General features: G+C 42.6%; 1 protein-coding gene across 2 annotated transcripts; it reads right to left on the bottom strand.

The window, feature by feature from the left end:
- Nucleotides 1–13,480: 13,480 nt before the first annotated feature.
- Lancl1 (LanC like 1) lies at nt 13,481–50,982 on the bottom strand. Of its 2 annotated transcripts, XM_040753394.1 has the most exons (10): nt 50,898–50,982; nt 50,559–50,655; nt 46,176–46,293; nt 32,387–32,594; nt 22,995–23,130; nt 22,326–22,472; nt 19,935–20,117; nt 18,088–18,264; nt 17,589–17,661; nt 13,481–16,907 (listed from the first exon to the last, which is right to left on the bottom strand). In XM_040753394.1, exons 2-10 carry the CDS (start codon nt 50,637–50,639, stop codon nt 16,831–16,833), a joined length of 1,200 nt encoding a protein of 399 aa, XP_040609328.1. In that variant the 5' UTR covers nt 50,640–50,655; nt 50,898–50,982; the 3' UTR covers nt 13,481–16,830. The 2 variants fall into 2 exon arrangements, with proteins under 2 accessions (XP_040609328.1, XP_005070599.1); XM_005070542.4 differs by lacking the exon at nt 50,898–50,982 and having other exon boundaries at nt 50,559–50,889.
- Between the last annotated feature and the right edge of the window lie 21,107 nt (nt 50,983–72,089).

Genomic DNA, 72,089 nt, shown 5'->3' with positions numbered 1-72,089 from the left:
TTTGATTGATTTTATTTTAAAGTCTAATTTTTTAGATATTAGGATTGCTACCCTTGCTTGTTTCTTCGTTCATTTGATTGGAAAAATCTTTTCCCAACCTTTAACTCTCAGTTAATGTCTGTCTTTGAGGTTGAGGTGTGTTTCTTGTATGCACCAGAAGGATGTGTTCTGTCTTCGAATCCATTCTGTTAGCCTGTGTCTTTTTATGGGTGAGTTAAGGCCATTAATATTGAGGGATATTAATGACCATTGATTGCTCATTCTTCTTTGACTTGGAATGGTTGTTGTTGGTGGAATTATGTGTGGAATTCCACCCCTTTTTTCTTTTGGCTGTTGGTAAAGTGGGATTCTCTAATGCCTATGTTTTTCTGGTTGTAGTTAACTTCCTTGGGTTGGAGTTTTTGTTCCAGAACTTTCTGTAGGGCTGGGTTAGTGGATGCATTGCTTGAATCTAGTTTTGTCATAGAATATCTTGTTTTCTCATCTATAGTGATTGAGAGCTTTACCGGGTATAGTAGTCTGGGTTGGCATCTATGGTCTGTTAGTGTTGGTAGAATATCTATCCAGGATCTTCTGGCTTTCAGAGTTTCCATGGAGAAGTCAGTTGTAATTCTGATAGTGTTACCTTTATATGTTACTTGGCCTTTTTCCTTAGCTGCTCTTAATATTCTTTCTTTATTCTGTATATTTGGAGTCTTGATTATTATGTGGCAAGGGGACTTTTTTTGTGGTCCACTCTATATGGTGTTCTGTAAGCTTCTTGTACCTTCATTGGCATGTCTTTCTTTATGTTGGGAAAGTTTTCTTCTATGATTTGGTTGAATATGTTTTCTGCCACTTTGAGGTGGTTTTCTTCACCTTCTTCTATACCTATTATTCTTAGGTTTGGTCTTTTCATGGTGTCCCATATTTCCTGGATGTTTTATGTTAGGGCTTTGTTGGACTAAAGACTTTCTTTGGTTGATGAATCCATTTCTCCTAGTGTATCTTCAACACCTGAGATTCTCTCTTCCATCTCTTGTATTCTGTTGGTAATGCTTGTATCTGTAGTACCTGACTGTTTTCCCCAGCTTTTCTATTTCCAGCCTTTCTTCAGATTGTGTTTTTTTATTGTCTCTATTTCAGTTTTCAACCTTTGCACTGTTTGAATTGTTTCTTGCAATTTTTGGTTTATCTTTTCATCCATTTGTTGCATTTTATGAATTTTTCGGTTTGTTTTTTTCTTCCATTTCTTGCATTGTTTTGGTTTGCTTTTCTCCCTTTTTTTTTTGCCTTTTTTTGGTTTGTTTTTTTCTTCCATTTCTTACATTTTTTGGTTTGGTTTTTCTTCCATTTCTTTGAGGGGCTTTCCTACATCCTCTTTTAGGGCCTCTATCATTTTCATGAAGTTGTTTTTAAGGTCATTCTCTTCTGCTTCATTTGCATTAGAATGTTGAAGTCTTGCTGGTGTGGAGTCTCTAGAATCTGGTCGTGTCATATTTGTTTTCTGTTGCTGAGGGTGTTTTTGTATTGTCTCTTTACCATCTCTTCTTCTAGTGGGTGCAGAAAGAGCTCCTTACTGGTCTGGTGGTTAGGGGGCCAGAGTTCCCTTTCGGTGGGTGCAAGCAAGTCCAATACTCTGGTAGTTCTTCTATTCCTCATCCTACGTCCTAGTTCTGGTCCCGTGGGTGGAGAAGAAGCCCAGGAATCTGGGGTGCATAGTCTCCACCTGGTCCCCTTGTCCCTTTGGTGGAAGAGAGGACCTGGGATCTGTGGTGCTTGGCTCTTGCCATGATGGGAGGCTCTGTGGGAGTCCCCAGTGCCTAGATGAGGAGCCTTGTTTACCTAGATCCGCTGGTTTCCTGGTCTGGTTGATGGAAGAGAAGACCTGGGATCTGGGGTGCTTGGCTTCCACTGGGATGGGAAGCTCTGTGATAGTTCCCAGGCAATCCTCAGGTACTGGAATGCAGGCCTGGATGCAGGGCCTGTTTTACCTGGTCCCGCCGGACCCGCTGGTCCCCTGGTCTCGTTGGTGGAAGAGAAGAATTGGGATCTCCTGTCTCCCACTTTTTAACAATAAAACTTTAGAGATTACTTCCTGACTCCCTTTGCCAGACTCTTCCTTCTTCTCGCAGCCTCAGAGGGGAAGTCCAGATTCCAGCAGTGTCTGGTTTATACTGAAAATTACTACTTGGTACAGGGTATAGTGATTTACTAGTTCAATTTTCTCAGCATCTCACGAATTCCATGGTTTTAGACAGCTTTGGTCTTCAGCACCTACTCCTCCTGACACTCTGCACAGCCTAGCACTTAATATAATGATGCTGAAAGAAGCAATCTCCCCCAAGAGAAATATCTGCTCTTGACACTGAAGAAAGTATTAGGGGTTTCCAACAATGTGTCAACATTTGTTACTATTACATTGCAGATGGAAAAAAATGATATTTTAAAGAGGAGAGTGGCCCAAGAGATGTCATGAACCCAGTGATGTATAGACTCTTCACTTATTTAAACCAGGCTATGCAAACCACTGTCCTCCACTAATCTGGAAATCTGGCAGCTCTCTTGGGTTGCCACTTGGTACCTCAGCCCTCTTATTGTTGTGGCTATTAACCAACCAACTAAAGGACAAATGGTTCACCCAATTTTGTTGTCAATAGCTACAGTATCCAGCTGGCGGTGGTGGCACACACCTTTAATCCCAGCACTTGGGAGGCAGAGACAGGTGGATCTCTGTGAGTTCAAGGCCTACCTGGTCTACTGAGTGAGTTCCAGGACAACCTCCAAAGCTACAAAGAAACCATGTCTCGAAATAAAACAGAAAAAAGTAGCTATAGCATCTCCCCCCACCCCATCTTCTTAGATATAACATTACCTATAGAAAAAGCAGACTAAATCAACCACTAGTGGTGGATATCAAATAGAAATGCTAGTCTATGAATGTGTACATGGAAAATAATCACACATCAATTTAATCATAACTGTGAAAATTGATGTGTGATTATTTTCCATGTATACATTCATAGACTAACATTTCCTTCAGTTATTACAGGTAATGAATAGAGTTGTATTTTTAGTACCCAAGACTTCATCACTGATAGAAATCATCTGTACATGTAAATCACACCTTGGTGATAATTCATATTTATTTCAAGGGGCTAGAGAGATGACTCAGAGGTTAGAACACTTGCTGCTCTTGCTGAGGACCCAGATTTGGTTCCCAGCACCCATGCAGGAGCTCACAACCATCTTTTACTCCAGTTCCAGGGCTTCCAATGCCCTTTTCTGGTCTCCGTGGGCACTGTACACATATGGTGCATATACATTTACCCTTCACACACACATACACATAAAATAGAAATAAAATTTAAAATATTACTCTAAAATGACAATAGTTATCAAACACACTGTTATATTTTAGTGTTAGATATACAAATAAGAAGCACATATATTTTATCACATTTGTCTGAAATACTTGACATTTCTATGTTAAAGATATTATGTGTTTGCCTAAAACAAGAGTCATGTGCATTTTATTTTACATGTTTAAAATATTGTTCTGCAAAAGGCCCATAAAGTTCAGTGGGATCCTACAGGGCTCTGACACTAGGTAGGTTAAGACTGTCCACTTAGAATAAAAAGTTAGGGTGGAATTTACTCTGTGATATGAGTCTGAGAGGAGAATTTTTCAGAAGTAGAAAGGATATCCAAGCTGTATACGATTTCATGAGCTCATGAAACAACAAGCTGTTTAATGGACTGTGTCAGAACATTTGCTTCTCTTACTGTGTACAAACTGCAAATGAAACATTCTTTTGTTCTCTGGGCTACATGCTCCCAGTCCTGTAATAGTTAAATTAATTTCTAATATGTCTAATCTCATTATAGATCTGTGCAACAGTCTCTTTCAATTTTAAATTGAGCTTCAGGGAAGATTAAATACTTAGGTATCCCAGTTTGTATAAAATTTCTAGATCCATACAAATTAAACTTCCCTGTCTAAATGACCCTAATCATTCTAATTTAACTAGATGGAGCTTATTTCCTTTTGACAGCGCTTGTCATGTCGAGTCTTAGCCGTGGAGACGAATGGCATGCCAAATGGGTAATCAGTATTCCAGATGTTGCCTTGCTGCTTTCCAGCAGTGTTATTAATAAAAGTCAGTTGCTTCTTGTCTTTTTTTAAAAACCCTCTAACATTACTGAGGGTATAAACTTCCTTTCTCTCCATTATGATATGGTAACGGTAATTTAGAAAGACAGAAAGTGGGCTGCTCCAGAGGAAGATGATCTTTGGGAAAGTTATCTGTCCACTGTGACTGGTCCACCAGGGCTTCTGGCTGATCTGAGGGACTTGTAGCCAGGAGAGACTGTGAACATTATAAGGGCATGGAAGATCAGATCAGAACTCTGAGATTTGTGTGTGTGTGTGTGTGTGTGTGTGTGTGTGTGTGTGTGTGTGTGTGTTGGGAAGGTCTGAGTGGCAGAAGGGTATTTCACTTATTTCTGCCTGGTAATAAAAATTAAAATTGGAAGGTCTACCATAAGTCCCTCAGTTAAAAGAACCTGCTTTCTTGTTGCCTGGCAGTCCTCCACTGCTCTGATGATCCTGTTCCCTCCTGATCAATTCCCAAACTGTGCTGGAACTCAGAGAGAACTCTAAGCATTCAATATCCAGGAACTGATGAAAGGAAGCTGTGCCGGGAGCTAAGAGACTACTTGGACCAAAGTTAAGATTGTGGGAAGACTTTGGAATCTCTAAACATAAAGGATGGTTTATTATCACTCCAGGCCAGTGGTTCTCAACCCTCCTAATGCTTCAACCTTTAATACATTTCCTCGTGTTATGACTCCAACCATAAATTAGTTTCATTGCTACTTTACAACTGTAGTTCTGCTACTGTTGTGAATCTTAATTTAAGTATCTTGTTTTCTGATGGCCTTAGATGATCCCTGTGAAAAGGTCATTTGACCCCCAAAGGGGTCATGACTCACAGGTTGAAAACCACTGCTCTACAGAAAGAAGAAATGTAAATAATTGGTGAAGTGGCATTGTGGTCTCCAGAAAACTGTCTGAGGGGCTGGGCAGTTGCCTCCATGCATGCAAAAAGTGTTTGCTGTGTAAGCATGACAAACCCAGTTCAGGTTCTCAAACTCACATAAAAACCTGGGTGTGATGGCACACTACTGTAATCCCAGTTCCCAGGGCATGGAAGCTGAAGGATCATCTTCCATTTAGCTAAAAGGTGAGTGCCAGGCTCAGTGTGAGTCTGTTTCAAAGGATAATAAGGTGGGGGCGGGGTAAGCAGAGGAAGACCCTGAATCAAACTCTGTGATAGAGGAAGGCTCCATCATCAACCTCTGTGATAGAGGAAGACCCCAACATCAACCTCTGTGATAGAAGACCCCGGCATCAACCTCTGTAGAGGAAGGCTCCATCATCAACCTCTGTGATAGAGGAAGACTCCATCATCAACCTTTGTGATAGAAGAAGGCTCCCAACATCAACCTCTGACCTCCACTGGTGCATGTGATGACACACACCTACTCTTTCTGTGTCTCTTTGTCTCCATCTTTTTGTCTCTGTCTGTCTGTCTCTCTTACACACACACACACACACACACACACACACACACACACACACAATTAATAGCCTCCCCTTCCCCACACCCTGGCATCACAACCCACACCTGAGCCCACATCCTTAGCATTTCACTTTCTGTGTCAGTCATGACTTGGACTCTGACTACCAACCTGACATTGAGTTAAAACCACTTCGAACTTTGCAGTTGAAGGCATTAGCAACAAAACCATGTTTGTTATAGTCAATCTTGCAGTGTTCCCAACATACCTAATTATGTGGATTTTTATGCCATGTCACTTCCTCAAATGAAAAAAAAATGCTATTCTTGGTACAAGTAATTTCCCTCCCATTATCTCCCTTGGTTTTTCAAGTTCATTAACAAAAGAAATTATTGAATTGAGTTCTACTGACATCTGGTGGACATGACTTGATGGTTATTAGCTCAGGGACAAAGCTCCATCAAGCAAAATAGAAAATAGAGCCGAGCCAAGCCTGTGATTCTGACTTAGTACATAGTAAGTCCCAGAGCACTTTCCAAGTCCGTTTTTCTAGCTGGCCAAGCTGCACTTCTGCTTGGTGCTTTAAGTCATTGTTTCTGCGCTTCCCTGAACCTTAGTGACTGTGCAAACAGACCTGCTCTAGTCATAGCAGGGTCTCCTCTACAAGAGGGCTGGTTCAGCTGGTGAGGGACATTCATATACATAGGTCTTTCCAGGAGAGTTCTGTCCACACTGGCCTCTTGGCAGCACAATATAGTGCTGTCTGAATTAGGACACCTTTGTGAAGAAAATCGCAAAGATACAGGGTCTTGCAGTAAGATCCCTCTACTTATTGGAAATACTTGGATAATGATGAGCTCTTAAAAAATATTCACAAGCATTTGCTAAATGCATTAAATTACTTGCAGAGATAAACTGACAGGTACAAAATATTTTTATATTATAAAATGAAAATTAACTCTGCACATGTTGGCTATATTTGAGACGATGTTCTGCAGATGCGCCTTGTTTCTTAGCATGGGGTCATGCTTTTCTGTTTCTCAGGTAACTCAGAAGTCTGGGTTAGGATTGAAGCATTTGAAGGAGTGGTAGTCAGAAACTTGGAGAGACACAGAAGAGGGAGAATGGGATGAAGTTCAGTAAGGGCAAAGCAGAGAGGAGGAATCACTTCTGGTTTAACCGGCACAGTAAACGACAGTTAGATCTATCTATCATCTATCTATCTATCTATCTATCTATCTATCTATCTATCTATCTATCTATCTATCTATCTATCTATCTATCTATCATTTTTTTTGGTTTTACGAGACAGGGTTTCTCTGTATTGTTTTGGAGGCTGTCGGTCCAGCCCGGCCTCGAACTCACAGAGATCCGCCTGCCTCTGCCTCCTGAGTGCTGGGATTAAAGGCGTGAGCCACCATTGCCCGGCCTATCTATCCTATCTATCTATCTATCTATCTATCTATCTATCTATCTATCTATCTATCTAATATCCCTGCTGCAGGCTCCCCTCCCTCCTCTCCTCCTGGTCCCTCTCCCCTGAACTTCCCCCTCTGTTCCCACCCTCTAATCCACTTCCGCCTTTATGTTTATGAAAGGACAGGTCTCCCATGAGTATCAGCAGAATACTGCCTATCAAATTGCAGTAAGACTAAGCATTTCGCCACATATTAAAGCTGGGCAGGACAACCCAGTATGGGGAATAGGGTCTCAAAAGCCAGTAAGAGAGTCAGGGACAGCCTCTGTTCCCACTGTTAACTATATCATACTATAACATACATGCAGAGTAACTGGTTGTCAGTTCCATCCCTGTGAGCACCTATGAGTCCAGGTTAGTTGAGTCCGTGGGTTTTCTTGCAGTGTCCTTGAGCCCTCTGTCTCCTACAATCCTTTTCTTCTGCAGGATTCCCTGAGCTTGGCTTAATGTTTGACTGTGGGTTTGCATTTGTTTCCATCAGTTGCTGGATGAAAGCTCTCTGATGACAATTGGGCTAGCATCAATATGGTCACAAGAGATGGCCAGTTCAGGCTATGCATCTGCTATTGGTAGGCTGGAGAGATGGCTCAGTCATTAAAGGCTAGACTCACAACCAAAAATATCTTTCCAAATGACTGGAAGAGTATGAAATTATCAATAAGTAAGAATGGTTGAAGAGACAGAAATGCCCGTTACTCTGATTATTACACATGTCAGCATACATGTATTGAATTATAATAAAGCATAGAGACATTGCTCGTGTTATACAGCAAGAAGGCAAGCATCTGCTCTTGTCCCAGTGTTTGCAAGTGAGTTTTATACAGTGGGATAAGCTCTGTGTGAAATGCAGCTAGATACTGGGAGGAGGGGTGCTTTGAAACCTTGATTTGGGGGAATATAACTTCTCTGTGGTTTTAATATCTCAATTAGACGTGCTTGCCAGTGTCCTTTTTCAGGAGCTTGTAATATTTTGCTCCCTCTGGTGTCTATCTTCTGCATTGTGTTTTTGTTCCTGTTTTTCCTATTTTGAAACAAGATCTCACATAATGCTAAGTTGGGTTTGGACTTCTTGCATACACAGGGATGACTCTCCTGGTCCTCCACTTTCTGAGTGCTGAGCTATAGGTATGTGCCGCCATGCCCAGATGCGTGGTGTGTTCTTGGGTCCTACAATAGCAATCTGTCCCACTTACCCTTTTTCCTCAATGACTGCCAGACATCTAAGGTATGCCAGCTTCCTGCCTGGACTGTGTCAGGACAAAGAACACAACAGCAGTGTCCCAGGAAGTCCTCCTGAAGGTGGGGTGCCACCAATATAGTCCATGTTTCTGTTTCATCCTGAGAGGAGCAGTTTTATTTACCTAGTGCACTCCACCTTCTGCAAGGGAACAAGGGATGGACTTGTCATTTTACCATCTTATGTCACCACTGCAACAAACTCTGTTTTAACTCAGCCAATGAGGGTTTATAAAAATTAAATAAAACATGCTGAGTAGTCACTATTCTTAGTAGTGATATTCTGGTTGTGAGTCATCCAAACTTGGATCAGTTCTTACTGTCAAATGCCCAGGAACATAAGGGATAGTAATGATCATATTCATTTGTATCAGGCTTTTAATTTAGGAGAGATTAAGACATCCCCCCTCCCATGTCTCCAAGTCTCCTAGATCGGGTGTTTTTAGGTTCTTTTTTAATGTTTTATTTTTAAATTTAAATTTAAATTAGAAACAAGGTTGCTTCACATGTCAATTCCAGGTCCTTCTCCCTTTCCCTCCCCTCCTCCCACACCCTCCCACCAGCCCCTCCAATATCCTCTCATTTCCCCAGGGAGGATGAGGCCCTCCATGGGGGTGTCCACAGTCTGTCATTTCATCCAGGGCAGGGCCTAGACCCTCCCCCCAAGAGTTCAGGGTGAGAGTGCATCTCTCATTGTTGGATGGGAGTCCAAAGTCCATTGTATACCCGGGATGAATATTGATCTACTGCCCAAGCCTCAATAGATTACCTAGGCCTCCTCACTGACACCCACATTCAGGGGGTCTTGACCAGTCCCTTGCTGGATTCCCAGGCATCAGTCCGGGATTCAAGAGCTAACTCTTGTCAGTCAGGTGAGCTGTTTCTGAGGGTTAAACCAGCTCGGTCTTCACCCCTTTGTTCATCTGTCAACCTCTCTGTCACTGGATTTCTTGAGTTCAGCTCAGTGCTTAGCCATGGGAGTCTGCCTCTGCTTCCATCAGCCACTGAATGAAGGTCCTGTTTCCCAGACTCTCTGACCATGGAATTGTAGGCTGGCACTCCCCAGATCTATGTCTAAAATTCATATATGAGAGAGTACATGCCATGTTTCTCTTTTTGTGACTGGGTTACCTCACTCAGGCTGGTTTCTTCTAGTGCCATCCATTTGCCTGCAAGTTTCAGGGTTCCATTCTTTTTTTCTGCTGAATAGTACTCCATTGTGTAAATGTTCCACATTTTCTCTATCCACTCTTCGGTTGAGGGGCATCTAGGTTGCTTGCAAGTTCTGGCTATTACAAATAATGCTGCTATGAACATAGTGGAACAGACATCCTTGTTGTATGAATGGGCATCTTTTGGATATATGCCTAAGAGTGGAGTTGCTGGGTCTTGTGGTGGGTTTAGTTGCATTTTTCTGAGGCATCTCCATACTGATTTCCAAAGTGGCTGTACAAGTTGGCACTCCCACCAGCAGTGGAGGAGTGTTCCCCTTTCACCACAACCTCTCCCGCATAAATTGTCGTTGGTGTTTTTGATTTTAGCCATTCTGACAGGAGTGAGATGGTATCTCAGAGTTGTTTTGATTTGCATTTCCCAGATGGCTAAGGATGTTGATCACTTTTTCAAGTGCCTCTCATCCATTTTAGACTCCTCTATTGAGAATTCTCTATTTAGTTCTGTAGCCCACTTTTTAATTGGATCCTTTGGTGTTTTGGAGACTTGCTTCTTGAGTTCTTTGTAAATTTTGGAGATCAGCCCTCTGTCAGATGTGGGGTTAGTGAATAGTAATGATCATATTCATTTGTATCAGGCTTTTAATTTAGGAGAGATTAAGGCATCCCCCCCCCCCCATGTCTCCAAGTCTCCTAGATCGGATGTTTTTAGGTTCTTATGCAGTCCTGGTACATGGCATCTGAAACCCCAGAAACCCGTATCACTTTAAGAAATCCTGACACTGGAATCATGTCCAATGGCAGGCGGCCAGCAGTGTCTATATACTCCATTACTACATTTACTACTTAAAACACAATGAGAAAGACAGGCTTGGGGAAAAGAACGTGACTGCTATGTGTTTAATAGTATCTTTAAGGATGGTGCCTTTGGCTCCTTATAAAGTGAATGAGGTGCAGAGGACTCTACTAACCCTCCCCCCATGCGTTCCTTGCTCTATGTATCTTCTTGTGATGCTTACACAAACAAACAAAAAAAAAGGTAAAAAAAATTGATTTTCCCATCTAAATGGAGTATTTTCTCCAAACCCCCTGCTTTTACCTGCTTCAATCACCATTACAAAATATGCTGGTCACAAGACCTTCACCATCCACCCTGCACAGCCACGATAGTTAGAAATTCCTACTGGCTCACTCCCTTCACATGCGGTCAATTCTTGAAAGCCATCAGCCAGCCCACTCTTGACTCCTTTTCCTCTACTTGAGATTCACCAAGAATACGGAGTGTCTAACTCATTTAGGAGCACCCGGCAGAGACCCTACGCCATTTGCATGCACAGTGGACTGAACAAAGCCGTGACTTTGTTTTCACAGCCAGTTTCGTGACCCTCATATACCCGCCTCTCACTTCATCTCCTCTCCTCACTATGGGCTGGTACCACAGTCCCATTTCACACTGAGATCACTTGTTCATCGATACATCTACTTCACAAGTCTTTTGCAAGCAGATGCCATCATGGGATGCTACAACTAGCACGTGCTAGCAGTGGTCTTCCCATTTTCAAGTTTAATAGCAACCTGTGCCATGAGCCAAATACTAAAAGGCAAGGGGGTGACCTTTGATCTACTTCTAAAGCATGTGCCTCTTAACAGCGCTCAAGGAAAAGAATTTAACCTTGTTTTAAATACTTTTCCTGACAATTTCATGTATGCAATGCGTTTTGATCGTATTCACTACCACTTCCCTAACTCCTGGCTGATCCACCCCGTCTTTCCTCCTTGTCATTTTCGTTTTTTCTAAATAGTCCAATTTGTGCTGCCTATGTATCATGGGTGTGGCATCCACTCTTAAAGAAAACTCTCTCTGCAGCAGCAGCCATCTCTCTCTCTCTCTCTCTTCATGCTGGGCTGTTGATATGCTGGATCCTGCTTGATCTTGTGCAAAATCTACTAAAATGATAATACTGGGCATTTCCCAGAAGTTGTCTAAATGAGAGATTTGGAGGAGTATGTGGCTTTATGTCTTCAGATCCACCTCCCCTCCATCACCAGGGCTGACCAAATGTACTAATGGTAAATGCTTCTGGCTGAGCGTCTTCTCCCTATAAAGGCATCTAACTGCACCATTTCCATAAATATAAAGAAAGCACAGAGCACACGAGAGCTAGAAAAGAACAGCTGGCACGAGTGCAAATAACATTTTGTAATTGCTTGGCTAATCACCTATGCTCTTCTAATGGAGTTGCCAGAACAAGGGTGGGAGGGGGTTATGCATGTGTAACCTGCCCTACATACACACACTGACAAGTCAGAGCATGCAAGCATGAAGACAAAGCACTGCTCAGAGCAGGATAGAATAGGTGTGTCTGTAGCACATAATCTGACAGTACTAATAATAGTGCAAAAACTATCTATGAGAGTGCATGGGAATTACTAAATGCCAATTTCTGAGAAAACAGCCGGTGTTAGCCATATGCTTACAGTGAACTCCATCAGCACTTTCAGATTACAAATACTTTGTTTCATATCCAGGTCCACCAGAGAAATTAGGCAATTTTGATAGTACTTTACAAACTGATTGGTAAGGAGTCCTTCTTTCCCTCCCATAACCAGTAAATGCCACACAGAAGCCTTCTTCAACACTTATTTGCAGAGTGACAGAACATTAGCTTCAGACTTAATGTCACCGTGATTGTAATTTGCTTATTGATGGAAAGTTAGCATAATGTAGTGATGTGAAATTAGGTTGGCTATGAGAAGTTGCCCTGCTAAGATCCATTTCTCTATTCTCGTTAGTCCACGTTTTGGCTTACTGTTTGTGTTTTCTCTCGTTACTAATGGAATTGTAAAATATGTCCCTAAGGATGCATTACACAGGCTCCTGTTTATCAGCTCACATAATGGAACCGTGAAGGCAGTGTGGTCTCCATTGCAAGAAAGCTAGTGTCCTGCTTTAACTGACCACAGTGTTTGAAAAGAGATAGTATGGAAGTGAAATAGAATGAAGCAGGAAAATTCCCAGCGATACATTTATAGGGTAAGCTTTTGTGACGCTTGTAAGGATAAAGAACATACGAGGCCTTTGGGGCACTGAATCCACAGTGGGGATTACTGTGGGAAAAGAAAAATGACATAAATTACCATTCTCTAATAGTCAAAGGATTTTTTTTGTTTGTTTTTTGAGACAGGGTTTCTTTGTGTAACAGCCCTGGATGTCCTGGAACTCACTCTGTAGACTAGGCTGGCCTTGAACTCCAGAGTGCTAGGAGTAAAAGTGTGTGCCACCATGGCCCAACTGGAACAACAGATTTTTAAAAAACATAAACAAATAAGTTGTGGGTAAGTCGAAAGGGCCAAATTACTTAAACTTTTATTAGTTTTAATACAATGCCAATTGTGTATTTTTACTTTGCTAGGGAGAGTTAAACGGAGAACAGGGTCATTATGGAATCTGGTGACTGAAGGGCTCTGTCCCTTAGGCCCTTACTGCCTGCATCTATAGACTTGATCCCAACATGCACAGTTCATTTCATTTGAAGGAGAGGGAAAAAAAAATCACATCTATCCTCGGTGTTAGCATTTGTAGCTAAGAGATGATAACAATGGCGAACTTCTGCTGCGCTAGCTGGCTGTGTCATGAGAAGTAGTACACTCTCTCAGGTGACTGGGCAGATCTCCTTTCCCTATGATCATGCCTCATTCAACGACTTCATTTAAAGCCCCTTTAGAACTGTGAGCAGGAAGAATTCCCAGAAGAAGGCTCTTAGTCACTGACTGCAGGTAGATATGTACCAGGTGGATAATGTTCTGCATGGTCTGAAACCGTGGAGATTCTTCCTAATTGTATTATGATCAGATGTGGTAATGTCTTTCTTCTGTAAGTCTGTTATTAGGAAGGAGTGGAACTAACAAGGAAGTAAAGTTAGGAACAAATCCCAGGAGTGAGTTTATACAAAAAAAGAAAAGCCACTATTTACCATTATGTAGAAATAATTTTCAAGTTCAAATAGAACAAACAAACAACAGCAGGCGATACTCAGGCCTAGTAAAATTTTATTGAAGGCCAGTCAGTCAATACAGATATGATCCCAGCCCTTCCCAGAAAGTGTCAATGTAATCTTGGGTGATCCCCGAATGGTCCCAAGACTGTTTGCAGTTTACAGGATATAAACATTTCTCCCACAGCCTGCTGGTCTAGAGAACTCAGAAACATGCTCTAACATGTCTCAGGGAAGCAGAAGAGGAACTGGAATGCAGGATGAGTAAGCAGGGACTACACCTATTTCTAGGAGCCTAAGAAGTTCATAAGTGAGTGTTCCTACTCACGTTGTTTATTTCAGAATTAGGTGGTAGAAGGCAAGGGCACTGTGAGACCAGATACAAACTGACCCGAGGATACAGGAGCAGAGTGCTGCCGTTCAGTTACTCAGTGAAATGGGAATAAGGAGAAAAAACACCCTTAACCCCTTTAGCTAACTCTAGCTACATGGGGATTCTGATGTCAAATGGATGTGACATGTGGGAACCTGATGACTCTAAGGATGAAAGACGGGATGGGGTGAATGCCTGTGGGAATTACGGAAGTGGTCATGGTAATGCCGACATTTTACATGATGAAAAGTTAAGGGCAGAACTATACAATAAATAAATGCACTACCAGACAGCCTCAGAACATTTTCCCTTCCAGTCTCTGGATGAAGATTAGAAATACCACTGAGCTTTCTGGAAGCAACCTCTGGAAGGTTTTTAAATCAATAAGAAAAATATCTGAGGAATATCATTGTGCTTCTGCACAATGATGGAGTGAAAACATTTCCTGCAGTCTCTGCCTCAGAGGGGAGGTGTTCATGTGGGTTTTGTACTGCACCTGAGTTTAAAAGCCCCAGAAAACTCTTGTGGCTTTGTAGCATAAGGACACAAGTGGCACAGACACTTTTTCAGTGTAGTCAGTTTTAAAAAGCTACAGTGAGGAAGGATGGGTCTGTTAATGGATGGCAATATGTAGAAGACAGCTCAGACAGTAACACGAGTGTCACTCAAAACACTCTTCCTGCTTTGAGTTCTTTCTGGGGCTACATTAATCAGGAAGCCCGGGGAAGCACTGTGATCAAGACTCTTGACTAACCAGAACATTGCTTCTTTTTCTTTTAGTAACTATAGTAGATGAAGGTACAGGCAGAATATAAGCCATGTAACTAAAGCAAGTGGGCTTTCTTTTCTAAAGCTGGACAGCCCGCCAACCAAATGCGCTCTACTGGTAGGCTCTTATAAATACCGACACCATCAAAGCACAGCCTTCACCAGGTAGTCTAACACAGCTTCCAGCAGCATTTCAGAGTCGGATGTCACAGAAGTCCCTGGCGTACAGGAGCCACAGAAGGAACACTCCAACTCTAGGAGTTGAGCACTGAGCTGCTCTTTGGATCCTGCTGTAGGCAGCCTAAAGGACTGGAAAATTCCTCATTATATTAGCTATTTTGGTGCAAGTCAGAAAATAACAGGGAATTATTCCTCATAGCAACACACTCCATGGGGACTTGATTTCCATTCAATAGAAACAGCACATTAAATATTCTCAGACCCTGTAGTATTAAAGCTGGAAAATGCTCCCAAGTCAGTTACAAAGGGTCTGATATGAGGAGAAAGGGAGGAGTTGAGGAGTCAAAAAGCATTTGTTCAGAGTTTGAAGCACCAGAAAGTCTTTATGTACAAACCAAGCTGACTCCATGGTCTCAGACTCTGATGGCTGTTTCGCTTGGGATATGCAAACAGTAATCTGTTACAAGCATGGAGGGTATAACATCAGATGCCTCCTAAAAACAAGAGTTCTTGTCAAAAGCTCTGTTCTTGTTCTCTCTCCTCTCTCTCTCTCTCCCCTCCCCCACCCTCTCTCTCTCTCTCCCTCCCTCTGGTTTTCTGAGACAGGGTTTCTCTGTATAGCTTTGGAGCCTGTTGTGACACTCGCTCTGTAGACTACAGAGATCTGCCTGCCTCTGTCTCTGGAGTGCTGGAACTAAAGGCGTGTGCCACCACCGCCTGGCAAAAGCTCTGTTCTCTTAGAAGTTATTGGTTACAGCATCTCCCTACCCACCTCCTTTGTAAGCATAAGTAGATTCTGTACTATTGAGTGAAAAGATCAATGTTGAAATCAATTGACAGAAAAGGGTAACATGACACTCAGGCACAGTCAACAAAAAACAAGGAAAACCTAAGCTAAACTTCTGAATGTTGGTTGAAGGTCAGGCTAGAATCCTGTCTCAGCAAATTCACACTAAAATCTACTTCCTGATCTCATATGAACACTGAAGGACAAACACCCTTAAACTAAACATTTCCAAATTCTAACAGAAAAAAGGACCTGTTGTTGATGAATTAACTTTCAGGTCAGAGTGTGCATCACAAGCATTTTTAAGTTTTGATGACATTGTGAGAATACAGTGCCTATGTGGAATCACTGAAAATGGCACTTCTAGTTCAGACAGGAAATAGAAGTTTAAAAGATGGCATTTAGCTGCCAAGTCTAGTCTGTAATCTTACAGTTTTTCTTCCAGAAGCATGGACTGTATTTTTGTTCCCTTTAAGAATCAACCACTTGGAGAAAACAAAGTCATAAAACTACTCTTTGTTGGAGGGAAAATATTCAACAGAAGAGATGGAAGGCAATATCCAACAATGGCCATTTACATATAATCTGTTTACCTGAGCTGAGACGGAGGGAGGGAGAGGGAGGGAGGGAGGGAGAGAGAGAGAGAGAGAGAGAGAGAGAGAGACAGAGAGAGACAGAGAGACAGAGAGAGAGAGAGAGAGAGAGAGAGAGAGAGAGAGAGAGAGAGAGAGAGAGAGAGAGAGAGAGAGAGAGAGAGAGAGAGCTGGGGACAGGGTCTAGGGTTTCTTGTACACTAGGAAAGTGGTCTACCACTCAGCTGTACCCCAGACCTCTCTCTTCTCTTTATTTGGAAACAGGGTTTCACTAAGTTGCTCAGGTCAGCCTTGAACTTGTGATCCTCCTGCCTCAGTCTCCTCAGTAGATGGGATAACATGCTACCAGCCATGGCTTACATTTTCAAGAGCAGTAACACATGATTACATTCATAAAAGTAAAGAAGAGTAAGATTTCCTCCAAGTCTGTAAATGCATGTAAATGGCCACAAAATACTATTATACCTGTCAGTCATCCTTCTCATGGAAGAAAGTTAAGATGGCTTTCACTTACACTTTTAAATAAAAGTACGAAAAGGAAGGCGCTGAATTGCTAAAGACAAATTATGGAAATAAAAAGCCAAGTCTCAAGTACATGGTTTCATTCTGCTCCTTCAAAAGCAATGGGAGCACTTAGCCCAGGCTGGAACACACAGAGGGTCATGCTGCAGGGGCCATGCTGCCCTTTCAGAGCTCAAATGCAGGGAACTTGGCCTTTGTGGGGACTAACAGGTCAGCCAAGAAATAGATTGTTCCAGCCATCCCTGAGGAAAGAGAAAAAGGCACGAGTTACTACACCAAATGGCTTCATTTTTTTTAACGTATCAACATTATACTAAGACGCAGGAAGCTTCCTGTAATTCATACAATGCATTACACATCAGAGGCCCCTAGAGGAAGGAGTTCTTGGCTTTTTTATCCAGGGGCATGGAGGCAAACAAGTTCAAGCCACTCGGCCGTGTGTGAGTTCCTTCACCACAGCACTCTGCATCCAACACTCACCATATGCCTCCTGGCTCCAGAAATGGTGGTCACTATGACAACCCTGAGTATTAAAGTCTGTGGTGGAATGCCTGACATTTATTTGTTTATCTATTTATTGACACAGGGTTTCGAAATGGTTAAATGGCTCACGATGATCTTGAATTGATCTTCCTGTCTCTACTGTCTCCATCCTGAGTGCTGGGACTATAGCTGAGATTACAGGTGTGTGCCAACATGCCCTGTCTATGCAGTGTGGAGGATGGAACTCAGGACATTAAGCAAGCTCTCTAACAAGTGAGCTACAGCCCAGCCTTGCTAACTGATCTGACATATCAGGAAATTAGGAAGTATGTGTTTAACAATGGATTATAAAAAACAGTTTGTGGCTACAACTGGGATTCAAACACATTATCACCGAGCAGAATAGCAGCTGATGATATTAAGTCACATGTGAAAAATACCTTCAAAGAGGGAGAAGGGGGTGTCCGGCGTCCTGCATCCATGCTCTCCATAATCTAAGCACCACTCAGCAAACTGAAAAGGAGACCAACTTCAATGACTTATTTCTTCAGAGACCCTAGAAACTCGTGAAAATTCTGTGTTACTTTGACAAATTCCAAAACCACCAAGCCAGAGGTGAGGAGTTAATTTTGAGGAACTGGTGATTTAAAGGAAGAAACATGGCTTGAGAGGAGTTTAGGGAGCAGTGCCAGCCACATGCTGCCAATGACGTCAGAGAACAAAATGACCCTCTATCTTTTTCAGCTTTTACTCCCACAAATGTCCAAGCATAATCTACCATTTCAAGGAATGTTAATATAACTGAACCGGCTTTTCTTAAAGAATATGTTTGTCAACTCTAAGCTCGTGGACATAATATAAATGAACTGACTCTTTGACAGACTTGAGCCTTTTCAACCTCCCAAGAAGCTGCTTCTCCACGCACAGCCTGGCTCCTACCTTACAGGCCCTGTACAGGTACTTCATATCTTGTGTGAGGTTGTAGAGTGCCAGGAAGGCATAGGCATTCCCTGCAGCACCATGGCACAACCCGTAGCCCTTCTTCAGCAGGCCATACTGCCAGACCACATCAGCACAACGGTAGGCATCATAAAGGTACTGTTCCTCTTTGAACACCTGCAGAGTCAAGGACACACATGAGTTCCATTATCTGGGCATAAAGGAAAATTCTCCAGGTAGCCCTTTCTGAAGGAAAGGCAAGGTGGGGGAGGAGGCATGCTAAGAAGAAATAAGGAATGCAGTGACAGACTGTGTGGTACTACCAATGACAAATTCTTAACACTGACTTGTATCATAGTTTTGTATACTTGACACAAGCCTAGAACACCTAAGAGGAACCCTCAACTGAGGACCTGTCCCAGTCAGACTGGCCTGGGGACACAGCTGAAGGGTGTTTCCTTGATTGCTGATTGGTGTGGGAGGTACCATCGTGGCAGGTAGTCCTGGACTGTACAGTGGGCTGAGCAAGGCAGGGGAAGGGAACTAGTAAACAGCATCTTCCATGGACTCGGCTTCAGTTCCTGTCTCCAGGCTTCTACCTTGGCTTCCCTTCATGGTGGACTAACCTGTAAGCCACACAAACTCTTCCCTACTCCAAGCTGCTTTTAGTGTTTTACCACAATGACAGAAAAGCAAACTAATATAGTTTGTTTAAAAAAAAATCACTGGGTCTGATTGTGTGTTTGGTCTAAGCTTTGTATGTGTGTGTGACTGGTGCAGCAGCAGTGCTGACCTGGCCAATTGTTCTCATCACCTCTCCAAAGAACACATGACAGCCGCTGAGTAACTACAACACCATGCACCCATCATTAGAGTGTCTTTATATACTTGGGAAGAACTTATGCACCATTTTATTTCTGTGTGTTATATGAGTGCAGATGTGTGTGGGTTATTCACTCTGGAGCTCAAGCATTGGGCAATAGTAGCTGGTCGGTGATCCCGAGGGGTCTTTCTGTTTCCAACGCCCCAGCACCAGGACTGCATTTTTATGCACACAATATCACTTCTATTTTTACCACTACACATCAAGCAATAGACTCTCCTGGCTCTGATACCTTCCATTTCTTGTCTCTATATAAATTTGCCTACTCTAGACACTTCTACTAGTTATCACTCCATGTAAGTATAATTTCCTCTTTTGTATTGCATATTTGCGTGTCTATTTATTTTGCTTAGCATCTTTTCAAAGTTATGAGTATTATACTACACATTTCACTCCCTTTTATGGTTAGATACTGTTCCACACACACACACACACACACACTCACTCACACACTGTATTTTATCTATACATTTATCTGTTTATGGATAATGGATGCTTGGATATTTTTCACATTTTGGCTTTAGAGTGGAGTAGTGGAGTTATCAATAGTTGTGTGCATGTATCTCTTTGAATTGCTCTGATTTTTTTTCACAAGCCTAGAAGTAGAATTGCTCAGTTATATGTTAAGTGCTTGATTTTCTAAGGGCCAGCAATTTGTCAGCAGCTGTACCATTTCACATTCCGGCAGCAGTGTATAAGGATTCTGCTTTTGGTCATGCTTCTGGGGTGTTTATTTTGGCTCTGCCACTTCTGATATCATCTTTGTTACTCTGTCAGTGGAGAGTTATGAGATGGTGCCCATTATGGTGGGATGGACACTGTGAGAATGGATGCTAAGCCATTCAGCACAATGACCTTAGACACAGCAGTTGATTCACAATCCTTTGACAATTATGAGAATAGTGCTAACTTCCAAAAACATTTGCTACTTTTTCTTTCTGTGAAATAAGAAAACACGAGGTACCTTGTAGGCCTGGATGAGCATGTAGATGACCCCAGGGGCACCGTGGCACCAGTGGACAAGCAGGTCTCTGGTGTCATCCAAACACGGAGGGTAATTGCCAGAAGAGAACTTCAGCTGGCAGACAAAGTCTACACTGGGCTTCACCAAACTATGTAACTTTGCGTGGCTCACCTGTAGGCTGGGCTAAAATGAGAAACAGAATTATTTGTTCTGCTGAAGAAAAAGACATTCCTAGAACTCAAAATGAGGTATGAGGTTTTTTTTTTTTTTTTTTTTTGGTTTTACGAGACAGGGTTTCTCTGTACTATTTTGGAGGCTGTTGGTCCAGCCTGGCCTCAAACTCACAGAGATCCACCTGCTTCTGCCTCCCGAGTGCTGGGATTAAAGGCGTGCGCCACCACCACCCGGCTTCAAAATGAGTTTTAAACCGGAAAAATCATGACTAACAGTCATTAAAAGGCTATTTCTTTCATTTTTTTCATCTGCTGGATATTATTGTTTTCATTTTCTGTTTTATAATTTTAAAGTAATGGAACATACTACAGTTGGGCTGCTAATTAATTAAGGTCTTCTGTACATATTATTTCAATGTTTGTTGTTATGGGCACATTCACAAGTACCTTTCCTAAGTCAATGTCTGCAAACAAGATTAAACAGATGTTTGCCGAGAACAGCGATGCATTGACCACCAAACTGGTCTCTCTCTTTCTGACAGAGAGGTGCTGGGTGCTGTCTGCAACAGGGCAGGGCATGGGGCTGCAGGCAGAACTGCAGTGTGGCTCAACACCAAATTAGAAATGACTTGCATATGGATTATTCTTCTATGAGGATATACAGATTTATATGACACAGTGATGCGGGGCACATATATGTCACCTGGGATATCATTTTGTCATTTCTCTTTTTGACCCTGTTGTTAATTCAATGCCTTGCTCACTCTTTAAAAGACACATTCAAAGTACTGCATTCCAGGCAGGGGGTAGGATATGCAGGGTGAGGGGCACACAGCAACGGGATACAGTCAGGAGATGGTCCTGGGAATGATGCGACGTAGTGTGTTCCCAGGATTCTGTGTTCTTCAAGACATGTAAAAATAGTACTTTACACAAAGAAAGTATTGAAAGAGGAGTAAGTCACTCTCCAGGAATTATCCAATATGGCCTAGAAGTAATATTGTCCACTTTTATGTTGTTATCTAGGCACATTCCCGAATGGATTTTCATTACTAAAAACTTTATCTTTTCGAATAGATAACAACCTAGAAATTGAAAAATCAATACTGTGGTTTTCAAATTTCTTATTAGAGCCAACAAGAAGAGGCAATATTTCTTGACTATCAGATTTAATGACACGTTAACAAGGCTACCCATTCACTGACACGTATGATTTTAACTCAGCTTCAATGTCAGAAGACATAACATGTCTTTCATGAAAGCTTTTTAAGAATCTATATGCAGTTCTAGAAGTAAGAGTTGCTGAGGGAGCATTCCAGAAAAGGAATTTAAATCTTGCTTGTCAAAAATGGCAATCACACACCTTCTAGTGGAAAACAGAAGATATAAGCAACAATAAATAAATAAATACATACATACATACAGGTTGACCTCTGATCACTGTTCCCAAACTGTTAACTCTGTTTAAAAGCAATCATGGATTGAGGGCAGGAATGACACTGGTTTTGTTTTCTTCCAGCCATATGGTAACGTGTACATGTATGCATGCTGGATGCAGGAGTGCAGTACCTTCCTTTATGTGACACTGTATACTTTGTCAAGGGGAGGCATGAGCCTCTGTTGCCAAGAAGAATCCACTTTACTCTGCCATAAATTCTCATTTGCAAGTGTCACCTGTTCCCTTCAAATGGCATCCTGTGAGTTATGCTCTGATCTCTCAAGTCCTATTTGTCTTCAGTCTTCCTAACTTGGCTGACGCCTCCCAATATTGTCAGAACCAAAGAACTACGGGGCACAGCACACTCAGCTATTTTTCAGGCAAGTCAGACAAAATCTACTGGAAAGTCTTGACTTTACTCCCTCAATAAGCCATAGGCAGAGTGTTCTTATTTGCTTTTATAGATTTGTCTTTACTCCTGGAATTTGTTTCATTTTATAACAGTAGGGAGTGATACTTGTAATTCAAGACATTTTCTGACAGAGAAGCAAAGAACCAAGATATTGCCCCAGTGGCACCCGGTGAGTGCACGTCTACATGGAAACCTAGCACCTTCCCCAGGATGGTGTATGTACACTTTCAGACTTAAAGGTGCACTCTGTGACTGTAATGAGTGTGACACAGTGACCGACAGAAGGGAACACAGTATTAGGATCTGTTCCCCACCCAAGACCATGCACGTGTGGGTCACCTGATGGTCTCACCTTCAGCATCCCTTACCTGCATTAGGTAGTAATAGATTCCTGACAGGCCATGAGCAGCTCCCACGTAATATTCCTGGTACCACTCATACATCAGTGGAGACTTGGCCGTGAAGTTTCTCTTCCTAGCTAGGTTTTCCCCAGAGTTTAAGATTGTTTCACAAATCTACAGGGAGACAGATGAGCAAAATAACAAGACAATTAGACAAAAAGTATTCTTGGTGGAGGCAAAGAACTTTCTGTTAAGAAGTACTGAATTACTGGTAAGGGATAAGATAGCATCTTCCACCAGGAAGGACACAGCTCCCTTCTAAGAAGTGTGATATCTAGAAGATAGCTCAGGAGGACCCTCAACTCTCTTTATTAACACTTTTAAGTACGTACACATCTTTCAAAAAAAGCACAAACTGCTCCAGGCACCGAGGACATATTTGCATCCTAGAGAGGAGATCTGCCCTCCATCTACCCCAGAAAGGGCTTCTCAACCATTAAATGGAGCAGGATGGCCTTCTGACTCCTACTGCTTGTGACCGGGCTACCTACAGACTCAGTGGGAAGCTTGGCTTTCTGTGCCTGATCTACAGAGGTAAAAACACATGGTCTTCCTGAATGGGATGTGCTAACCAGAGAGCCAGAGTATGTAAGCAGATGCCTTAAAATATTCCCAAAACCCACAAAACTATATTACCTGCTGAATATGGCTTTGAGGAATCTTCTCCTCTCCAAAGTTCTTATTGACAAAAAGCAGAGCAAAGATGTAGCCTATGCGGCCATAGAGCATTTCATTTGGTGTATGGGAATCAATCTTATTTAGGTGAATGAGCCTAGGAATAGAAACATGTGTATATGATCAATGGACAGGGATCAGACAGTAGCAAATAAAGCGGTCCACTAAAAATATATACACTGGCACATAAACATACACACCTAAAATCACAGTTTAAAGATTAGTCCCATTTTAAGGTCACAATGGAACTTGTATGTCACAAGAAGGCACACTGAGGCTGACTGAAGCTACCTGAATTTCCCCTAGTTTCTCACAGATGTAGGCTCTAAGACTTGTACTTAAGCGATGAGGATCAGAGGCACTAAGGATGGCTGCCATCACAGCATTTAGCTTTGGCTTTAATGAAATGTGGCCACAACCACGCATCTCCGTTGCAGGCTGATCCAACACAAGGTAACATGCAAATGGCACAAAGCCCTCTAGCTCTTATTTTTAGAAACAACCTTGACTATCCAGTTGTGTGTGTGTGTATATATGTGCACATATCTCTAGATTTGTGTGCATAAACACAAATACATGTATGTACATACATTAGTCTAACCCAGCAATGTTCTGCAGTCCTTCCCTATCAAGCACACACAGACTAGTTTCATTCTTTAAAGTTGTATACTACACTTTATTATTCATGGACTCAGTGCAGCTTCTCCAAGTTTTTACAGGTTCTGTTTCTAGTTAAGTAGCAGCAAGTAGACTTTACCCTTCCTTCTTTCATTGAATATAGCTCCAAAAACATGGACAGAATTAATTTTGAGGCAGGGTTTCTCTATGTAGCCCTGGCTGCTCTGGGAACTTGCTCTGTAGACTAGGCAGGCCTCAAAGAGATCCGCCTGCTTCTGTCTCCCCAGTGCTAGGACTAAAGGTGTGCATCACCACTGCCCAGCTGTTTTAGAATTTTTAATCATGTGAAGGCTTGAAAATATAACTCAATTTTCTCTAAATTAGTCTATGAATTTCAAAGAGATCCCATTTAAGTTCTTAAAACACTTCAAATTCTTGTCAAAACTTGACAAAATGCTATTAGTATGAAAAATCCAGGGATTTTCTGGAAACTCAAATGTTATCTGATATTTTATAATATACTTAGCATAACATTTCATCATTGCTCTTCTAGGTCTTATCTCTAAAAATGAGTCCTGATTTTAAAATTATCTTATTTTGTTGTTGGATGGTTGGCTTAGTGTGTGTGTTCCTAACCTGATTTCACACTCAAATGTTTAAACAAATTTGTGGTATTACAAGTCACATGGGGCTTATCTGAGATATTGTAACCAGGAATCAACAGTCACAGGGACTCCACACTAGTGCTCACTCTATTCTTAACCACTGACCCATCTCTTCATTTCTGGTACACATGATTTTTTTTTAATGAACATTTTCTTCTTGGTACAAAAAAGGGGGGTTTTGAAATAGTGGCACATTGCAAGTAATTGATGCGCTTCAAATTTGCAATATACAAATACTAGCTCATATTTTCTCTATTCCTTTTTAAAATTATAGGAAATAAACTGGCAGGGTCACCATGGCCAGAAGTTTCTATTTCCTTGCAATATACTGTAATACTCACTGCTAATAGGGTTGTCTGAGTGGTAGAACAGGGTTATGTTGTTGTTGACTCCTCACCCCCTAACCCCATCATCTTATTGTTGTTGCAGTACTGGGGATGCACCCGGTGTCTCAGGCATGATGGTCAAGTGTTCATCCTGAGTAACACCCTCAGCCTCCAGTTTTACTGTACTCAAAAGAAAATACAAATGGAAGCATGCATGTGTGTGTGTGTGTGTGTGTGTGTGTGTGTGTGTGTGTGTGTGTATGTATGTATGTATGGTCAAGATCAATCCTTTTAGTCACAAACTAAAAGAAAAAAATGACAGCACTTTTGGGCTACTGAGTACTAGCATTGGTGACGCTGTATGGGATATGTATGTATGTATGTATGTTTGTTTCTTGGGCAGCAAGTAAGCTATTTCTAGAAGGATCTGTCTAAGGTGTTTTATGTACCTTGTGATTCAACAATTTTGATCCAGGAGTTTTTCAGTATACATCTATGCAGACCTTTGAGTAACATATAGGACCAGCACATTTACTCTAAATCATTTTCTAAAATGATTCTACAAAGGATGCTATGCAAATTCTTGTGCCTTGTTCTTCTATGATGACACATGCCTGGTGGACAGGTAATTCAAGGCTCTCCAGGGGACAAGCGGCTTCAGAGAAACTCAGCACACTGGCACACACTGTATAGCACAGCTCAGTACGTGGGGGCAGGGTCAGTCCACCGTCATCCTGGGCTACACAAGACTCTGCTTTAGAAACAAGTTTACAGAAACACATGACTTCACATGGAAGCTTCCCCAGTGCTCACAGAGCTCCTTCTGAGAGGGATGATCTGGAAGGGCAATGGACATCACCTCAGGCAAAGGAGTTCAGCCAACCCCCAACTCAAAAGAATTTAAAAGCGTTTGCTAAGAAAAATGTTATTTTTCCCCTCCTAACAGAACCTGTACCTGAATAACACTGGGACCAAGAAAACACACTTGGCTGCTGCAGTGGCCAGAACATGTATCTCAAGGTCAAACTAGAACACTTGATCATGTTTAATACAAATGCATCAATCCTCTAGACTTTGGAGATAAAAACGAACTTGATTTATTTTTGCAAAGGGACTGACGAAACTACTAAAAGAGGAAAACTTTGGTGTAATTTCTGCCCTAGGAAGCATTGTTATGAATGATTACTACATTCACTACAATGCTGGTCCTACTAAAACAAGTTGTACAGAACTGCAAAAACGCCAGTGTTCTCCCCTACACTACCACTAGGTGGCGATATACAATTAACATTTTAAAACCAAATTCATTTGCACTAGGGCAACAGATAGGGAACATGGTTTAAATGCTTACTGGCAACATCCTGTTCAGAACCAGCATCACCTAATGACAGCGTTTAGGCTAAAAAGGGACTTGGTGTATTTATTTTCTGGATCTGAATGCAAATTATCAGCACTTGTTAGTTGGTTCTGCTACAGGTAGGGTTTGAAGTTGTAGCTTCACATGCCACATTTTAAGATAAAATAATGAAGGCATCTGAAAATTGTAATGGCTATTTTATGTTATCTGAGCCCACAAGTGTATGTCTGCAGCTCCAGCTATTTGTTTGGATAAGCTGACATTAACAGCAACCAGCTTTTAGAAGGGACGGAAGGAAGAAGACAAAGACAAGATGGCTCTGCTGGGCATCTAGTGGCACTTCCCCAGGGTGTCACTGGAGCTTTCTACCCTTTTCTGATTCATCACGCTATAACACACATCACATTCTCTGTCCAAGGTCACCTCCTGACCATCCTAAGTTCTGGCCTCAGCATACTATGATCTGCCAGGCTGGTGACCTAACTGCGAAACGGGCCATGTTCTCTACTTGTACTGACACCAAGAACTCGGTGTAGACAGGACCTACAGGGTCCTTACCAGACAGCAGAGACCAGTGAGAGGCTCTGTCATTCACCCAGGCCATTGCAACACAACATGACTGTTTGTGTTCTCTGACTCCCATTCACCCCCTCCAACACCCCAGCTCCTTGTTGGAAGTTAGAGACTGCCACCCTCCGTTCAAGAAGTGCAAGTCCTCTACATCTGAAAAAATCTCACAAGGTCCATTTCTGGAAGCCAAGTTTAAGAACTAAATCCTAATGAAAGAGATTCCTTTGGATTCCTGTTTCTTTGTCTAAACAGGGCATATTTGCGCTTTCAAAATCAAAATTCTCATTCTTTTTTTTTCCTTTCTTTTTTTTTTTTATTTTCCAGTTTAAATTTAGATAAGAAACAAGGTTGCTTCACAAGTTCCAGGTCCCTCTCCCTTTCCCTCCCCTCCTCCCATGCCCTCCCCCCAACCCCCCCCCATTATCCCCTCATTCCCCCAGGGAGGGTGAGGCCCTCCATGGGGGTGTCCATAGTCTGTCATTTCATATAGGGCAGGGCCTAGACCCTTCCCCAAGAGTTCAGGGTGAGAGTGCACCTCACATTGTTCTATGGGAGTCCAAAGTCTGTGTGTATACTTGGGATGGGTACTGATCTGCTGCCCAAGGCTCAATAGATTACCTAGGCCTCCTCACTGACACCCAGATTCAGGGGGTATTGATCAGTCCCATGCTGGATTCCCAGGCTGATGCCTGGGATTCAAGAGTTAACCTTTGTCTGGTCAGATGTTTCTGGGGGTTAAACCAGCCCAGTCTTAATCCCTTTGATCATCAGTCCTCCCTCTCTGTTACTGGCTTTCTTGAGTTCAGCTCAGTATTTAACCGAGGGAGTCTGCCTCTTCTTGGATCAGCCACTAAATGAAGTTTCTGTTTCCCAGACTCTCTGGCCATAGGATTGTAGGCTGGCACTCCCCAGATCTATGTCTAAAATCCATATATCAGAGAGTACATGCCATGTTTCTCTTTTTGTGACTGGGTTACCTCACTCAGGATGGTTTCTTCTAGTGTCATCCATTTGCCTGCGAATCTCATGATTCCATTGTTTTTTTCTGCTGAATAGTACTCCATTGTGTAAATGTACCACATTTTCTCTATCCACTCTTCGGTTGAGGGACATCTAGGTTGCTTCCAAGTTCTGGCTATTACAAATAAAGTTGCTATGAACATAGTGGAACAGACATCTTTGTTGTATGAATGGGCATCTTTTGGATATATAACTAAGAGTGGAGTTGCTGGGTCTTGTGGTAGTTTTATTCCCATTTTTCTGAGGAAACTCCATACTGATTTCCAAAGTGGCTGAACCAGTTGGCACTCCCACCAGCAATGGAGGAGTGTCCCCCTTTCACCACATCCTCTCCAGTATAAATTGTCATTGGTGTTTTTGATTTTAGCCATTCTGACAGGAGTGAGATGGTATCTCAGAGTTGTTTTGATTTGCATTTCCCGGTTGGCTAAGGATGTTGAGCACTTTCTCAAGTACCTCTCAGCAATTTTAGACTCCTCTATTGAAAACTCTCTATTTAGTTCTGCAGCCCACTTTTTAATAGGGTCCTTTGATGTTTTGGAGACTTGCTTCTTGAGTTCTTTGTAAATATTGGCGATCAGCCCTCTGTCAGATGTGGGATTAGTGAATATTTTTTCCCATTCTGTGGGCTGCCTTTTTGTCTTGCTGACTGTGTCCTTTGCCTTACAGCAAAATTCTCATTCTGAGAGCTCATTACACCAAGAAAACGCTGGAAAGGTAAAGGGGATGGTGCAGCCAGTGGAACACAACAAAGATACTGCTTAAGGAAGTGAGTGTGTGATACCCCAGACGATGTGACACCAGGAAGATGGCTCACTAAGAAGCAAAATAAGCAAGCATGCTGATTCAATACCTGTAAAGAGAAGCTTTTCCTTGCTAGCCGCTTTGGTTTATCACCCGCCCGTCACCTGGGCTCTGCCGCATTGTAGTCCCCAAAGAAACACACAGGAGGCTCTATTAGTTATGAAGCTGTTGGCCTTGCTTGTCTCTTACTGGCTAGCTCTGCTTTAAGTAATTACCCCATAATTGTTAATCTAAGTATGTCTCTTACCGGAGAATAGTTCCGGGCTCCTACCCCATGGCGGTTACATGTCGACTCTCTTGTGTTTCTCCTTCCCAGAGTCCTTCTGGACTCCTAGTCCCTCCTATCTAGATTCCTATTGGCCAGAAGTGCTTTATTGACAAAGGACTTCCCCAACAAATACCTGACAATATAAATGCACCCTGGACTTACAGAAACTGAACTGAAGGAATTTCTGGCATTAAGAGGAGATATAGAAAGTGAGCCAAGAGATGCAATCCCAGAGCACAGTGATCATGAAATAAAGAAGTCAGGCAGTCAGAGCTGTGGCCAAGCAACACACTTCCCTTTCAGTCACATCTTTACACACATGTGAGCATAGGAATAACCACACACAGGCACACACAGACACACACACACACACACACTTTTTCTTTTGTTTTGAGGCAAGCTTACGGCGTAGACCAGGTTAGTCTGAAACTTGCTATGTGGCCCAGAGTTGCCTTGAACTTGTAGAAATCCTCCTTCCTCAACCTTCCAAGTGCTAGGACTGTGGATGGGAGCTACCACGTCTGACTTCACATTCTCTATTTTAACTACATGGCAAGCTTGCTGGCCATAAGTAAAATGTTCTTGAAATGTCATTAAAAAATTTAAAAATATGTAAACCACAAAAGGTGTTTATAATCAAGGTATCAAACAATAAACAAGTCTTAGCTTACTCATCTGAGTAAGGCTGTCTGCATATTACTGGCAAATAACATACTGCAGCCTAGAATTGGAGGGCTTCTCCTATTCATGAGCTCCTAAAGACTGCAGCCAGGGAAGGGTGTGCATTTCATTTTGTGTAAGCAGTATTGAGCACAACCTCCAATCTGTTTCAACACTTTGCTTCTACCCATTAAAATTCTTAACAAAGCAGATTCCTATTTGGCCACTGCATTTAGGGAAGGTGACCTTGTGTATGATATACTGGAACGGCTATAATGTTAATTAATGGTAACTCACAGTGATTCTGAAGAACACTATCTCAGGGACCTCAGATGTCTAATGGCTTTAAACTGGCTATGCAAAAACTAATAAATACATAAACAGATAAATAAGAAAGATAGTTTCTGTGTTTTAGACTTAAGAGAGCATCTAATGGTTTTGCACTGGTTAGTCATACATCAGTAAACTGCAATGGAAGGAACACACTGTACTTCAACTTTTAGGCAAATTATCGCTTTGTGTTATCTATCCCTGTGGTGATAGGTCTTTAAAATTCATATTTTAATTTTATTTTTTGTCAACCTGAGAGTTTAATGAAGTTTATGCTTGGGAATATGGTTGTGGGTCTTCACAAATTCATGGACATCTTATCAGTTGCTGCACCACTGAAAAGCTGTCCCCTGCCCTCAGCAGTCACTGACCACTGAGAAGATGCTCAGGGTCAGTGGGGCCTGTGATTCCTTCCCCCTCCACTAAGGGAACCGACATGACTGACTGATGCTGTGCAGGTCTCTTGTAGGTAACCACAGCTGCTGAGAGTTCAAGAGAGCAATGGCCATGTTACACCCACTAGGCAGAACTCCACAACTCTCCAGCTTTTCCTGAGGCTCACACATTCTTTTCAGCTCTCTTGGTAGTTTCTAAGGTTGGAGGGGTAATATGATGTCCCAATTAGGGCTCAATACTCAACAGGAGCTTATTTTCAATGCGTAGATCAGTTTTGAATCTCTACAGAAACCGCCACCCAGTGCAAAAAGAAGCTTCTTGGACTAGCCTGACAACAGCACTGATCTGTGGGCATGAACATAAATATTTAGAAGGCAACTGACATGTGCATCATGTCCTTTTAGCCAAACAACAGTAGTAGCTTCCACAAAAGGACATATGACCTCCTCAGCCATGGCTTTTAACCAGGCTTATAGTACCAGACATGAAGTCCCTCCTGGTGAGGAGGTTTCAAAACAACCAGAAAGCAGTTGGTTACCCCTATTAGAGTCATGTGTCTTTTGCACCAGTGGGCACATCCTGCTCTGTAGTTCAATAGTACAACATACAGGTTCATAGCTGAATATGACTATGATGCCGTTTCTCTAGCAGCCTGTACAGCATCTTCAAGCACTATGAGGGCTAGCCAGCACAGAGAAAGCTTTTAGCTCGAATCTACCTTGAGATTTCTCTACGTCTTGTGTAGTTTTATATTAAATGGTTCTCTGCTATATTTTTTCTATACATATTAGATAATGTAGCTTTTCATTTGAAGTTGGATAATAACATTTGTGGCTTCTGACAGCTATAAGCACAACTATATATTAAAAATGTCAATGTAGAAAATGATTTATTGTATCGATTCATATAACATTATAGTAGAGCAAAAGATTCTTTGGCTTTCTTACTGTGCTTATAATTTCAGGCAGAAAAAATTTGTTATAATGAGAAAGTGCAGGACATCTGGGGAGAATGGAGCACTTCTGTGTGTGTGAGAGAGATTGCCTATGCAAGTTATACATGCATTAAGCAATAGAGACACAAGTAATTCCTTTTTTGCAGCACAATCGTAATTTGAACAGTTCAAAAAGCCTGCTGCTCAACTATACACAGACCAGTTATTGCTAGGCATCCATGCAATTGGTTCTAGCACTGCTAAAAGATACTAAAATATACTGACACTCAATCTTTCATATAAAACAGAGCATTATCATACAACCCATGAACATCTTCACTTATACTTTGAAGCATCTGTTATAACGTAACATGCTCTGAAAGGAGTTATACTATTTAGGGAATGACAATATAAACCTTTTGGCCAACACTTTTGAGCCATGGTTGGCTGAGTCTATGGATGTAAATAAACCTAGCGATACAGAAGGACAATATACATTAATGGTGGGATTCCTCAACAAACTAAATGGACAATTATGTATTTCTACCAGCGATTATAAGACAGAATAGTGGTTATATAAAAACTGAGGCTGGCTCTGGGATGACCACACTGTGCTGGAAGTGCAACTCTACCTGCTGACATTCATTTGCTCAGTGAGAGCCCAAGACTCCCACATGGAGCCGCATGCCAGTCAAACTTCTCAAGAGTTCAACAGAATGCTCAATAACTTTACAAAGATAATAAATGTTGTCTATTTGTGGAAAAGTTTAATAATTCTCTAAAAGTCACCAATGCATAGTGAGACCATGAGTTATATTCAAAATGATAATCTAGATTTGTATGCCACTGCCCCCAAGAAAGGCAGTCATTACCATTGTTATATTCAAAATGACAATCTAGATTTGTATGCCACTGCCCCCAAGAAAGGCAGTCATCACCATTGTTATCATCATCCTTATTATTATTAGATTTAACAGATGGTCTAAGTATGTAGCCTTTTCTGGCCTTCAATTCAGGATCATCCTGACACAGTTTTCTGACCACACCCAAACCATCTGGGATGGCAGCCTAGAATTAGTTTTTGGTCCCTGGCTTACAAGAAGAGAACCACTTCCTTTTCAAATGTTGATTTTAGGGAGCACAGTGAATTAGTTATCCCACGATCAGGGCTTTGATCCCAGGGAATTGATACTTGATCTGGACCACGCCAGTGTCTTCTGTCTTGTACTAAGATAAGGATTACAAGGCTATTCCTTAACTATAACAGGAATATGAGAACTGATCAAATGCAGGAGGAAGACTGATCTGCTGAGAGAAAAGTAAACTCAGTAGAATGTTCTTTTGCTAACACATGCAGAATGCTAATGATGTCTAGGTAGCACTCCTCACAAACACCCATGATTACCGTGTGATGCAATCCTCTGCCTGCTTCTCACTGTTCATCTTGTGATACAGCACGGCAGCCACAGCCAGGGGGCCTGCATCGCCACACAGGAAGGTGATGGAACGCTTGCTCAAACAGTTTAGGCTTTGCTTTACATAGCCGTGCGCCATCTGCAAGTAGGCAGGGTCCCCAAACACATCATAGAGATGTAGGTAAAGCACAGCAATGCCTGGAAAGCAAGGAGAAAGCAAGTGGAGATGAGGACGGGCACCTCACTGTGTTACTTTGGTGTGTGACCCCCCTCATCCGGCTTGAATTTGATAAGCTACGTGACATTATCTGCAAGTCAGGTGACTTCTTTCTAGTCTCAGCTCTGCTTACTGTGAGTCAGCTCTAAGAAAAGGCAGAGGGAGTCACTTGTCTTTGTATTCCTCACTGTTAAAATTCTATTAAGTAATAAAGACTTCTTAAGATTTGTCCAAGGCAGAGATGCAAAGGCAGACACAGTGACCATTCCTAATCTTTTTTGGTCAAGTGTTTATTAACAAAAGTTAATTAATAATGAACAAAAATATGATTGTTGTGACATAAAGCAATTTAGAGCAAGGGATGAGAAAGCTCACTTCTCTTTAAATAAAAGGTTAATTTTTTTGTGTATGTGACAAGCTGGTTTGTGTCACCAAGTCCTACATTCTGGTTTCCTTGTGGGCAGGCATTGGACATTGGAGAAAATACACTAACGTCTTCTAATATTTTTTTCTTGTCAAGAGCCGCCTCCTCTGGCACCATGCTACTTCGGAGACTAAAGGAAAAGCTACCAGTAACTTGGTTGTGGTCCTATTCGCCTTGCTCCTGTGCACCCTGAAGCCTACAGAGTAACTGAGGCAGTATCTGTGTTTGCAAGTGCTTGTCACAGGAGACAGAGCTCCCCTTCAGAAGCCAGCTCAGTGAGGAGCAGTCAGAGACATGGAGAAGGAAGTCTGCATGCCTAAGGCATTTCCAGAAACATTTTTTCCCTGTAAAGTACATTTTCCATCTCATTTACCATTTTTAGAAGACACACAGCCTATGTTTAAATCTAAATTAATAGAGCCAATCTCTTCATGGATTTCAGTGCAGTAAAAATGCAGTCTGCAGAATTACTTTTCACTGTACTGAGGACAATTTTAAATTCAGATACTTTTCCCATTTTGCATGGGTAATCTCCAAAGCTTTGTGTTACAGACAATTCAATTTCACATGTATATTAAGGCCAAATTTTCATTTCCTGCCAAAGTTAATAACCTTGTCTGCTCTTTCAAAGTGGCGCAGTGTTAGTAATTCCAGAGTTGATGAGCAGATGGAATGACGATGTTCAAGGTCTGAGACAAGTGTACAGAACCACGTATGTGGGGAGGAAACAAATCTCCTTTTCACAAATGATCAGCGTCAAGAGCTTCTTCCAGAATTATGCCCTTAATGGGCCTCATCGCCACCCACAGCACGCACCTGCGCAATCCACTCCCACTCCTGCCCGTTCACTTCCCCTTACTCCCACTGCTGCCTCAAACCCTAATTAAGTGATGCAGCACCAAAGCTGGATAATAACAAGACCGGTGTTTGAGAAAATAGAGTGATTGAATACAAGTGCAGTGACTGTTTTCCTTTTCGGACCCTCGTCTCTCACGACCATCAGTTCCTTTTGTCTTAAACAGTTAACAAAGCCCACTCTGCCTCACTATCTTAAGACCTGATGCACTCCTCATGAAAGTCAGCTAGTCGTTTGGATGGTTCTTCTCTGGGAGCACAGAATCATTTCTTCAGCTTCTTGGATTGCATGGCCAGGTTCCACTTCCCCCTTCCCTGTGTTCTGGGTCCTGGTGTCATATTTCGGTGAGGCAACCTGTTCCCAGTGTGCTTTCTTCCTACACAAAGCACCCAAGGATGGAAAGGGCTTTATGTGCTGAATGCTGCTGCCAATCTAGGATCTGCTTGTAAAGTAGCACCGTCAGAGATATTTCATTCCCCATCAACATTTTTTAATGTAATAGTAGAAAAACTGGGGAACTGCACTACCTGGGGCTAAATGTCTTGAGCCTGATCCCCAGGCAGTGTGCATAGGCATACCTTCACCTTTACAGATAGCAAAGATGCAAATATAGCAGGCAAAATGGGACACCAAGATGCAGCCTGTGGTCCTGATGATAAACTGTCACAGGTCTGGCCTCAGCTGAGGTGTTAAGACTCTTTCCTCATCAAGATATATATGCTGTTCACTGGGAGTCATATAGCACTGCAAGGCTGAACATACTACATACTCTGGTCCCTTCCCTGTCCCACTCCTGCCTTCCAGAGGTACCTTCAATGACTCCACCTATTTGTTTGACTTCCTGACTCCAAGAGAAAGCCTACGTGTTAGCTGTTAATTCTTTCCATTTCAGACAAGCTTTTTAAATTCCCATTTGGAATACGAAGATTTACCTCTTGTAACAGTGGTCTAAATGTTGTATGCCCATCTCCCCTCAACAACCATACCCCAGATTTCAATGCAGAATACATCTGCAGCAGGGGATGCGTCTGGCTAGGCTCTCCCCAGTGAGTATGTATTCTTCCTTCTACTGTCTTCCTGTCTGGAATGCAGACGTGATGGCATGGCCATCGCAGGAATTGTACACCATGAATTGGAAACTATTAGGATGGTGGTGATGCACAGAGATGGTAGCCTTGGGTCTTGAGGGCTAAAATCTGACCACACCAGACCCTATTCTGTCTACTAACACACGAGAGAGAACTTCTGTGCTATTAAAGCCACTGCTATTTAAGTATTCTGCCATACGTTTGCAAGACTAGTTCCAAAGGATAGAGCTCTTTCCAAAGTTAGAGAGTCAGCAAAGCTGTATCTCAGGTTTAGTAAGCTGATGTTGGCGGTTTCATTTGAAATGCATCATTTTAAGCAGCATAGTGCAAAGGTATTTAAAAGAAAAATCACGACAGCTGCCCTGTAAGGGTAGGATCAGTGGATGACCTAGCGTAGTTAGGAGGATGCTACAGGATTAGGGATGAGACACAGGGCAATGGGTAGGACAGAGAGGTGGTGAGAATGAACATGCCTGGGAGGTAAAAGCAACAGAACTTGATGGGGATGAGTGGCAGGCAGAATCCATGATGGCTCCTCAATGACCTAGTCCCACAACTTGGTGCGTACCACCAGCATGGCAGCACATAGCAGACAGCAGGTTCTCAAGAGAAGATTACCACTGTGTCCGTGGAGAAACACATCTTTTAATACATTTCAAGTCTCTAAAGGGCAATGTCATGAGGAAGAGCTTCTATGACAACAGCGTGCTGACTGCCTTTATGTGTCAACTTGACACAAGTTAGAGTCATCAGAGGAAGGAGCCTCAGCTGAGGAAATGCCTCAATGAGATCCAGCTGTAAGGCATTTTCTCATTTAATGATGAAAAGGGGAGAGGGTCCAGCCCATGGTGGGTGGTGCCATCCCTGGGCTGTTGGTCCTGGGTTCTATAAGAAGGTGGACTGAGCAAGCCATGGGAAGCATGTCAGTAAGCAGCATTCCTCCATGGACTCTGCATCAGCTTTTGCCTCCAGGAGCCTGCCCTGTTTGAGTTCCTGTCCTGACTTCCTTCAGTGACTAACAGCAATGCTGAAGTATAAGCCAAACAAACAAACCTTTTCCTCCCCTACTTGCTTTTAGTCATGGTGTTTCATCACAGCCATAGAAACCCTAACAAAGACTCAATACAACTGGGCAAGAGTCTCAGCATGGAGCGGCATCTGTCAGTGTGTAAATCTATCAAAGAACACACAACTTCTTTAAAATAAGACAACAGCCATTTGTAACTAAGCAAATCCTTCAATTTACATCTGAAGAACAGATAGTTTCTTTGTACCCTACTTGCTAAGAAAAAACTATGGAAACAGATAAATTTCTCCCGTTTCTATCTTTTAAGTTTTTTACCATCACAGAAAATATTCTAGTACTATTTAAGTTTTGATTATACTTAATTGTAAGAATAAGTTTCATCTATTTTTCTACTTTAGAAGTATTTTGTTTAAAAATATAAGCCTCCTTCTCATGAACCTGAATCAATTTTGACATTTCCATGAACACAAACCTTAAAAGTCTTTAAATGTTTTCTTTTAAAACTTGCATTTCATTTCTGCGTTAGGGTGTGTGTGCATGGCACATACGTGGGGGTCAGAGGACGGACTTGTGGGCATCTGTTCTAGCCTGCTACACCATGTGGGTCCAGGGGATGGAGATCAAGTTGTAAGGCTTGGCACAAGCACCTTTACTCACTGTTCCATGTCACTGGCCCAACTGTAACATTAAAATTCAGGTTAAATGTTACCCATTTCTTATTTTGGTTGGTCCACTCCATGAAAACTAGTGTCATTAAGTTGTGTAAGTTAAGGCCTTTGGCTTACACTATTTTTCAGCTTTGTTCATACACATGGCTGAAACGTGGACATTATAAAAGGACAGTATAATCCAAGAGAAGGGAAGACTTAAAGAAGTGGATAAAGCAAAAATCTAATTAGACAATATTTATTAATGAATCCTACAGTCAGAAAATGTGGTGAGGAAGCATTTGGGAAACATCTTAATGCTGTGTAACTGCACGTTGGCAATGGTTCCCAATGTGTGTCAGGAGCAGCGGGAGGGCAATGGAGAATTGTCTTTCCTTAAAACAAAGCAAAGCAAGCTGACTTGCCAGTCTTTGGCCTGGGTGGCCAGGAGAAACTGAGGCACATGTCATTAGGCTCTGGAAGCCTGCTCTCGCTCTTGCCTGTAGTATCTTATGCCAACCTCTGCTCTCTAGAACTGCATACACTTAAGTCCATTAAACAGGAAACACATTTCTAGTTACACTGTCACATTTGAAATGTTCAACACCTCTACTTGGCCAGCGGCTTCCAAGATGTCAGCAAACTACATTTCCACTGAGGCAAAATGTTCTAACACAACTTCTACTGAGCAAGGCTAAGTGTTCCTTTGTGCAAGGCGCTTGAGGAAGTCTGGGGCTGCCTCAAACTTATCCTGTAAATGTGGCTTTGAAATGTTCACAACTAATTTACTTTAAGAAGAAAAAATAATACACTGTGAGGCCACAAAAGCCTGCTATAAGAGACATCATCAATGCTGGCTGTTTCTTTCCAGAGCCGCCACTCTGGGGAGAGGGCCAAATGTTCCGGGACACAGCTAAATCTGCAATTTCCTTACTCAGCTACTGAGCCTCAGCAGTGCTGTAAGGATAGCCAGCTGCTGGGAAGTAATTAATACTAAGCCTTTGCGTTTGAGGGATCATTAGTTCTATTCTTCTTGACCAATCAAAGCCTCACTGCATCTCAAATGTATAAGGAGATGATAAAATCTCCTGACACATGAGTCTCCCAAACATGTCTCTGTAATGTTAGAGATTACTTCTTAACACTTTTCATTTATTCAACAACCAGTAGGCAGTGTATCCACCAGCACTCAGTAGTCTGAAAGTCAGATTAACTACTAAAGGAGAGGGGAGGGAAAATTCCAGTCCAACTGAAATCATCCATTGAAACTTTAAAAGTTCATCATCAGTTACTATGTTTTCTTCCTTTCAGACTTGGGAAATGTAAGTGAAAACCCCCAAGGAACTCCCATTACCCATGACCACCTGCCTTTCTGTACAAGTTGGCGTTTTCTACTATAATTTCACAACTGTTCCTCAATCTTATGTGTCAATGATTAGGCATGTGCACATATTTCAGCAACAAAATCAGTTGCTGCCAGGGCAGCAGTTTCTTTCTGGTGATGATTTTACTGTGTACAGCTCTACCCACCCAAGCTGGGTGTCGGTAGGGTACTCATGGTGGTATCTGCTCAGTCGTGAGACCAGAGCTGCCCTCTGTGGGCTGCTGGCTGCACAAATCCCCCGAGATTTTCACACAGGCAATCTGGGAAGAAAGCAGGCATGATTCTGCACTCCCATTTAATACTACCCCAAACAAAGAGTAGCAAAAGATGTCAAACGAGCCCTTCAAATATGGGCCTTTTCATTTTAGCTATTTCCACAGTTGCCATATAACCGCGGAACCAGGATTTAAGAACATCACACGTTCTTCCTTTCACTCAGGGTCTAGCAGCCCTCTGCCTCTAAAGGACAAATATAGAAGGGCTGCTAGCCGTTTATCAGACTGGCAGAACAGGGGACAAGTAAGCTAAAGCGGTAAGAACATGGACTCTTCATGCAGGGGTCCAAGATTGTCTCTCCCCTTCCGAGCTGTGCAAATACAGCCCATTTAGTAAGCCTTAGCACTCTTCTGAAAACTGAGACAACAGCAGCTTCTCTATAGAATGACTGAGTCGTGTGGCTACACAGAGTAGTCCCTGGCATACACTGACTCATGTCCGATCCCATTAGGCAGTGAACCTCACTGGATGGTAAGTCACTTTATCCCATCTCTGTCTCTCATCTAAAGGGACAGGGTGCCTTCCCACATTTCAGCATCTCTCCTCCCTTTCGGATCTGTGAGGACAGACAACTGGTCTTTATAGAAGCCATCCGGCTTTTCACTAGCCGTTAGAGTCCTCTGTCCCCCTCTGTTCACTTCCTTCCTATTTACCGGCATGGTAACCCGGGACTATCAGGTGCTGAGTCTGGGGAGAAGTTCAGATCAAGGGGTAAGAGAAGCCAACGTCTCAATGATCCGCTCTTTGCCAGTTTTACTATTTACAAATTAGATATGGTAAAACTTGTCAGCTAATTCCCAAATTTTTGTCTCAACTTGACCCAACACTGGGGCTGTGATGAACTGAATCACATCCCGACAGATATAAACTGAACTGAGTTTTCATTCTTTTTCCCTTGCACCTAGTTTAAGTAATTCTTTTGGGTTACAGTTAGACAGGCACAGCTGTAGCCTTTCTGGTGCTGTCTGTAATGATCATTGCTTAAGTCGGCCTGATTTCCTTTCTACCATTTCTTCTCTGTGTGTGTGTGTGCACATACATGTTTGTGTGCTTGTGCGTGTGTGTGCGTGCATGCCCATGTATGTTTAGGCTCAAGGTCTTTCTGAATTAGTCTCTACCTTAGTCACTGAGTCAGGGCCTCTTAATGAAACCTGTAAGTCTAGCTACCCAGACTGCTCTGGGGATCTGTGTCCACACTCAGCATGTTGGAATTACAGGTGGCCGCCACACCAACTCAGAATTTACATGGGTGCTCGGGATCTGAACTCCACACTTTACCAACTGAGTCATCTCCTGAGTCCCCTTCTGCCATTTATTCTGATTTGCGTACAAACACTGTCACCCTCTCTCTCTGCGCTTCACCTGAGCACCCTTTGAACATCTAAGCCCAACACACTTGTTTTAAATGTGTGCCTTAGTAACATGAGCTACAGTACAGCAGCAGCATCATATGCTTTGATGTGTAACTCAGAAAGCCAACAGACCATGTAGTTATCTTCCAGTGGCTGGTAAGGAGGGCTCTAGAGAACCCAGTGTCCATCCACATCCAATGGCATTGGCTTAGAGGGAAGGGTGCTTCTCATGAAGGTGAAGGGGACGTCTGCTCAGGGCTCAATTAGACACTGAAACGCGGGCTCTGGTAGGGGAGCTTCTAATAAAGAGAGATCAAATTGCAAAGAGAAGACAACTGGCCAGAATGATTTCTTTCAAATAAATCTCGTGTCAGCGGTAACTGAGAGCCACATGCTAATGTGGCAGCTAACAGCTAACCACTTGGCAGATCAGAGGAACAGCATCTTGAAACACTAATGACCTACGTTTAGAGCCCAAGTTAATATTACTCCAGGGATCACGCTGTAGTTCTTCTTATTAAAAATGTTATCTAATGCTTGAGAAGAGGACATGCATGCCAATCGTAGCCTCATTAACTCGCTGAGTTGGTTAACAGGCGCTTAGCCCATGCCTTTCAGCGCTGCAGCCCCTCGAGCTCTTTGTGCGCATGGCTTTTTCTCTTTTAAAGTGTAAGTTGATCACCATTTCTCTGAGGAATCATCACAGCAAGGAGTGGGGAAAAGTGACATTTCACGAAGGCTAGCACTTTTCCTCATGCTTCCTAAAGACACCAGTGAGATGGGCCCTCCCTTGGGTTTACTTAACTCTGCTGTTATGTCAGAGAAGCAGTGTTCAAATAAACGCCTACTTTTAACAGAGGAATGTCCCTGCCCATTAACCCTTTACCTCACACAGTAACTCTTCACTAGTCTTTTGTGATTTCAACTGTGGATGACATTCTAAGATCTGCAGTCTTCGCTGGAACAAAAGGCAGCTCATCCCAGTGACATGTAGCACTATGTCCTTCAGAGTGTCCTATACATCGCTGGACCATCACAGAGCCAGCAGCTGGCCATAGATTTGTCTATAGGGTTCCCCTCCTGCAGTTTTCTGCATCCAAGCTCCTACCCTGCCAGTGGTTAGTCTGCTGGGAGGAGATGGAGACTGTAAATACGCAGCCCAACACTGACTGTGGTCACATGCCACACCTCAATCACTGTGCATTACCCTTCAGTGCAATACATTATAAAGGAGCATTCCGGTGAAACCACTGAGCCTGTTCATTTGAAATGTCACTTATTAATAGCTGTTAACTGACTTTTAGATGGATGAGAACCCACGATTCTCAACGACTCTTTTCAAATACAAGCCATTATGAGAAGAATCTTCTTTGGGTCAATTCATGTTTTATTCTGAATTTACACTGAGTGTACCTATAGGGTCAGACTATGGGAAGCACATTTTCTCCAAAAGAATGCCAGAGATGCAGGTTTTTTTGCTGCAAATACTGAGAAAAACATCCAGGATTTACTTTATATCCAATCTTTAATAACCTAATTTCAGGCTTAACAGTAATTACCCTTCTCTCTGCTGCCTTGGTAATGTTTCTCCTATTATTTTTCAAATTCTTTTCATATTTTTAAAAATAGAATACTGAGCTCTGGTTGCACAGTACAGGCATCAGGTTGTCATGGTTCAAACTATTCCATGTCAGAGATATGAAGAAAATCTTCGCTGACAAATGCACACAATGAAGACAAATGCAGCAGTTGGTAGGAAATAGGCACAGACTCACTCCAAAGGCAAAGGCAGGTCATGATGCTAGCAGGCCTGCCGGGTAGAGCCTATCATCATCACCTGCTGGCTGTGGAGCCCAAGAACTTGGCCTTGCTCTGCTTCCGCTTCTCAGATCTGACATGGGAACCCTCTATGGACTCCACACCGTGGAGGAGATACACAGGCAAAGCAGGGGGTTACAGGAAAGCCGTGGATGGGATCTGCTTCCCCACGGGCACTGATGTCTGTGCCCGTTCTCACTCCTCCTGTCATGCCAGTGTCAGAGTGACTGTTAGTAGGAGCAGTGCTTTGACTTTTCCTCTTTTCTTTCCAGGGTCATGGAATTTTGCTTCTCTACCACATCACAAGTATAAAAGGATAAATGCCAGGGCTGTGAGGCTTAATGAAGGCATCTCATAGGCACAATGTTTAAATTTGACTAAAACCACACAGTTAACATGCTCAGTTCTGTAAAATATCCTCATGTTCCATTTTAGAGTAAAACCATGATAGCCCTGTTGCAGAAGTTTGAAAAGTGAGGGCTGTCCACCTTCCTCCTCCTTCTCCAGTTACTTTAGTATATCTGTGTGTAGTGTTCATGTGTTTGCACACATGGTGACCTGTGTGTGTGGAGGCCAGAGGTTGATGACATGTGTTTTCCTTGGCCAATTTATACCTTACATGCTGAGACAGGGTCTCTTGCTAAACCTGAAGCTGGCAGATTTGGGTAGTCTAGCTGGCCAGTGTGCCCAAGGATACCATCTCCACCTCCTGAGGGTTACAAAAGAGTGTTGACTGGGCTTGGTTACAAGTGGGCTGCTGTGCTCTCAGTTTGTATTTGGGGGCTGGGAATCATGCCTTTTACCCTGAGCCATCTTGCCAGCCCTTTATGTACTTTAAGTTTTATTTAACCATACACATAGTAACTCTTACTAATAATGTACTTTGCACACATGTGGGCATTCTAAAGTTTACTCTTATCCAAGACAGAATTAGCTATTAGACCACACTATTAGGTGGAATCAGATGGAAAGCTTCTAATTGTAATGGCTATCTTCCAAAGCACACATCACACAGAGGTGCCTTGGCAGAAAGTTGAAGTACCTTGTTCCTATTCGTCTTGGGGTTCACGAAAAGACAGAAGATGGAAAAGCTATGGGAGTGCATTCGTTTGGATGTAAGTACACATGTAGCACTGAACACACAGAGCTTCCTCTCTCCACTTGAACCCTTTCATCTTCAAGGCTACCTAGGCAAGCCAACAGCACATACAAAGCATCAGGGAGCTGCAAAGTCTCAGTCTGTAGCTTTAAATCTCAGTCATGAGGGAGAACAGAGACGTGCTCCTGTGGGGTCAGTATGGACTGATGTAAGTATAGCACAGGGAAATCCACGCTAGCAAACAAGGGTTTGAAAGGAGAAGAAAGGGAGATGGAGAACTAGATCATCAGTTAGAGAGGCAGGACCAGCCGCTCTCTCTCCTGGAGGGGAGGCACACTGAGCACCAGGCAGAAGTTAGAAATTGGAATTCTGAAATATTTCTCCGTAGCAGGGTTTATGGAGAAACCATTATGTGTGAGATGAAGACTTCTTTTTCCAAAAGAAGAAAACTGTTTTGAGTTCCTTTGAAAATGAAGAGGGGGAAATATTGCTTACCTGATTTAAAAATTTAAGACATTAGTAAGTTCATTCTTACAAAATTCCTGACCAAGTGGACAGACATAAGGGAGAATTTGCAGATGGAAAAATAAAAATGAGGACCATGTCCAACTTGCTGTACAACACATAATTAAGATAGTTTTGCTTGTACATAGGAGCTCTAAGATATGAATAGAGGTTTTTGTCTGAAAGTCTACATTCTTCTTTTTCAATGAAATCCAGCTAGCAGCCTACATGAGCCACACTTCCTTTGTAACCAGCAGTGGCCATGGGATAGTACACCCATGAACACTGAGGAGAACTTGAACACTGAGTGGGAACATCCACGACATCTTTTTTTTTTAAATTTATTTATTGTGTATACGGTATTCTGTCTGCATGTATGCCTGCAGGCCAGCAGAGGGCACCAGGTCTCATTATAGATGGTTGTGAGCCACCATGTGGTTACTGGGAATTGAACTCAGGATCTCTGGAAGAGCAGCCAGTGCTCTTAACCTCTGAGCCGTCTTTCCAGCCCCATATCCACAACATCTTTTTAAGGGAAGGAAATGCATTTTTCTTTTGCTCCCTTTCCTTCTAGCAGCCAGAAAAGCTGAAGAAATAGCTAGCCTTTAGCAGCCATAGTGACCAAGAGGTAGAATTAGTGTCTATGGAGTGAGAAAGCAGAAGAGGAACCTGGGCTCCTGTCAACTTCCTCCATGACTTTTCCATAGGAGAAACATTATCATAGTATTTAAACCGACGAACTAATCCATCCCAAATCTTAATGCTACCTGCGTCAGCACAGGCTATCAGTCATATTTCCACTAGATAATAAAATGTTAATTTAAATTTATAATTAATTGTAATCACAGTCTTGGCTCACACAAACTACACTGAAACATAAAGACAATTTTTAACAGTTTTCCCCAACCATTGACAGACAACAAATGCTCAATAAAAGTCAGTGTTGAAGGAAGTTTTATAGGTTTTCTACAATGAAATAGCATTTCCTAAATTTGTGGATAACTTAGCAAAATGAGCAACAGTAGGTAGTTTTTATAAAAGTAAGGTCCTAAACTCCAAATTCTTTGCTGAGCAAAGCCAAAATGAAGTATGTTTCTTTGTTTGTTTGTTTTAAAGCATCGTTTTTAGAAGGATACCTGGGCACACACAAATCACATACAAGGGTACACGTCATTAAGTTGTCACTGCTGTGACACACAGCATCAAGTTCTTCCATTGTGTTGCTCGTGGATGCAATGCTCAGAAATGAAACTAGCTGTCACTAGACAGTAGTCCATAAATTGAAGGCTTACAGATTATGATTTCCTGTGGTCAATCAGCAGTCTATCTTAATCAACTCAGAGTCTTACATTTTTCAGACTGAATACTGGCACAGGACAGCCTTAATGTATCCAAACACGGGGGGAGATGGTTCATTTTATGCGGGAATAATAGCATTTTAACAGTGTTCGATGAGGGAACATTAGGAACCTTGTCTCAAAAGCCATTAGCAAATTTATCTACACAGTTTTATGCTTCCTCAGAAACCCACCAGCAACTGAAGACATCCTCACTGTTGAATGTGCCAATCTGCCTCAGATGCTGGCCATGGAAGCTGCTTCCCAGAGCCAGCACTGAGAGAGAGTTGCTTGAGGGTCAGACAGTGACATCTGAAGGAGATGACACCACAAATGTAACATAGCCAAGAAGCTTAAACCAGGACCATTTCACTTGTGAGAAAAAAAACAACTCAGCTGAAGGAAGAGTGTTTCTCAAGTAACCCTGGCAATTCCGGGTGTTTGATGGATGACTTTCCCTTGTTTAATCATTCAAACATGAAACCAGTCAGCCACCCATCTCTCCCCTTCCCCCAAGCAAAGTCCTTTATAAGGATACTAGCCTATGTGAATGGGTGAATTAGGGACATAAGTCCCTTTTTGTAATCTGCCCTGGAACTATGTCTAGCCAGCTGTCACAGGTCAGCCTGTGCTTCTTTCTCTGGACAGAGATCACAAAATGAACTTCATAAATAATGCAAATTTCCAATGTCTTAGGAAAGCAGCTGAGCCTAGGCTTGTAGTGTATAATCTGGCAGGGAAGGACATGCCACAGCACTGTGTAGAGAACTTACTGTTTTCTCCAAATTCTGTTCATTTAAAATAAAGACCGCAAAGCTCTTTATTATTGAGATGAGTCGGTCAATTACACTATTGCTGAAATTACAGTAGGTAATAAATGACACTTCAATAACTTCCTTCTTGACACAAAATACTTTCATTTTATTCTCCACTAATGTTTCCTGTGTTTAGGTTCTAAAACACATAGTAAGCATAAAACGTCAGACCAACATTATTTGGTGGCACATGTCTTTAATCCCAGCACTTGGAAGTTAGAGGCAGGTGGAACACTGTGAGTTTGAGGACAACCCCATCTATAAACTGAGTTTCAGGCCAGCCAAGATTGTTACACTGTGAGATGCGGTCTCAAAAAAAAAAAAGGTGGCCTAAAGTTCCTTCCAACCATGCTACAGTCAGGAAATGTGTCTCCTCGCACTAAAGAGGGTTGTGACAAGCTTGCTCTTAGCCAGTGTCTCTTATATAGCAGCTCCCAGATCAGCTTCCACATTTGTTTGTAAAATGCACATTTCTGGCTTCTGCTTATGAATCACTGACAAACTCTGCAGTGGGGCCCATGAACCTGCATTTTCAGATTCAAAGCCCTAAAACTCCGAATGGAGCCTCTCTACCATTCAAAACGCGTGGGAAACACTGCACCCTAGACTGCTTTCTTCCGTATTCTGACAGCATCCTGTCTGCAGCAGTGAGGCTAACTGTGGTCCCTCAGCTCTCCTTCGCTGTCTCTCTCAAATCCTCCAGTTTTTCTCTTCACAAAACCAGTAAAAACGCCAACGCCAGGCATGAATGCCCACTGTGTGCTTGCCCTCCCTAAACAACATGCACTCTGAAAGGCGACTGCGGGGTGGGGAGCTCTGCACTCCCAGACACACAGGAGGGCCTGCAGGCTGTGCCCGCGCCTAACTGCTGTGGGAAGGTCCTCCTTTGGCTCTCACCAGGGTACATGCTAGCTCAGTCAGCACTCTCTCCTTACCTGCCCAGCCGGTGTACCCAGTGCCATCTCGAGGATCTGCTGACTTTAGGCCTTTTTCCATTTGCTGAAGGAGCTCTCGAATCTTATTGGTCAAGCGCTGTGAGAACTCAGGAGTCAGCTGTAGAAATGAATGGACAACATTTTTAAAAAGGGTCAATCACACTAACAGAATTAATAATACCTCCATGGTGACGTTTTCTATTCATGAAAATAAAATGTCATCATGTAAAATGTAAAGCAGCCTTAAAGGTTTAGGTTTCCCAGAAACCACACAGAAAGTTCATATTTAAGCCAAGATGTTTATTTTAAAAAGTTACCATGAGCTAGGTTATGGCAGTGCATGCCTGCAAGCCCAGCATTTGGGAGGCTGATGCAGGAGGTCGGCTACTTTGAGACTAGCCTAGGCTACACAGTCAGAAAGGAAAGAACAGGCTGGCCTTCATCTCAGAGATGTCTTTGCCTCTGCCTTCTGAGTGCTGGGACTTAGGTGTGCTCCACTGCACTAGGTAAAAGTTCTTTTCTTATAGACACCCATTGAATCTCAGCTGTTGGCTTCCAAGCCATGACAATGTTAACCCCCTTAGGAAATACTCTATTGGTTTCTGTTACTTTTAAGAATGGATAAAGCAGCTGCATTTAAAAAGCAAAACACATCCATGGTCATCAGGAACCTCAAGCACAAAGCACACCATGCCTAGGATGAGCTCCTAACTCAACACGTGTAGCACAAAGAGGCCCGGCTGGTCCTCACCTGTTACTGGCTGCATGCCCTTGCTCAGCTCCTGCCATCTTCAAACTGCAGCTACCTTCCTGGAGCTGGAGAGTAACACCTGCCCCACCCCATGGCTTCTTACAGGCCACCCACTCTGTGCCAAGGATGACTCTAATGCTGGGGTCTTGGGGTTAGTGACACCCACATGAGGGCCTACAGAACTGATGGGCAAGCTGAGGCTCACAAGTCATATTCTTCTTAACTTTTTCAGATTAAGTTTTATTATCTATGTGGGTTTGTGATAGTTTGTCTGTGTACTGTCTGTGCCTGGTGCCTTGAGAGGTCAACGAAGGTGTCTGATCCCCTGAACTGGAGTTATAGACAGTTGTGAGCTTCCATGTGGGTTCTGGGACTACAACTCGGGTCCTATGAAGAGAAACAAATGCTCTTAATTGTGAAGTCATCTCTTCTGCTCTCTCACAAAGGCATATTCATTAAGAAGGCAACTGGAAAGCATTTTCAAAGTACTGTACTTCAATGTACCAACTAACTCAGTATGCTAGGACTTTACAGAAAACCAGTAAATGTCAAAACATTCCAAGTGCAGACACATGTTTCATCATGGAAAGACTGTAATCTCAAAGCTAAACTGGCTAGAGTCTCTGTTTTATTATTCTGTGTGTGTACCTGTTCATGCATGCATGACAAGCACATGGGTAGAGGTTTAAGGACAACTGCAGGAGTTAGTTCTCTCCTTCTGCCTGGGTCCTTAGCTTGTCTGGCAAGCACTTTTACCTGCCAAGCCACTTGTTTTAAGAACATGTTGGTTTAGGGAGGTGGCTCTATCAGTAAAGTGTTTGCGTTACAAGCTTGAATTTGACCTCTAGAGCCAGTATATATAAAAGTGAGACATGCTGGCATGTGCTTAAAGCTGGGCATGCTGGCATGTGCTTATAATCTGAGAGGTGAGGAAGAGGAAGCATGCTGATTCCTGAGGGTTCACCAGACAGCCAGTCATGGCCTACTTGGCAAGCTCCATGCTAGACAACCAAAACAACCACCAAAAAACAAAGGACAGCACACAGGTAGCAACAGACATCATCCTCTAACCCACACATGTGCATGCCTCTCTGCACACACGGACATGTACAGACTGTAAGAAGGCAGTGCCACACTAACGTTCATATTTTCAAAGATTCACCTCTGAGGAGCATCCCTGATAAGATCTGTGGCCACTGTAGTATAAGCATCACTAAGAATCCACAGCTTGACAGACACATGCCTGTTATTATAATCTCTGTCAAAAGGTTAGGACTTCTACAAGACTTGAAACACATTTAGTAAGACATAATGGACTTTGATATTAATATAAAAAAAGTCTGTAAGGTTCATAAACGTCAAGGAGCAGCTGACATGACCATAGCCATCTTCTGAGCAGAGACCATGTGTATTCACAGTCCTGGTCCACCTGCCATCAGGAGTCATTTTCTACGAGGCCCACACACACATAAGGTGACCTGCCTGAGAATAAAGACTATGGTCAACACCCCATCACTGAAATTCAGGTCAACACCCCATCACTGAAATTCAAAGTGTGAAGAATGCCTGCAGATGCCAGGAAGCTCCTCCCACATCCATGTGTTAACAGGAGGCAGCCAGGAAGCTCCTCCCACATCACATCCATGTGTTAACAGGAGGCAGCCAGGGCTCTAGGGTTTGACCTTTTCCATTCAACATTAAAGGACTTTAAAATGAATGCCATTTTCTTTGTAGGATCTCCAAACTATGTTCTAACATATGTCACCTTACTATTTGGGTTTAGAGTTTGGATTTGTGTCTTGTGTGATACATCTCCATAATTCCAGTACTTAGGAGAAAAAGGCAAATGGACCTTGGTGAGTTGGAGGCCATCCTGGACTTCATAGTGAGTTCCAGGGTAGCAAGAGCTACATAGTGAGACACTTCAAGAAATGAATGAATGAATGAGTGTTGAGAGCTGGATGTGGTGGCTCATACCTATGATACCAATACTCAGGAAGCTGAGGCAAGAGCATCACTTTGAGTTAAAGGCCAGTCAGTCTGGGCTACAAAGTGAGTTTTAGCTTAGTGTCCAAAAGTCCAAAGAAAACGGGCTAAGATGTGTCAGTGCACCAAAGCATTAGCTATGAAAGCCGGACTAGCCAGCATTTGATCTCAGAACACGTAAAAAGCCAAATGTGGCAACCCATACCTTAATCCCAGTGCTCCTACAGCAAAATGGGGAGCAGGGACAAGAGTTACCCAGAGGCCCAGCTAGCCTGGAATACACCGATCATCAGCAGAAATAGTAGGCCACACCTCAAGGCAGAAGGCAACAACTAGCTCCTATGCTCTCTAAATGCCTGTAACATGTATGGGCCTGCACAGAACACACATAACAATGAGTGGATTTTTTTTTTGAAGGAAAAAATACAAAAACAAAACAAGAACAAGAAAATTCCACACAAATTAAACGTATAAAAACATTGATTTATGAGCGGCCTAAAACCGAACAGTGAAGTTGAGACATTTTTCATTAGGACACTTTTTCAAAGGTTCCCTCTGCCAAGTCAGCAAGAAGCAGCAGGACTAACCAACCAGACAGGACTAACTTACACCTTAGCTTCAGATCTGGGGAGGGAGGCAGAACACAGGACCCGATGGCGACAGGAGGGTCACAGGACACCAGACAAGTACACACAGCTTTGTCCCAGAAGATCAATCCAGTCTTAAAGGCCCCCCAGCTCCACACACACACTGCATCTCCCAAGTTCGCCCCTCCCACTGAATGACTGACTAAGGCGGTTTCAGAGGTGAGAGAGGTTTCAGAGGTGAGAGAACCTCATAAACCCAACAGACAAGAACCCCACCGGCTAAATCGTCACTCTGCAGCATCGACAAGCTTCAAAGGAATAAGCTGGTAAAATATTTTAAAAATTTATGGTCACTGGATACAGCAGCCTACTCTTTTAATCCTAGTATTGGGAGGCTGAGGCAGGAGGATAGGGATTTCAAGGCCAGCCTGGGCTATCATGATTTCAGCCTGGGCTACACAGTGTTTGCACACTCCAGCTCTCTCTCAGGGATCTGCCAAAACTAGGTATTCCTAACAATAATCCAACTGGCCAAAGAGGCATGTGAAAACAGGTACCTGGTGCCACACCCCAGGCTCTCCTCGCCCAAGTGCCTCGTGATATGGAAGCCAGGTTAACCCTAACGCTAACCACGAATAGTTTTTATAATCTTTGGCTCCCCACTCTCAACTTTAAAGATGGCTTCGAAAAACAGTAGAATTACAAATTATTTCAGGTCTGTTGGTCACATTTATCTCAGCAGCATCCACTAAGAAATAACGTGAATACAGCCAGGTCCCTCCGGGAGTGAACTTCGAAGACAATCTTTGTAACTGACACTCCTAATACCTCAGGCTATTTCTTCCACCGCTAATGAGGTCGACAACGGCATTTTATTCCCTACCCAATACGTTAGGGCTCAGTACATCCAGACTTAGACACTTATGTAAGTCAGCGGCGGTCGCGCATCTTTGGCAGGGGAGGGATGAGCGCCCCACCCTCCAGGGCAGGAGGGAGGTCCTTCGGGGGCCCTGGGGCGGGGAGGCGGGTGGGCGGCCACACAGGCCTCCCTCAACTCACCCTCCCGGAAGAATCAAAGTAGCTTTCGGCCAGGGACTTGTTATAATCGGCAAAAGGATTCGGAAAGGCCCTCTGAGCCATGACGCCGCTAGCGAGCCTGCAGAACAGGGGAAAGAGAGATCGCAAGTGGAGCCGGGGCTCAGGGTGGGGACGCGAACGCCAACAGGAACGCGATCGCCGCGGCAGGCACTCCGGCAGCCCCTTCCCTCCGAGCGGACCCCGGCCCACGGCGGCTCGGCACGCGCGCGGGACGGCGGCCGCGGCTCTGAGCCCCGCGGGATGAAGGGGGCCCGTTTTCCACCCGCGTCCCACGCCCGCGAGCGGGGGGCTCTGGCGGACCAGGGGGCTCGCACGTCTCCTCCGCCGGTCTCGCCAACCGCGCGGCGCGGACAATAACAGACACGGCGCGTTCACCGCCCACTTCCTGCAGGCCTGGCCAATCAGCGGGCACGCCGAGGCGGAGGCCCGCCTCCCGACCTCAGAGTCTTAAAGACACAGGGTGTTTTCGTTTTTTTCTGACGCTCTGGGAGGCACCTTCCAAGACAGCAGTGATGGGGGTCCCACGTTCCCTACCCTCATTGGTAAACACGTGGTTAAAGAAAGTGAATTCAGTTCCAGACCCAAGAGCTCGAAGCCCCGTTTACCTGCAGAAAGAAAGGATAGTCTAAATTAGACGCTAATCCTATTTGAAGCACAAAGAATCAAGAGTAATCTTGGTGCTTAACATTCTCCGTGTTTGAAAACTTTTCGTTGGAAATTAAATTCTGCCTGAGACACATCAGGCCCTCTCTGTTCAAAGCATATGGGAATCCAAATATCTGTCTGGGCAGAAGAGATGCCTGGGGCTTAAGAGTTCTTGCTGCTCTTGTGGAGGACTGGAGTTTGGTTCCCAGCACCCATATTGGGCTGCCTACAATCAACAGAATTCAAGGAGATTCAACGCCCTCTTCTGGCCTAAATGGATACCCATACACAAGCACCCTAACACACACACACACACACACACACACACACACACACACACACACACACACACACACGCACACAAGGACGCACGCACACACACACACACACACACACACACACACGGGAGGGGTCATAAAATAAAGAAGTATAAAATGTGGTTTCTGTCCTCCCATCTTGATTAATGGGCACAAGCTTCAGACCTCCTACGGTTCATCAACCCCTCTCTTCCTCATGTTGTTCCTAGTTCTTTCCCGTGAAGGGGGCACCCAAACTCTGCCTTAGACTAACTTAAAAGTTCCAGTTTGGTTTTTCTTATAACTTTTGATCTCCCAGAAAATTCATTAGTTCTGTTCCCTCAGCAAATTCATGGAGAGTTTGTGAAGGTCTTCAGTGAATATTAAACTGAAAATATGGAGGTTTGGAGGAACATGTCTAAGAGAGGAAAGGAAAAAGAGATTGAGGCATTTTATCAGCTCCTTTTGCAGTTATTGCAAGCTCAGTGTCATGATATCCCATCAGTCTTTACATGAGCGATTGAAAGACCGCGACAAGTAAATACACTAACAGCTTACAGAAGGGATGACTCCTGATAGAGGAACATTCAGCACAAGAGGACAACGCTTGAGCAGGTGACTGGACAGGAAGATGGTAGTAGCACAAGGATGGATGGAAAGGAGAGTGTTGGTGGCTGAAAGACCCGAGAAGCATCTGCCATGTGGATGGTATAATGAGATACTCAGTGCCAGAATCAGCTCTACTGGCACTGGGAACAAAGGCGCGTGTGTAGGGCAGCCAGAGGTCGTGGCGGTGTCCTTATCACTCTGCCTTGTTCTACCAAGACAGTCTCACTGAGCCCGCAGATTGATATTTTCTGCTTGGCTACTGTCAGCTCAGTCCCAGAGCTTCTCCTGTGTCCACAACTCCCAAAGCTAGGACTGTGGGATTGTGGGTTTGTACATCTGGATTTTATGTGGGTGCTGGGGATCTGAATTCACACCTTCATGCATGTGTGGTTAGCACTCTTACCTGGAAGATATCTCTCCATCCTCCTCCTCCTTCCTCCTCTATTCCTTTTCTTTTTTCTTCCTCTCCCTCTTCTTCCTGTTCCTCATCTTCCTCTTCTTCCTCTCTTCCTCCACCTCTTCCTCTTCTTATTTTCATCTTCTTCCTCTTTCTCTTCCTCTTCTTGTTCCTCTTTTTAAAAAATATATATCTTAGGTATAAGCTTTCTAAATATACCAGAAGTCAACTTCTGGTTCATAGGATGTTCTAAAAATTAACTTTCCCAATACTGTTAGATGTTTTCTAGAAGCAGCAGACTAGTTTATCTGGTCTCTGTTGGGAAGTTTATGTTATCTTCATCTCCTGTCCAGCATTTGTTGTCTAATATTCCAAATTTACCATGCTAATGAATGGCATAGAATTCCACTGATGCTGAAACACTCAAGGTTTTTGTTGTTGATAATAGTGTTGGACTTTTATTCATACACATGCCAGACAACTGGACTTTACCTAAGGATATTCATTTTTGTGTTTGTTTTTGCCTTCTTTTCTTGTCAGTTGACAGGTTTCCTTGGTCTCCTGGCAGGTAGATTCCAGTTACTAATTCCTGGCTTCAGATATTGCAGATATATTCTCCTGTCTGTTAACTTTCCTAGACTATCGATAAAATAAAGCCCATGCAACTTTGGTGTTGTGGTTTGAAGATTTGGTTTCATGTTTCACGAAGGCTGTAAGGATGACTCCTTGTGTCTTTATGCTCTGGCTGTCACTACAGAGTACATTCGCCAAGGAACTTAAACAACACAAATTTACTTTTCTTATAGTTCCAGAGGTTCAAAGTCTGTGATGTTAACAGCACTTACTTTGGTTTTTTTCTTGTTGCCTTTGTCTTCATTTCTAGAAGGCTGTCTCCCACCTCTGTTTTCACATGATGTGATAGTCAACCATAGTTGCTAGCTGGATTCCACCTAGAAACACCTGGGCAAGCTCGTGGGCAATTATCTTGGTTAGGTTAATTAAAGTGGGAAGACCCACCCACTGTGGATGGCACCACTTTCTGGATAGGGAATCATAAAATGTTTATAAAAGAGAGTATGCTAGGCACAAGCATTCATCTTTCTTGGCTGTCAGTCTACATTGTATGTGTCCTGTCTCCCACAAGGACCCCATTATCTGTTAATTTTCATTACCGATTTAAAGACTATCTCTAACTATAGTCATGCTGATGTATCTGGAGTTAGAACCACCCTTTGTGGATTTGGAGGCTGCAATCCCACCCACCACAGTCCCAATCTGTTCACCTGTTGTATTTATGGTGGTTGAACACATTTGTGTCTAACATAGGTTTCACTGTTAGAATTTCTCGAGACTTTCCACTTTTGATAAATTTGGAATTATTTTGAAGTGTGTCTATTTTATAATGTGTGAAGCTGTCTTACATGAACTCTCAGATAATATCCATTGCACCATTGCTTTTAAAATGGGGATACTTCCAGAAATCTGGGACAACTAATATCAAGGAGAGAAAGCCAGTATCATCTGAGGGTTTCCTATTTCCATTCTAAGCCCTCAATCTCCAAATGCCACAGCACATGTGAGGGTGAAATCTAAGTCACAGTTAGGAAGGGGCTTCAGGCCCATCATGGAAGCAGAGAGAAATGCACTTCTCTTAGTGTAGGTTAGCTTTGTTCCATGTCAAGGAATTGTAGATTGCTTCCACTTAGTTGTTCATCCCTTAGTGTGTTAACCTTGTCACAGTGTCCATGGTGGTCAGAGGTACACCTGTGTCCCAGCCTGAGGGGAGGTCAGGCAAACTCAGGCCTGCACAGGCTAGTATGAGAATCTGTCTCTTCCCTCATGTCTCTACTGTAAGCACTGAGCCACAAGACTGTGACCCGCCACCCAGGGAGCTATTAAATAAGGTCATCTTTTGACCCATTCTTTGTCTAGCTTTGATGTACAAAGGTAATGCCTGGTTTGTGGATAGTGGTCTCTTATGCACAGTGGAAGAGCTAGTAACCGATATAGTACGTGTCTGCTAGCAAAAGGCCAGCATGGTTATGTTTCTGTGGTCCTCCCTTTGCCTCTGTCCTTGCCAAAGGCACTATGGCTGCCTATGGTGCATCCCCTTGAACATTGGTAACTCTGTCATTGAACTACGGGAAGAGCTAGACCCTGAAACTCTGTATTTATAATTTCCTCTTTCAGAAACATCTCCTCTACAACACACACACACACACACACACACACACACACACACACACACACACACCACTAATCCAGTGGCTTTTATTTATTCTTCCCTTTCTACCTGATTTCATCTTGTTTTAAGAGTAGTCTATTTTCTTTTCAGCTCAAAAAACTATAAAATAGAAGTTCTCTAGGTCTATCACTGTCCTGTTGGTTTAACATCCAGTTGGGGTTATGTACAGCTGAAGCAACTTTCTGATTGATCCGCCATACTGACCCCGCTGATTTGGCAATGCTGTTGGCAGCAGAGGGAACAGGCATGTAAACAAATGCTCACCAAGCGCACTGTGGTGAGACAGTGTTCCTGGAGACAATGTTCCCATGGTACAGACAACACTGCCTCCCTGCCTGGTCAGGACTGTTATCAATGTGCTGACAGGTTTCTTTGTGTCTCTAGCTGCTTGGTGAGAGCTCCTGTCATATGAATCACAGGGTGCTGGGCTTCTCTGGGAGATTAAAAGTATTGCAAGTTTATGAAGTTGGTCAAAGATGTTCAAACATTTAGAAAGCTTTCTCCACTTCCTAATAACCCTTTAAAAGGGATATTGACCAACTCTATAGCTCATGTCTTTAGCAGCAAGAAGAGAAAGGCTTTCCCGTCTGATGTTGAGAATGTGTTCCTGTGTTGTGTTGTTGAGGTTATGCATACCTTTCTTTCCTACATGCATGATATATATATATACATATATATATATATATATATATATATATATATGCACGCAAGCACGCCAGAGATGAAAACCATCATGTCCCTTGACCTTCATCTGGCTTCTTTTTTTTTTTTCGCCTGGCTTCTTTCTCATAATCAGAAAACATTACAAGTTAAGAATATATTTTAATTTTTCTTACATTTATGGTGTGTATGGTGTGTGTGTGTGTATGGTGTGTGTGTGTGCTGTGTGTGTGTGTGTGTGTGTGAATTAGAGGCCAATCTGAGGGACTTTTTCTTTTTTCTGCATGGGTCCTGGGGATTAAACTTGGGTGTTAGACTTGGCAGCAAGTACCCTCACTCACTGAACCATATCTTGGGCCCTGAGAAACCACTAATGGGGTAAATTGCATTTGCTACTAATGCAGGCCATGAGGTGATACATCTTCATCCATGGTTTGTTCCAGTCTGAGATGTCTCCTGTCCCACTTGCTGAGGAGGAGGCAGCCATGTTTACAGTGCTTCATGTCAAGTTACAGACTTGCCTTACAGTGGGCACTTTTCAGTCACTTAAAAGAAAACATTAAAAAACTTCCAGCTATCACCATAGCCGTGTTATTTAAACTTGGTTTTTTGTTTCTATTTACTATAAGAATCAAGAGGTCAGATGTCAAGGTGAGTAACTGTGGACCATTAAGGTTTACAATGAAAAGCCGAAGAAGCTGCCTCAACAGGACCATGTGCATCTGAAAATAGAACTCATGGACCAGGGAGGAGGCTTAAGAATCTACTGGTCAGCTTGTTACTGCCATGCCACATCAGTTTTGAACCATTCGTGTTGCAGGTCTGACTGTGGCAGCCATAGATCAGGCTGGGCTGCAGCAGCATCCTTCCTCCTTCATCAACGCAATGCCTGGGCCTCCTTCATCAACACAGTGCCTGGGCCTCCTTCATCAACACAGTGCCTGGGCCTCCTTCATCAACACAGTGCCTGGGCCTCCTTCATCAACACAGTGCCTGGGCTGAGCCACAAAGCCTGGCTTCAAGGCTGTGCTCTGGACTGGCCGAGAAAAGGAGAGGATTCAGACTCCAAGGAATCACATAAAACTTGCTCTTCTTGATTCCCACACATCACCACCTTTAGAGCATATTTATAATACAGGTTGTCTGACTTCCTGACAGATAGATGCTCTGTGGCAGGGGCATTAGGTTGACTCTGCATTATGAAAATCTTCATATGAATCTCTTGTAGACAAGAACTGGAGACCAAGGCTGGACTGTCACATGCCTCTCTCTTGCTGTCTAGAGTTTGTCATGTTCTGGTTCTACAAAAAGAGAGAGAGAGAGAGAGAGAGAGAGAGAGAGAGAGAGAGAGAGAGAGAGAGAGAGAGAGAGAGAGAGGACAAATATGAAAGAGCATACTTTGGATATTAAAAAACAGTGGCTATCAATAACAGGCTGAAGTTTCTTCGAATTACTAATGTCCAGTTTACATCTGGCACATAATATCCCTGAAGTATTCTCTACACTGAAGCTAAGAAAAAGAACTGAAGAGAGAAGGGAGGGAGGGATGGAAGGAAGGAGGGAGAGGAAGGGAGGGAGGGAGGGAGGGGAGAGAAAGAGAGAGGGAAAGGAGAGAGAACAGAAGAAAGAAAGGATGTGAGGGAGGGTCTTGTGTCCTTACTTTAACCTAAGCCAGCCTGTGCTTCTAGGCAGTGTTTAGGATATTTTACCTGGACTCTTCAGAGAAGAACCATTCCTAGCTTTTTCTTTTTCTCTCAAGACAAGATTTCTCTGGGTAGCCCTGGCCATCCTAAAACTCACTTTGTAGATCAGGCTGGTCTCAAGCTCAGAGATTAGCCTAGCCCACCTCTGTCTTCCAAGTGCTTGGGTTAAATGCATGCACCAGTCACACACACCCCTTTTGGCAATTAATTAAGTTTCAACTACACTTCCATTTCCCCAGGATTTCTCTCTTCCATGAAGTATATCTCTCAACCATACGTTCAAAAATGTTTTTAGTGGAGTGGAGAAGTACTAGTCAGGGAAGTCTTCCGGGAGTCCTGTGGCTTTCCCTGGACCTCAGACACAAAAATTTCACTTCACACATTTCCACTTTGTGACTGAATCTCCCTAATATGTCTCCCTGCTGCCAAGTCAGGGCCTTCTGGGGAAGGCAGCAGGAGGCTTACTGTCACTCTTTATACATACACTCATAAACCTTCAGAATATTCATTGTGGTTGGCAGGCATACGAAAAGGCTGAGAGGGGGAGATGGGCTGTGGTCCCTTCCTATTAGCAACAGCTTGTGTTCACAGGACCTTGTCTCTGTGCCAAGCACTCTATGAACTTCTGTCCATCATTAAAACAGTCTCATGTATAGCTATTTAAGATTCGTTAAATCAACTACCCACTGACGTGGTGGGGGTCAGTCTTTCTTGCACATAGGAATTATCCAGAAGTCTTTAAATTTCTAGTGTTCAGGGCCTAGCAGTAGGACAACTGCATCAGAATCTCTGGGATGGGATCTCACAAAACTTCTGATAGAAGGGAATTCCCAAACCTTCCACTCTGAACATTGACCTACCTTTGTTGCAGCAAGTGCTACCTGCTTTCGAATTTATTTCTGTTATTCTTAGATACTAGCCTCCTTGAGAGCAAGAGTTAGTTCATCTCACTTGTCATGTGACTATAGCACATAGCACTGGTGCCCTTTCCTAAGATTTATTGAGAGCACAAATGCAAGAATAAAGCAGAGAAGAAGCCACAGGCTTATGTTTCTTGGACCCATTTCTTTAGATTTCTTTTTCTTTTTTATCTTCCCCTCTGGTTCTCTCTCTCTCTCTCTCTCTCTCTCTCTCTCTCTCTCTCTCTCTCTCTCTCTCTCTCTCTTTATATATATATACATATATATATATAATAGCTGTTTTTATTTATTCTTTGAAATTTTCAAGTATGATCATATGTACCCTCTATTACTCCTGGGTCTTCCCAAAAATGTTTCCTTCACAACTGTATGGCTGTTTTGGTTATTTTTAAATAACTGCCTGGGTTTAATCAGTACAGCTCATTTGTGCTTGGGGTGTGGCTGTCCACTGGATGCGAACAATTTACTTGTGGATATACTGCCCCCCCAAATGATTACCCTTTCCCAAACAGCCATCAACTTCCCATAGCTCCTCTGATAGGGATGAGGCCTTATGACTTCCTCCCTATCAATGGTGGAATTTTACCTGGCTTAATCTTGCATTGATAATTACAACTGCTCTGAGTTTATATGTACAATGGCCATGTCATGTCCAGAAGACAGTATTTCATAGCATTCTTGCTATCTTTTCTTTGACATTGGCTGAGCCTATAGGGATGTGATGCTGATATAGATGTCTTATCCATGTTTGAGCACTCATAGTCACTTGTTCTCCCACTCTGATTAGTTACAAGTCTGCTTTAACTACTGCCAACTACAAAAAGAAGATTCTCTGACAAAAGTCGAGAGCTGCACAAATCTGTGTGTATATAAACATAAAGATTATGAGGGAGTTTGACCACATGGCCATTTAGCAAAATGAAGGTAGGTTCTCCACAGGGCCAATAACTTCCTTAGACAAGGGAACAGGCCTCAAATCAGGTCAGAAAGCAATTGCTTACCCACACAGAAGTCATGCTACTATTGCACCAGTGGGCACTTCTTAAATGACAGTGGTGTAGCATACTTGGTTCAGCACTGGGTAAGGTCATTTTTGTTTTTTCTCCCAGCAGTCTATATAGCATCTTCCAACACTATAAAGTCTAGGCAGCAGTGAGAGTATCCTGGTTCATACTGTTGACTTCTGTTCTACAACCGAAGTGTGTGGTGTCTTCTGCAGTATGGTTTTACCATCTAGTTGTAGCAGGCAACTAAGAATGGTGACAGCACATCTGATTTGAGGGACTCTAGGGTCTCCTTGGGCAATAACTCAAAGGGATAACCTGTTCCTGGCACATGAAATCTTGATTTCATGGATCGTCTGCTTTTCCTCAGCCTCCTTTTGTCATGGCAGGATTGTTCTCCTCCCTGCTCCCAGTCCAGTCCACTCTGCACTCCATTCTCTCCTTGGTGAGTTCACCTATACATGCGGCTTCCGTTCTTTCCTACCTGCTGAAAGGTACCCAAGCCACACTTCTCTGCATTTTAAACTTACTTTTCATCTTCTTTTGGTAAAGAATCCTAGTTGAGAGCTTAGATTTGGTGCTCCAGAGATAAGGGTAGACTTAGATCCCAGATTAAACATTATCTCTTTAAAAATGTTTGTGGTGGAAACATGTAGCAGAGTCAACTGATTATGCCATAAATTAGGAGTCAGAGGCACCTTTTCTAGGACACATTTCTAATGACCTAAAGGCCTCCCACAAAGCACTGCTCTGGGCATCAAGACTTTCACAGATGGAATTTTAGGCAACACTTATCCAAATCAAATCATTGTAATCCATAACCCACAAAAGCTCATGTCTAAAGTCCTTAGACATGCTGTAAGCTGCCTTAAGTGTGGGTCTGGCCATTGTCTACTTCTACCACTTTAGAGTGGTCCATTTGCTGTGTGATAAGATCCTTATCTTCCACTATATTCTCTCTGTGTTCTCTGAGTTTTTTCTGTAGAGACCAGAAAGACTAGGGGACTGAGGAGGGGGTCCAGAATGAGGCCCAGGTACACAACCATACCAGACGTGTCAAGTTCTGGCTTCACAATACTTGCTTATTCTCAGCACTCTAACCAGTTATCAGTCTGCTTAACTACTCCCTATGGCAAAAAGAAGCTTCTTAGACATAAGCCAATACCAAAACAAATCTACGGGTATAAACATAAAGATTATAATGGAATCTGACCTCATGGCCATTTAGCCAAATACTGGTAGTTCCTGCAGGGCCTATGCCATATGGGGAGTCTACAATAAGAAAAACTGCACCTTTACATGTGAAACATACGCCAGAGAAGCTTCTTATTAAATATTTCCCCTTAGGTGAGTCAAAAAAGACACAGAGAAGTTCTTTACTTGGCTCTAGTTACCACTCCTGAAATGAAAGACAGCTCAAGAATGGTTTCCAATCTTCTAATCTCACGTTTCCCTAAGAGACCTCTGTTGGGGAATACTCCTTTACACTGTGTGAAGATGTGTCACTGTAATTGGCTTAATAAAGAGCTGAACAGCCATTAGCTAGGTAGGAAGAGGTTAGGTGGGACTTCTGGGGACAGAGAGGACTCAGAGAGGAAGAAAGGAGGCGTTGCCAGCCAGACACAGAGGCAGCAAGATGGGCAGTAGAGAGTAAAGGTAACTGAGCCACAAAGAAAAAGCATAGATTTAAAAATATGTCTTAATCTAAGTTATAATAACTAGTTCGGAACAAACCTAAACTAAGGTCAAGCTTTCTTGTGTGTCATGGTTTGGGCCTGGCAGTCAAAAAAAAAAAAGCCTGCTACAGGTCACTGTGTAGTTTTCTCAGGTCTATTGAACCACACACCACTACTTTTTAGGACTTTAGCTATGGGACTCTCCAGTACCTGTTCCTACTATTTTACAGACATACTCTCAAGCGCCATGTGCCCTCAGCCATTGAGATGTTCAGTAGTGTTCTAGCTTCTTTTGCTATTGCCTATGACTCCCACTGGCCTGGTCCAAAATTGAATCTAGGCTCAACTCAAGTTGGGGAGGATGTCTGGTGGTTAGATAAAAGCCAGCATTCCTCAGGAATGTGTGAAAAGAGGAGTCATCTCCTTTGCCTGTGGCAGAAGGGACAGAGAACTCTATACTGATACATGTCTGTCATCATGTCATCATAGCTAAGCCCATGCTGGCCTCCAGGCTCCTTCAGCTCCTATTCATACTTACTTGATAGTTGTTATACATCCCAAAGTCCAGCTGGCATCCAGGCCCTTCTTACTTCCTCATCCACTCTGTTCGCTCTCAGGGAGGTGCAGTTGACAGGTATCCTCCTAGATACCTCTTCATTCTTTACACAATGACAAGGTTTTTCCTCCTGCCCCTCCTATTCTCACTAGTCTCATGCTTGCTATTCTTGGTTCCCTAGCCTCGATCATATCCAGTCTGCTTCTTTTTCTCTTTGCTCTGGATACTTCCTGATGCTTTTCCCTGTCCTCTCTTAGCCACATGAAAAACCTTTCCCCATATAACCGAGAGGTTATCTGGGTGGCTTCTTTGCAGCACTCTTGCATGCAACACTAACCAAAAACAACTTGGAAGGGTTTATTTTGGCTTACATTTGCCAATCAGAGTCCATTTCTGAGGGAAGTCAGGGAAAGAACTTAAGGCAATAACCTGAAACAGATATCATGGATGTAGGCTACATGATAGCTCGTCATGGCAAAGTCAGCTAGCTTTCTTACATAGTCCAAATACACCTGCACAGGCATGGCATTGCCTGAAGTGGACCGGGTCTCTCACATCAACCATCATTCGAGAGGTTATTTTTCAGACAGGGACACTGATCTGGGCGCTCCTCAATTGAGACTGAGTTAATAGCTGAAGTTAACTAGGGAAAGTAGGAAGAACAGCTTTGCTGTTGTATATCTAATCTGGACAGTCCAAATGATGGTTGGGCTCTGTTACACAGCAGACTCAATCTGAATCATCTGAATGTCATTACAGCTTAGTTTTCAAGAATAGTTGTGGCTCAGGCAGCTGTTTGGGGGTGAAGTACATTAGGGTTCTTTGAACCTGCAAGTGATTTTACTAAGATAGAAACACAGTGATGTGTGTATTAAGAAATGAGGGCAGGTCAATACAAGCATTACCAACAGAATAGAAGAAATGGAAGAGAGAATCTCAAGTGTTGAAGATACACTAGGAGAAATGGATTTATCAACCAAAGAAAACCTTAAATCCAACAAATCCTTAACACAAAACATCCAGGAAATATGGGACACCATGAAAAGACCAAACCTAAGAATAATAGGTATAGAAGAAGGAGAAGAAACCCACCTCAAAGGGGCAGAAGGCATATTCAACAAAATCATAGAAGAAAACTTTCCCAACCTTAAGAAAGACATGCCAATGAAGGTACAAGAAGCCTACAGAACACCAAATAGAGTGGACCACAAAAAAATCCCCTCACCACATAATAATCAAGACCCCAAACATACAGAATAAAGAAAGAATATTAAGAGCAGCTAAGGAAAAAGGTCAAGTAACATATAAAGGCAGACCTATCAGAATTACACCTGATTTCTCCATGGAAACTCTGAAAGCCAGAAGGTCCTGGATAGATATTCTACCTACACTAAGAGACCACGGATGCCAGCCCAGACTACTATACCCGGCAAAGCTCTCAATCACTATAGATGGAGAAAACAAGATATTCCATGACAAAACTAGATTCAAGCAATATGTGTCCACTAACCCAGCCCTACAGAAAATTTTGGAAGGAAAACTCCAACCCAAGGAAGCTAACTACAACCAGAAAAACATAAGCATTAGAGAATCCCTCTCTACCAACAGCCAAAAGAACAAAGGGGTGAAATTCCACACATAATTCCACCACCAACAACCATCGAAAATCGAAGAAGGATAAGCAATCAATGGTCATTAATATCCCTCAATATTAACGGCCTTAACTCACCCATAAAAAGACACAGACTAGCAGAATGGATACGAAGACAGAACCCTTCCTTCTGCTGCATACAAGAAACACACCTCACCCTCAAAGACAGACATTACCTGAGAGTTAAATGTTGGGAAAAAAATTTTCAATCAAATGGACCCAAGAAACAAGCAGGGGTAGCAATCCTAATATCTAACAAACTAGACTTTAAAATAAAATCAATCAAAAGAGATGAAGGAGGTCATTACATACTCATCACAGGTGAAGCCCACCAAGATGAAGTGTCTATCCTGAATATCTATGCCCCCAATACAAAGGCATCCACATTCGTTAAAGAAACATTATTAGAACTTAAATCTCATCTAAAGTCCCACACAGTTATAGTGGGAGATTTCAACACACCACTCTCACCACTAGACAGGAATACCAGACAGAAACTCAACAAAGAAGCAAAGGGTCTAATAGAAGCAATGACCCAACTGGGATTAACAGATATCTATAGAACATTTCATCCACATAAAAAAGAATATACCTTCTTCTCACCACCACATGGAACCTTCTCAAAAATCGACCACATACTTGGCAACATATCAAACCTCAGCAGCTACAAAAAAATTGGAATAACTCCATGCATCTTATCAGACCACCAAGCCTTAAAATTAGAATTCAACAACAACACAAATTGCAGAAAACCTACAAACTCATGGAAATTGAATAATGCTCAACTGCACCATCCCTGGGTCAAAGAGGAAATAAAAAGAAATTAAAGACTTCCTCGAATTCAATGAGAATGAAGACACAACATACCCAAACCTATGGAACACTTTGAAAGCAGTGCTACGGGGGAAGTTCATAGCACTAAGTGCTCACATGAAGAAACAGGAGAACAGTTATACCAGAGAATTAACATCACAGTTAAAAGCTCTAGAACACAAAGAAGCAAACTCCCCCAGGAGGAGTAGATGACAGGAAATAATCAAATTGAGGGCTGAAATCAATAAAGTAGAAACCAGGAAAACAATACAAAGAATCAATGCAACGAAGAGTTGGTTCTTTGAGAAAATCAACAAGATAGACAAACCTTTGTCCAAACTTACCAAACAGCGGAGAGTGAACACGCAAATTAACAAAATCAGAAATGAAAAGGGGGACATAACAACAGATTCTGAGGAAATCCAGAGAATCATTAGGTCATACTTTGAAAACCTGTACTCCACAAAATTCGAAAATTTAAAGGAAATGGATGACTTCCTGGACAGCTATCATTTGCCAAAACTAAATCAAGAACAGATAAGCAATTTAAATAGACCTATAACCCCTATGGAAATAGAAGCTGTCATCAAAAGTCTCCCAACCAAAAAAAGTCCAGGTCCAGATGGCCTCAGTGCAGAATTCTACCAGAAATTCAAAGAACAGCTTATACCAATTCTTCTCAAAGTGTTCCACACAATAGAAGCAGAAGGGTCTTTGCCAAACTCTTTCTTTGAGGCTTCAATAACCTTGATCCCCAAGCCACACAAAGATACGACTAAGAAAGAGAACTTCAGACCAATATCCCTCATGAACATTGATGCAAAAATACTCAATAAAATACTGGCAAATCGGATCCAAGAACACATCAAAACAATCATTCACCACGATCAAGTAGGTTTCATCCCAGGGATGCAGGGATGGTTCAACATACGAAAATCCATCAACGTAATCCACCATATAAACAAGCTGAAAAACAAAAATCACATGATCATCTCACTAGATGCTGAAAAAGCCTTTGACAAAATCCAACACCCCTTCATGATAAAGGTCTTGGAGAGATCTGGGATAACAGGGACATACTTAAACATAATAAAAGCTATATACAGTAAACCAACAGCCAACATCAAACTAAATGGACAGAAACTCAACGCAATTCCTCTAAAATCAGGAACAAAACAAGGCTGTCCACTCTCTCCATACCTTTTCAACATGGTACTTGAAGTCCTAGCTATTGCCATACGACAACAAAGGGGGATCAAGGGGATACAAATTGGGAAGGAAGAGGTCAAACTTTCACTGTTTGCAGACGATATGATAGTTTACATCAATGACCCAAAGAACTCTACCAGGGAGCTCTTACAGCTGATTAACACCTTCAGCAAAGTGGCAGGCTACAAGATCAACTCAAGAAAATCAGTAGCCCTACTATATACAGATGATAAAAGGGCTGAAAGAGAAATCAGAGAAACATCACCCTTTACAATTGCCACAAACAACATAAAATACCTTGGGGTAACGCTAACCAAACAAGTGAAAGACCTGTATCGTAAGAACTTTGAATCTTTAAAGAAAGAAATTAAAGAAGCCCTCAGAAAATGGAAAGATCTCCCATGCTCTTGGATAGGTAGGATCAATGTAGTAAAAATGGCAATCCTGCCAAAAGCAATCTACAGATTCAATGCAATCCCCATTAAAATCCCAGCACAATTCTTCACAGACCTTGAAAGAACAATAATCAATTTTGTATGGAAAAACAAAAGACCCAGGATTTTCTGAGATTCCTCAGAAAAATGGGAATAAAACTACCACAAGACCCAGCAACTCCACTCTTAGGCATATATCCAAAAGATGCCCATTCATACAACAAATATGTCTGTTCCACTATGTTCATAGCAGCTTTATTTATAATAGCCAGAACTTGGAAGCAATCTAGATGCCCCTCACCCGAAGAGTGGATAGAGAAAATGTGGTACATCTACACAATGGAGTACTATTCAGCAGAAAAAAAACAATGGAATCATGAGATTCGCAGGCAAATGGATGACACTAGAAGAAACCATCCTGAGTGAGGTAACCCAGTCACAAAAAGAGAAACATGGCATGTACTCTCTCATATATGGATTTTAGACATAGATCTGGGGAGTGCCAGCCTACAATCCTATGGCCAGAGAGTCTGGGAAACAGAAACTTCATTTAGTGGCTGATCGAAGAAGAGGCAGACTCCCTCGGTTAAATACTGAGTGAACTCAAGAAAGCCAGTAACAGAGAGGGAGGACTGGTGATCAAAGGGATTAAGACTGGGCTGGTTTAACCCCCAGAAACATCTGACCAGACAAAGGTTAACTCTTGAATCCCAGGCATCAGCCTGAGAATCCAGCATGGGACTGATCAATACCCCCTGAATTTGGGTGTCAGTGAGGAGGCCTAGGGAATCTATTGAGCCTTGGGCAGCAGATCAGTACCCATCCCAAGTATACACATGGACTTTGGACTCCCATAGAACAATGTGAGGTGCATTCTCACCCTGAACTCTTGGGGAAGGGTCTAGGCCCTGCCCTATATGAAATGACAGACTATGGACACACCCATGGAGGGCCTCACCCTCCCTGGGGGAATGAGGAGATAACGGGGGGGGGGTTGAGGGGAGGGCACGGGAGGAGGGGAGGGAATGGGAGAGGGACCTGGAACTGACTTGTGAAGCAACCTCGTTTCTTATCTAAATTTAAACTGGAAAAAAAACAAAACAATGTGCTTTGTGGACACAGGTGCTACATTTTCAGCTTTTACTGAGAATCTTCATGGAAGACTCCTCATTTCAATGTAGTTGTTGCCTCCTGGGAACACTGCTCAATTTTTGAGGGGAATAAAAAAGGAAATGTTAAAACATTTGCTCATAAAAGTGGGCATATTTCAAAAATGGAATGATAACTTTCTGTCTGTGGGTTAAAGGGTTTTCTCTGTCATTGTCCAGTTTACTTGGCTGTATAAGGACTGTTGCAACATAAACAAGACGCTAAGTTGATGAGAAAAAGTTGATTAGGAAGCATGGCTGCTCTAGCTGCCCCTTCCTCAAAATAAACATTTCTTTACCAAAAAAAAAAAAAAAAAGAAATGAGGGCAGGTGATGATGAATGGAGTTCACAGTCCCATCCCTCCAAGTTGTCTGTTGACATTCAAAAATGGAATAACTTTCTGTCTGTGGGTTAAAGGGTTTTCTCTCTCATTGTCCAGTTTACTTGGCTGTATAAGGACTGTCGCAACATAAACAAGACGCTAAGTTGATGAGAAAAAGTTGATTAGGAAGCACGGCTGCTCTAGCTGCCCCTTCCTCAAAATAAACATTTCTTTACCAAAAAAAAAAAAAAAAAAAAGAAATGAGGGCAGGTGATGATGAATGGAGTTCACAGTCCCATCCCTCCAAGTTGTCTGTTGACATCAGCTGATTGTTAACTCGTCTTTGATATTCTCTTAGGGTTGTCTGTTACATCATCACACCCCCTCTACTTTTAGTTTATAACTAAAGCTGATTTCTGTCTCTTACAAATTCCATCCCCCAATAGTTTGACTTTACTTGTTCGTTCAAGTGTTTGGATAGTAAATTTACCCTTACACATGTTTGTGCTCCCAGCCATACATATCAATTTGTAGAAAGTGAAATGGAGCACAGTTTAGCTTCAGTGAAATGTCAGAAAAATACCCAGAAGGCACCAACGCAATACCTGAGTTTCAAATTTTGAGAATGGAATTAGGCCACTAAATCAGTTTTCCTGCCTTTGTCGTGGACCATGGGGACATATTCCAGTTCTTCAGAAAAAGGGCATCTTCATTTCACTCAGTACAACTCACAGGTCTGTGTTGGGGACCTATGGGAAACCTTTGGGTATGAAACTAACTGGAATCTGCATTGAAATGACCTTTTCCTTTCTTTATTAAATATCTGGTTTGTCCCACAACCTTTTTCTTTGGCTTGCTTGAATTATTCTTTTTTAGCTACATGGGTTGGCTCTCTTCCAAGGATAGAAGAGAAGAAAATGGGAATGTGTAAAGAGAAGCCTTCCTGCCAGCCTAATTTCAGAGCTGCATCAGTCCCAAATAAACACACAGAAGGCTATATTAATTATGAAGCTGTTGACCTTGCTTGTTTCTTACAATTATCCCATAATTGTTAATCTAAGTATTTCTCTTACCGGAGAGGTTTCCGGGCTTCTTATCCCTATGGCAGTTACATCTTGACTTCAGTGTGTTTCTCCTATCCAGAATCCTGCTTGACTCTTAGTCCCACCTATCTTGCTTCCCTATTGGCCAACAGTGCTTTATTGACATATACACAGGACTTCCCCAACAGGAATGACTCATACTTTTCAAATTCTGGGAATTGTGTTGAAGGTAAGAACACACCTGTTGCAGAAAGATGAGCCAGTAGTCAGTGCAAATTACCTCAAGTGCTTTTGTCAAAGCTAGTCTCTCTCTCTCTCATTCTCTCTCTCTCTCTCTCTCTCTCTCTCTCTCTCTCTCTCTCTCTCTCTCTCTCTCTCTCTCTCTGTCTCTCTCTCTCTCCACCTTCCTCCCTCCCCCCACTCAGTGTTTTGAGACAGGGTTTGTGTCCTGGAATTCTAGACCAGCCTGGCCTCGAGCTCACAGAGATCCACCTGCCTCTGCTTCCCAAGTGCTGGGATTAAAGACATATTACCACTACTGCCCAGCTAGAGCATCTATTATATTTCAAAAGTGAGCAAGGATGACATACATGGGGTCCTATTGTCAGCAGACCCACACTGTAAAAGTGCATCTGCCTCTGAGTGTAGGTTAGCATGTTCATGGCCACATTTCTTTCCAGGGTTTGGCAGACTGCAGTTTGTCAATGGTGTCCTTATTAACATGCTGCCTCTCTGTCTTTCTAGCTGTTTCCACTGCACCTGATGTGATAGTGATTGTTTTGTGTGTATAGGAACCATTGCCTTTAGAGATTAGGGATACATTGTGAGCAGAAATAAACCAATGTGTTTATCATCTACTGTACAGAATCCACCCATCTTTTAGACAATAATGGGAAGATTTCTTGGGAAAACAATGCTTTTCTCTGGGAATGGTGAATTAAAAACTTAGGTTTGTAACCATGCCTATCTTCTTCTCATGACCATTAATTTTTGTAATTTTTCATTTAGCATTGAATCTCAAATCCAGAGAAATTAGTAAAATAGTGAACATTTTCCTAGGCAATAATAAAAATGTGAAGAAGTTTTACCAGTTGGGATTATGGAACTCTTCCTATAAAATTTAAGGAGACTTAGTGTCCCATTTTCTCTAATATCCTTTGACCTTTATTTTAACACAAATCTTAGAAACTAGCAATGTAGATGATGGCAAGAACAATCAGCAACTATTGTGGACTTTGCTTTGTATTTCTGCCTACTGAGCATGTTGGAGGACACAACAAGTATCTTTCTGGGTGAAGTTTGGGTTGGTTGATGGTGACACTTGGCCCTTTCCAGATACAGATCAAGAATGAATACTTTTCTTGTTGTAAACTGACTTTACTTCAGTCCAGTGATTCAGAGACACAGATAGACACATCTTAGGAGGGAACCCTTTTCTTTCATGGTACATGCACCTGATGGTACTCTGAGATTTCCAGTTTGGAAGTCGCTGGAGAAGGTATACAAATACTAGGTACAGAAACATTAAAAGATACAATTAAGCTCAGCGCGACACTAAAGGGATACAGTGTTACCAACACATTACAGGACTTTTCATCTTGCTCCCTCAAGAAAGAAAGAGAAAGAGGAAAGAAGAAAGGAGGAAAAGAAGAAAGGAGGGAGGACAGAGAAAAGAGGAAAGACATTTTATGTTGCACGTGGCTTCATTTCTATTACTGAACATTCAATGATGAGCAGTATTACCCGTGGCCACTCAGTGACACCACTCAGAAAGTCTTCAGCCAGAGCTTCTATTCTTTTCTTATTTTTTGTTTGTTTTATGTGTCTTTCACATGGTGTCTCTTGATCCCATTTATTCTCTGTTCCTTGTCATCTGCCCTCCACCCTTGCAACCCTACAAATAAGACAAAATTTAAGAGAACAAAAGGATGAAAATAAAATTTAAAAAGGGAAAATATTAAAGATCTTGTCATGGAAGCCGCAGTGCCACCAAACAAGTCACACCATATATGGCTTTGTCCACACAAATCTACATGCAAGTGTTCATTGCACAGAGTCATTGGTATGGTTCGAGGCCCCTGATCTCTACTACACAATCAATGCTAGGACCCCACTAGGACTCTTTCCGGATATCCTGTGTTGTGGAGATGCTGAAGCTTTGGGTCTATGGGTCAGGTCCCTTTACTTGCTCCAGTAGATCACAGATGGGATAGATGTTGGGGCAGCCCAAGTCATAATCCTGGGCCTGGCAGCTGTAGGGTAGGTCCACCAGATGGGAAATAGGGACAGCTCTCCCATGGTCACAATTCAGGGCTGGCTCATCCACATGAAGCAGGGTGGTCAGACAACTTTAAAAGGCAGGATTTATTGGAAATCAAAAGTATGACTACTCTATTTTTGTAGTATTAAACTTGTGTCTAAAGTTTGAGCCCCCATGTATGTATGTGTACATACATACATACATACATACATACATCTTGAACTTATTCATGTATTAATGCAAATCCTTAGAAGCTCAGTTTATGTTTTTTCTCCTGTATGTATGAGAACAATACTGCCCACAGAGTCCTTGCTTGGGAGTGGTGACAGTCAACCCAACAGAATCTACAATCATCTGTGAGATAGACCTCTGGGATTGTCTCAGGGATTAACTTGATTACAATAATAAAGATGGGTAGACCCATCCATTGTAGACAGCACCATTTCCTGGCTTAGATCTTATACCGTATAAACTGAGCAGATAACATCATGTATTCATTACTCTCTGTTTCCCAATTGTGGAAGTAATGTTACCTATCTTGATTTCCTTACAATGACGAACTGCACTGTGGAACTGTGATCTAAGATAAATTCTTTCCCCCTTAAGTTGCTTTGGTCAGTATTTAACCTATCAACAGGAGACAAAACTAAGACAGGAGTCTAGTTTTGTCTTTGTCACTCAAATCTCTGGTGTCAGAGAAGTTCCTTCAAACACCATGCCCCTGGCCTCCTGATATCCAGAGGCAATTAGTATGGCTGTAAACAAATTTCTTTTGAAGTGAGGGTTTGAACTGTATATTGGTAGGAATTGTTTGAATAATTGACTTGAATGTGTTTAATTGACTGTAAGAGAATGTTTTGTTTTTGTTCAGTGTCTTCAGAAAGCGTTAATTGCTGCTTATATTGAGTTTCTGCAGGCGTGACTTCTGGGTGGACTATTTTGAGCTGTATGGGACATAAAAGTATGCTTGGGTATCTGTGGATTCAGTAGGTCCTCTGTGGTGTTCCTCTGGGAAGTTACCACCTCACCTCCATGATTAAGGCACCTAATGGACATTTTTTTCATAAGAAGCTGTAAGATTTTTTACGATGTCTGTTAGCATTGAGGAATTTCAGTTATCAGTCTTAGAAGCCTTCTGTTGGCATTTTTTGGGTGTCTTCTGCCAGCTGGACAAACAGGGCGTCCCTTAAGCATATTAGCTTGAAAAGCTATAAGAATTCTCTCCTTCCTAACTATATAGAGGCTTCATTGGCAACTTAAGAGTGGCAACGGTGAAGCTGGGTGGTGTCAGTGAGACATTAGCAGCAACCATCATGAGTGGAAATAAACAGATGATTCAAGAACCAGGTGCTAGAGCTGATTTCAACAAAGTTGATGGCTATATGTTTGTAGTCTGAGGCTGAAGAGCATACAAGAAACAAAGTTTCACTATATTGACAAAAGTCTTTTTTCTGTGTGCTGCCATTTTATGATTCTATAACATTTATCATTTGAAAAACTCAAAATGCATTATAAGCAGTAGTTGGAGAACTCTTGGACATAGTTAGGCAGCTTATTGACCTACAGTTTTATGCTCTGTATACCTAGGGGGAAGGAGTTCTTAAAGTTTAGGTTGGTTGACTTCAGTCTTGAGCATGACACTGGAGAAGCTATAAGTAGGATAGTTACCTGCAGTATACACTGGGAAGTTTCTTTCCTTTCTCTTTTATTTTCTTCCTTCCTTCCTTCCTTCCTTCCTTCCTTCCTTCCTTCCTTCCTTCCTTTTTTTTTTTTTTTTTTTTGGTTTTGGTTTTGTGAGATAGAGTTTCTCTGTGTTTAACAGTCCTAGCTGTCCTGGAATTCACTTTGTAGACCAACTTTGCCTGGAACTCACTAAGATTCTTCTGCCTTTGCTTCCCAA

This window comes from Mesocricetus auratus, unplaced genomic scaffold (assembly GCF_017639785.1).
Source record: "Mesocricetus auratus isolate SY011 unplaced genomic scaffold, BCM_Maur_2.0 Super-Scaffold_100010, whole genome shotgun sequence".
Taxonomy (NCBI): Eukaryota; Metazoa; Chordata; class Mammalia; order Rodentia; family Cricetidae; genus Mesocricetus; species Mesocricetus auratus.
The sequence above is the reverse complement of the archived record's forward strand: the minus strand, read 5'-3'. Positions and strand labels throughout refer to the sequence as shown.

Excerpts from the sequence above, each read along its gene's own strand:
- Lancl1 (XM_040753394.1), bottom strand. The coding sequence starts at position 50,639 with ATGGCTCAGAGGGCCTTTCCGAATCCTTTTGCCGATTATAACAAGTCC. Across the intron at positions 46,294-50,558 it reads ACTTTGATTCTTCCGGGAGG|CTGACTCCTGAGTTCTCACA; the intron begins GTGAGTTGAGGG and ends TCATTTCTACAG. Across the intron at positions 17,662-18,087 it reads ACCTGTACAGGGCCTGTAAG|TTTGCTGAGTGGTGCTTAGA; the intron begins GTAGGAGCCAGG and ends TCTCCTTTTCAG.